Below are 60,948 nucleotides of genomic sequence, written 5' to 3'. Positions count from 1 at the left end.
ACTTTGCTTGCCTTCCTGTGCCTCAGATATCTTTCCAAAGCCTGCAAAATGAAACTTTAAAAATGAACTGTCCTAAATAAAGGTTTCTTCTAGAGCAAGAAAGACCTCTTTAAAAAGTCACATGTACTGTGGTTAAGTTTTTCCATAGTGAATCAAGCACTTGTGAATTTAGGAGTTGATGAGCTACATCAACTACAAAAAGACTAGAGAGACTACAAAAACTTTGTATAATAGCTATGCACTTTACATATCATAAAATACCAGATCTATACACTGAAATGCTGAGTGCTAGCAGTGTTCCAGCATCTGTTTTGCTGATCTGTGAAAGGCTCTAACCAAGACAGAGCTGAGATAGGTAGTACTCCATTCTGGCTTGAATGTTAGATTGCAAAGCAACTCAGCTAGCCAGCGTCACTCTACTCATTCAACGACAGTAAAAATACACAGCTCCACTTTTTGTTAAGGTGCGTACAAGCTCTGTATTTGTTCATAATGCTCAAATTCCCAAACTCCTCGGGAATGTAGAGGAGTGTGCACTTAATGAAGTGCACCAACTTTCTCTTCTCCCTACTTTATAAAATGCCTCCAAATGCAACAGACCTAGCCTGAAAAAGTATCCATAGTGCAAGCATGCTTGCCTTGAATGACTTAAATGAGAAACCGTACCAAGGAAACCATAGCATGGGAAGAAATGCTTGATTTCATAGCACTGAGGGACAGACAACTCTTTGAATTCAAAGATTCTCGGGACTGGACAAGTATATCTCTTCTCTGGTTCTATTGCCCTTGCCATCTGTAGTCAAGGGATGAGGTGTTACTGACCACAGAGAAGATCTTATAATTGTAATGGAGACCTAAATAAAGTAGATTTTCTGAAGCATTGTAAAATGGATTTTTTGGCTGCATTAGCAAGTGAATGGTCTAATAAAAGATGTGGTGTGCTGAAGAAACAGCTGAAATAAAACAGTTTTTATTTTACAACAGTAAGCAAAATATTGAGAATATACATAATGATTACCACATTAGATACCTTAACAGAACATTATTTCTTTCTCTCAAAATAGGGAGAGAATGTATCCATTCTCTGTCTATGTTGACCACAGGAGTCCATTAGCAGAACAAACTTCTTGCCTGTCTCTATCTGCCCTCCAAGCTTTGACCAAGATATGTTTGCTTGACCATGCAACTTACTGTATCAGGTATATGGGAAGAGAAGATTTCCAAAGCATGCTTCACTGACATCCACCAACTATTCCAAGTAAAGCTGACCCACCCTTCTTTTTCTTGCCCAAACATTCATCAAGAAGCCTCTAAGCCAAGGAACCTCTAAACAAACTAGCGTAACCAACCTTGAAGGAGGATTCTGTACTTTGCTCAGGGTTTTTGCACAGGTATCTGACAGTTTGAAATTCCTCACTCTATTTTATTCTGGAGTAATTGTTCACAATGCCCGTATCTTAACTGATTGAGAGTGGATCCTAAACTTTTGGGCTGATCTTTCATACTCTTGCAGAACATAATGTTTTGTTTTATAAGGTTTCTCTTTCTTAAAAGAACCAATCAAAAATTCCTTTTGTTTAGCTGTTTCAACCTTTCACAATTTCTAGCAGAGTTCTGCTAGCTTGCTCAGTTTCCCTTGAACATGTCACTACATGACAAGGCAAGGCAGTAAACAACTGAGCTGCATAACCATCCTACTGCTAGTCTGAGCCATCAAAATGGGAGAGGTTAAGTAATTCTGAATGTCTTGTACACTTCTGCCTAAGATGTTCTCTTCCCAGTCCTACATATTTGTCTGTTTGTGCCCATGATCCAACTCCCAAAACCAGGCTTTGCCCTCCAGGTGCAGGAAACTCTTCAGCTACAAATTTTTTCATGCAAGATGTAAGAGTACCCAGCAAACTTAGTTGTCTACATTTCAAAGAAAAAAGTCACAATTCATATACAAAGGCACTAAGGTCCATGAAGTTCGGCAAGGGATGTCTGCTTATGCTTCTTTTCCGCAGTATACAGAAATGTACTGTCAGAGAAGGCAAGTTAGCCCAAGGGTAGTGAGAAGAAATCATGGTCATGATAGAGAACGCCAGAAAATTACAGCCTATAAATATGAAATAAGCAGAATCATCAGTTCCAAGCATTTCCAAAGCTACTTATATTTTTTTGGTCTTGATCTGTTGTAAACCACAACCAAGTCTCATTCCTCTGCTTCTTTTTTCTCTTGACATCTCCTGAATGCCTTAGTGTGACTGGAGTTTAAACTGCTGTTTGTTAGTTTCTGTTGATAACATCCTTACTAAACAAAACCTTTTCTGCTTTCAGTTCAGAAGCATTACAAATATGTTGTATCACTGGGAACAACATTTTAATTTTACAATTTTGCCTGACTTGTGCTAGAATGAACTTGTGAGCCAGTATGAAGTTATTTAGTTGACATTTTTTCCCCCCCAGGCATTCTGAATTCAGATTGCACCTAGTTAATTCTGTTTAACAGTACAGACTTAAACTAAAATAATTCATAACTGTTTTAATAACAACAACAACAATAATAATAATATAATGCTGAACTAGACTAGAATTCAGTTTGACTGTTCATCCAGTGCTCACAGATGAGACAAATGACAAAGACGTGGACTGAAGAGAAGCTGTATTAGCTGCTTGGCCCACACAGGAACATGTGTCTTCTCACACATTAATAGTCTCTGTAAATCTAGGATATCTTCCATTCAAGTGTCTTAATCGAATGTTGAAATTATTTTGTCTTCTTGGCACATAATTAATTTCTGTTCTTTGGTAAAACATATATTAACAGGAAGTCCTCTCTTGAAAACATAAGCACACCTTTGACTTGACAAACAGGAGCGTGAAGAAAGAGGTAGGGAAAGGGTGTTTAAATCTTGTTAAGTCATGACTGGAGGAAAGCTATAAAACTAACAAGGGATATTATTACAAGGGATAAAGCTGTGGATTGAATGTACCAAACTTTTCTATACATCTAAAGTAATCTGATTTGAAATTAAGTGCATTATAAATACATTGCTTATGACAACAGATGCCTAGGTCTGTCGATCCCCAGATATGCGCCAATCCCCAATGCCCCAGTTTATGGGCAACACTGCTTACATTGCCACTTAATAATCAAGAATTCTGTACACTAAAAGAGGGGTTATCTTAGAACTCAGTTTTATATTAATGTCTTTAGCTTTTTCTTGCTGCTGTTTGGCAATACTCTTGCAAGAACATAAGGTTTTTATAAGGTTACCTTGGATTATGACTTACTATTCATAAATTTTTTTGAAATATATTTCTAGAAGAAATTCCTTGGAACAAGTTTCTTTTGTTTCATAATCTCAATTACTACTTCTGTGTCTGTAGTCTTCCTGTCAGTGTTTAAGAGGCATTTGGACACTGCCCTTAATAACATGCTTTAACATTTGGTCAGCCCTTAAGTGGTCAGACAGTTGGACTAGACGATTGTTGTAGATCCCTTCCAACTCACAGAATCACAGAATCACTAAGGTTGGAAAAGAGCTGTAAGATCATCAAGTCCAACCATCAACCCAACACCACCATGCCCACTAAACCATGTCCCACAATGCCACGTCCCCACGTTCCTTGAACACCTCCAACGATGGTGACTCCACCACTTCCCTGGGCAGCCCCTTCCAATGCTTCGCCACTCTCAGGAAAGACATTCTTCCTAATATCCAGCCTGAACCTCCCCTCGCGCAACTTGAGGCCATTTCCTCTTGTCCTGTCACTTGTCACTTGGGAGAAGAGACCAACACCCACCTCTCTGCAACCTCCTTTCAGGTAATTGTAGAGAGCGATAAGGTATTTAAAGGTATCCTTGTACTTGTGAACATTCAAGGCTTGATCTCAATACTTCTGGTCATTCCTTTGGCTTTCACTTCACTCCATTTTGCTGAATATAACCAGTCTGAGTTCTCCCTTTGTGATAAATCACTTCAAATGGAGAGGGCTTATTTACTCAAGGATAGACTACTCAACTCTCCACACACTTTGACGGTGGAACACAAATCACAAAGAACGCAACTGCAATATTTTATATGAAAGCATCTACATAAGGACTTAAAAGATTAAATGGAACTCAAGTTGTCAACAAGTGCTTTGCTATTTTTGAAAAGTAATGATAACTTGTTATTAGGAACATAATATTGCTCAAATGGTGCTGTATTAGTGGCTGAGAAAACATCTGGCTCCTATTTGCGATAAAGTTTATAACATACCTAAGTTCCTAACATTTGGGCTGAAAATGTCTTATGCAATGTCTTATGCAGTTCAGTAAACTGAGAAAAAGCTTTAAAAAAGGTTTGAAGAAAATATCTTTACTAATTTTTGAAACTTTCTCTATTTCAGAAACTTTTTTTTTGCGCCAAGTATTAAAAACATGTTCAGTATTTAAAACTGATCATTTGCTGTGTTTTTCCCCCTCATCAGCAAAGAATACACAACATACCTTAAAATGTTTTGATATAGGCAGAGGACAGCTTAAATAATAACATAATTTACTGCATTTTCATAATAGGTTTTCCTTATGTGAATGTCCTCAGAACACAATGTACATACAGAACTTCTCTGACGATGGAGAGACTAGCCTAGGAGAGGCTAGGCATGGTGCTTTCCCTTTACTGGCATACTTGAAATATTAGAGTTTGTAATTTCTGTCTTGGATGCACAGTGACAAAGTGTATAAAGATTTCAGAATTATATTTGTCGACAATAGGCTCAACAGGAGTCAGCAGCGTGCTCCGGGAGCCAAGAGAGCAAACCGCATCCTGGGGTGCATCAAACACGGCATGGTCAGCCGGTCAACAGAGGGGATTATCAATTATCCCGCTGTATTTAGCATTGGTGCAGCCTCACCTTGAGTACTGCGTGCAGTTCTGGGCACCACAATTTAAGAAGGATGTGAAGGTCCTTGAATGCGTCCGGGGAGGGCACCAAAGCTGGTGAAGGGGCTGGATGGCATGTCCTGTGAGGAGCGGCTGAGGACTTTGGCCTTGTCTAGTTTGGAGAGAAGGAGGCTGAGGGGCGACCTCATTCCTCTCTGCAGCTTCCTGAGGAGGGGATATGGAGAGGGAAGTTCTGATCTCTTCTCCCTGGGATCCAGTGATAGGACAGTGGGAATGGTTCAAAGCTGCACCAGGGGAGGTTTAGACTTGCAACGCTCCAGGCTTGGGGACGAGTGGCTGGAAAGCTGCCCGGCGGAAAAGGACCTGGGAGTGTTGATCGACAGCCAGGTGAATGTGAGCCAGCAGTGTGCCCAGGTGGCCAAGAAGGCCAACGGCATCCTGGCCTGTATCAGAAATGGTGTGGGCAGCAGGAGCAGGGAGGGGATCGTGCCCCTGTACTCGGCGCTGGTGAGGCCGCACCTCGAATGCTGTGTTCAGTTTTGGGCCCCTCACTACAAGAAGGACATTGAGGTGCTGGAGCGTGTCCAGAGAAGGGCGACGGAGCTGGTGAGGGGTCTGGAGCACAAGTCTTGTGAGGAGCGGCTGAGGGAGCTGGGGTTGTTCAGTCTGGAGAAGAGGAGGCTGAGGGGAGACCTCATCGCTCTCTACAACTACCTGAAAGGGGGTTGTGGTGAGGTGGGTGTTGGTCTCTTCTCCCAAGTGACGAGTGACAGGACTAGAGGAAATGGCCTCAAGGTGCACCAGGGGAGGTTCAGGCTGGATATTAGGAAAAATTTCTTTGCTGAGAGAGCGGCGAAGCATTGATGGTTGAGTCACCATCCCTGGAGGTATTTAAAAGACGTGTGGATGAGGTGCTTAGGGACATGGTTTAGAGGTGGGCTTGGCAGTGTTGGGTTGATGGTTGGACTTGATGATCTTACAGATCTTTTCCAACCTTAGTGACTCCACGATTCTGGAAGGCGGCAATGTGAAGAGGACCCGCTTCCCACGGGGCCTCCCCCCCAATAAAGAAGCTGTGCCGGGCCCGCGCCCCTTACTGACGGGCTGTGTGCCCCGGGGCGGGGACGGAGGCCGATGTGTGGGAAGTGCCCGCGGCCCCTCCTTCGCTCTCGGCGGGGCCTATTCGGGCCGGGGCCGCCGCCCCGCCCGCGCTCGGCAGCCTGGGTCAGAGAGGGGGGGTTTCCTCCCGGCCGGGGGCCTGCGGGCGAGCTTGGCCTTGGCTCCGGAAGCGGGGGCAAGGGCAGGGGCGGAGGAGGGCTGTTCCGGAGCCCGAGCCCGAGCCCGGCCCGGGCGGCCCTGGGCCTCCCCGCGGCGCGCCTCGCTGGCGGGGCGGTTCCGGCCGGTCTCCCCCCTGCCGTGTGGCAGGGCCGCCCTGTCTGTGCCGCGGAGGGGTGCGCGGAGTCATCGGCGTCCAGCGTCTGGGCACCCGGCACAGCCACCTGCGGGGGAACCGCGGGTCTCCGCGCTCGCAGCGCCTGGCCGGCCCGGTAAGTCCCCGCTCGCTGCCGGGGGGTTTCTTACCCAGAGCCCGCTCGGTCTCCCCCGTCCCGCCCGGCTGAGGCTCTCGGCCTGGACAAAGCCTTGCTCCGGCTGGCCGGGTTCCAGGCCTGCAAAGCCCTGTTGCAGAAAGGGATGGCAGGGCGGGGAGGAAACAGCTTCAGCTCTTGCCCCGGGCAGTCAGCTCAGGGGCTTTTCAGAGATCAGCGGCTTGTTTAGGCCGGGCTTCTTGTAGCCGTGCTAGTTAAGAGAGCTGTCTTCACACCGGGCTCCTGGGCCGCCTCCGCTTCTCCTTTTGGTACCGAAGATCGTAACGAAGAAAACTCTCCAAACCAAACGATAGTTTAGAAAGCCGACACTGGTTTATTGCAGCGCCGGGTGCATGGGGGATTTCTCCTCCTAACATGCACACCGGGTTAAAATCATGACAGGTATTTAAACAATTACCAAAGTTAGTTACACCTACTGATCCTATCCCTTAATTAGCTATTGGTTAGTACTTTTCTTATTTCATCTTACAGTTCTCTTTTAATTCACCACACATGCTCAGAGAGTAGGGGGCTTAACTGGGTTGGGGCTTTTCCAGCTAGGAGGTGTGTTCCTTAGCATTAGAATGAGATTATAAGGAGACAGGTTAACTGTAGGGCACTATTTTGGCAGTCCATTCTATTTTTCTACCATTCATCCTTGTGTTAATCGTTATTGCTAGTTAGCAGAGAGTTAGTGAAGACAGTCTTTATCTCTAATATGTCTAAGTGCCAGGTGCAGTTGTTATGAAGTATCTTCTTTACATTCTTCTTACTTGCTTTTAACACTTGTTTTCCAAGATGTCTTGTAACACTTTCGCTGGCATGACCATAGCTACGGTTTCATGCAAGTATTTAGGAAACTGTTAATTGCACTGCGGTACTAAGGCCTTTTGTATGGGAAATACCTTTGAGAAAAGCTCTAATTATTATGATTTTCCTACAAGTATTTTACTAGTGAAGAGGAAAACATGTTGCTGCTGCTTTTTTTTTTTTTGTCAGCACCCCCGTCCCGTAGTTATTTCAGGATATGCCAGCTTTATTGGTCACGGCACTTCATTCTGTATTCTGAAGTGATGCAATCATAAGATAATCCCCTTTTCCCCCCTCTTTTACACCCATTCTCATTCGGATTTTTCAGGTTTTTAAAGCCTTTTTCCAGGTAACAAGTAATAACGGATCCTATATATGCGATTGCCTTCATTCAAATTATCTATGTCGTAAACACTTTTTATTTTCTAATTACTTGGAAGGTGCCTATAGAGTACACTTTTAAAAACAATCTTAAGTTTGAACTGTGAAATTACAGCTGACCTTAAAGATTGAGTATATACAGATTAATTCAAAGGACTAAGCAAAACCTGCCAGAATTTATGGATTTTTGTATTGCAAAACCAGTTTAGCACTACTTTCTGCACAGTTTATCGTACCATTCCATAACAAATCCACTGTTAAAAAGCCAAGAGAATTCTTAGAGAACCTGGAAAACTGATGAATTATGGGCAGGATCTCTCTTAGCTCAGTTTCTAAAACACAGATCTAACCAACCTGAAAGGAAAGAAGGGAGGAGACAAACAGTTATTCTCTCTAGTCTGTAATTTCGTATCACAGACCACACGTCTTGTTCGTGGAGTATCTCTAACAGTTACAACTCGAGGAAAGTAAAAATTAAAGGGAAGTTATTAATGTCACTTTGTGTACAGCCTGCCCATTCCATTTCAAGGAGGTTAATTCTATGAAATTTGGAAGGTTAGAAGATTTTAGATACTAGTCATCACTGAGTGTTCTTTAATGATTTCCTTCTTCCAATTAGCACAGGAAAACTGAATCACGCACAATTATCAGTTTTATTGTTTGCTTTCACAGTAAATCTAGTAGTTTTAGCTTAAACCAATGTTGCCAGCCTGTTATAAAAAACATAAGACAACAACAACAAAACTTTTGTGATGGAGTTATTCCTTGAAGTCTTTAGCCATGTTTCTTTTATTACCAAAGAAATGTTTCGTTTGTAAAATGAAAGGTCCTTCTCCGTGGTCTGAGCGTGCTGCTTTGGTGTGCCCATGATGTTCAGTGACTGCGAGACAAACACGATCTTTCGTACTTTGAAGTAATCACAAGTGGTAAGTGGTGGCAAAAGGGTGAAAGACAGAACAGAGGTATCTGTATTGTGAAAAGTCAGGTTAATGGAAGGAGATACCAGGCTGGGAACTGCAAGAGGTAATTATCTATTATTCATTCTGTTCCTTGGTGTGGAGAGGGAGGATCTTAATTCTAGTGTAAAAGTTACCTTCCATGTGCTGGTTTGCAATCAACCTCTTTAAAACTTACAAAGTAAGTTACTTCTTACATGATAACGTGCCTTTGGTTCCTGAACAGTAACGCTGAATCCTGTTTTTCACAACAGGTTTAACTTTGTTGCTGAATTATTAAAAAAAAATTATAAACAGAATGAATAGTCTAAAAGAACATATTTTATTTTCCTTCTGTAAAAAGTAGAACTTCATAGACTGATGTAATTTTTTTGGAATGAGTCTATATTGTGATGCAAATCTGTTTGTGCTCCATGTAGCTGGCACTTAAAGAGGCTGTTCTGTGTTTGCTACATGTCTTTTATGTCATAAAACAGTAAAAACTTTAATGAAGGGTGAAATTTAACTGCCCCTGACCAGATGGAAATGTGATACCTGTGAACGTAACATGATACATAGTTTATAAACAGTTTGAAAGTGCTGTTACCTTCATCACTTAGGTATGCAAGCAGAGGAAACCAGTCTTATGCGCAAATAGTGTTTGTTGAGACTGCAGAGGAGGACTGGCAGATCAATTTTAGAATAACTATATTTTCAGTGGTGGATTCCAGATGTGATACGGAGTTATTTTCTTCTCGTGTTCTAGCATCAAGCTTGTAGCTGAAAGATGTAAACTAAATCTGATTAGCTTTGTTGCCGTCACATAAAAGAAAGGAAAAAAATTAAGTAATGTATAGCCAAATTGGTCAGATTATAGACTGGATGACTGGATTATAAGGCTGGATGAACTTCTCAGCTGAAAGTTTGTGATGTATTAACCATACAAAGTCCAACTTGCTACCAGTTACTGGTTGGTGTCCCTCAAGGGTTGATACTGGGTCAAGTACTGTTTATCATCTTTATTAACTACCTGGACGCTGAGAGCAAGAGTACCTTCAGTGAGTGCACAGATGATAGCAAATTGGCAAGGTGTGGTTGATACGCAGGAGGGCAGGGCTGCTATTCAGAGGGCCCTGGACAGGCTGGGAAGTGGGCTGGCAGGGAGAGACCTCATGAAATTCTATATAGGCGCATTACAGAGTCCTGCATCTGGAATGGAATAACCCTATGCAACTGTACAGACCGGGCACTGACTGGGTAGAAAGCAGCTTTGAAGAAAGATCTGAGGGATTCTGATGAACCCAGGTTTGACTGTGAGTCAGCAGCGTGCCTATGCAGCAGAGAAGGCCAACACCCGGCAGCTTGGGGGAGGTGGTTCTTCCCTTCTGTTTGGCACTTGCGAGACTTGTGTGATGCTGGAGTACAGCGTCTAGTTCTGTGCTCTTAGTACAAGAAAAACACTGACAAACTGGGGTGAAACCATGGTGGAACACAAAGATTTTAGGGGGCTAGAGCACACAACCCATGAGAGTAAGCTGAGAATTCAGTTTGTTTTGCCATGTGAAAGACTGATCTTATATTTGTCTACAGCTGTCTGACAGGAGAGTGGTGAGAAGATGGAGCCAGACTCTTCTTGGAGCTCCACAGTGACAGGACAAGATGCAATAATAGACACAAGTTTGAACATGGAAAAATCTGATTAGATGTAAGGATTTGTCATGTGTCGTGTCGTGTGTCGTGTGTGTGTCCCGTCCCCCCCGCCAATAATGGAAAGTTTTACTCAGAGATGTTGGGGAACATCCATCCTTGGAGATAATGCAGAACTTGATGAGCCAAGACCCTGAAGAACCTCATCTAATTGGTCTAGTTCTGAGCAGGGGGTTGGAGGTACTTTCCAACCTCAGCTATTCTGTGATTAACTGGAAAACTGGTGTAAATAAGACGTTAAGTAACGTAAGTACCATTTGAATTCGGCATTAAGCAGCTGAAATGCCAGAGAAGGATTCTGGAGTTTATGTGAAGAAGTCCCATCTGCCATGTGTGATCACAAAGAATTTGTGATCCAGTATTGAAGCTATGACTGATCTTTCTTTGAGGCCAAAATGCTAATTCTTGGATGAAAAATACTCTAAACCAGTAGGGAAACAGATGGTATTCCCTCAACTGTGTCCATAATACCTGCTGCAAAGAAATGTTCTTTCTGATTTTCAGAGAAGATGGCATCTGTGATAGTCTCAGCTCTACTGCTGAGGTACCTCTTACATTTTTGTAGTTCACTGCGTTTATCCATATATCAGGAGGGGAAAAAAAACTAAAACAAAACCAAGCAACCCTGAAATCCCAGAAAATCGTAGGCAGATTCCATATCCTACGTGTTATGAGGTGAAGCTGTGTCTGTTCTCATAGATAGGAGAACTTCTTACAACCCACAGCTGGCCGAGAAGCTCAGTATCTCCTTCAGAAAGGTTATTTCAGCAACCCAGAAGAATTGACACAGTCATATGCAATGTCAGAATCATCAATGCAGAATGTTTCTGTTTGATCTCAGAACTCCTGTGGCTCAACTAGACTGTTTGTAAGCTGCATCTTGCTGTACCTGTCCTCATGTTTTTGTCACAGGCCTTCCTCAGTGGGCCCTCATACTAAACCACTGTAAAAAACAGCCTGGATTACACATAGAGAAGCTACTAAGCTATAGAGAAATGAAAACTGATGCTGCTTAAGGTGTTAGCGGCCCCTCAGGCTGCTGATCGCCAGTTAAACATGATCCTGCAGGCATGCATAGCTGTACTGTAAATGAGCAACATTATTTGCTGTATGACACACAGCAAGAATCACACCAGGCAGTTACGCTTCCTAGGGACGGGAGGATGAGGAGGGAAAAAAAGTTTTGGGTTTTTTTTTTTTTTAAACATCTGTTCAGCTTGTATTTTTTAGGAAAAGATCATAATAGAATGGGGAAAACAAAGAATACAGATTAAGTCGTTTTTTCATCAAACAACCAAATGCTCTCTAATGCTTCCCAGTATGGGGACAGCATAGTGGATCTTCTTTTTTTTTTTTACTGTCAGTGAGTTTGTGTGGATTCAGTATAGGGTTTTATTGCTACAGGTACTCCTTAGATATCACAATCTCTTCTAAAGTGCTAATGCTGAAAACATTTTTAAATATGAATGTGTGTTTTGACAGGACAGCATACTGTGAAATGGGTGGAATAATTTGCCTGTAAGAAGTGCTGCATCTTTATTGATGTGGACTCAAGACTGCTCCATCTAAGATGTTAAGTTCCAGCTTCCTAAAATTTTTTGTGTCACCAGTATGGGAAATACCTACAAAGTGAAAGCGTTACTGAGAAAATGTTTAAACTAAACTTAATTTAGTCAGCCTGTTTTGCTAAGTATTTATAAAATGCCTGCTTACCACTACAGATGGAAGTTTACAGAGGTTTATTCAGTGGCTCACACAGAGCTCAGACATTCTGCTTGGGATGGTGTAAAACGGTGAAAGGTCTGCAGTCTGGCAGGGTCACAACCATTGAAACATCAAAGGATTTGGGAAGCGGGTTGACATCTTATGAGTACTGATATATTTCAGTACTGTGCAGGTCCTCCTCTGTTGCTTCCTGCCCTCTTGTTTATTGTTTCTTTGGTGAATTCTCCTGGGATTTCTCACTGAACTATTCTCAAACAATGCAGACAGGTTATTCTTGTGACCAATCCAGTAAGTGGCCTGAAATTGCTCACTATCATCTCAGAGAATGGGGTCACAATTGCTGATGATTGTTGGATATTTTTTCTGAGAACAGAATGACAAATGTTTACCAAGGAAGAAGTCTATTGACTAACTGCCTTCCTTGTTTTCAGGGAGTCTCAGACTTCTTCTTTGAGGTGCTGAGTGTTGAGGAACTGGACCATCTCATTACTAGACCATCCCAGAGTGGGAGTGAAGCTGCATTAGCAGCAGTGGTTTGTGCTCTGCCACGCTTCTGCTGCCGGGCTGTTGACCAAGTGGTGGCATTGTCATGGCTGTCATCCATTTCTGAAGTAAAAGAGGTCATCACTGTTTATTGGTTGACTTTGTTAATTTTAGGGAGAAAATAAATCATGGCTGCAGGAGGCTGTTTGGCTTGGTAAGCCTTCTCCCAGGTGGGAAGTTGGTAAAAGAGCTAAAGGAATGTGTATCGGTTTCATAGACAGGTGAAAAGGAGACAAAGGCAACAGGAGAAAATGCAGAATTATGTTTTTCTGTTTTCTGTAGGATCTGACTTCAGGGAATGACACTGGAGATGTGCCTGCAGCTTTGATGTCATAAAGTCTAGCACGTTGTGCCTACGTCTTCTGCTCAGAAGGAGCATCTTTAAGCCTGAACGGCACCATTGAACTCTGCAGTTACTGATTCTGATTCTACAGCCTTAGCGGGAGTGAGGATTTAGGAACTATGCAGGTCAGGGCTGTTGTCAGATTCTGAAAAGAACTGGATGTTGGAATGGGGGTGTATCTATCCTCTGTCTTCCCTCTACTTACCCCTGCCTGTCTGCGATTAATATATTAGTCTCTTCCAGAAGTGCAGACTTTCAGAAGTGCAGACCTTCATTAATATCACAGGGAAGGCATTGAAGTGACTATTTACATGGCTACTGATGGTGGTGCAGGGTGTGGATTTCTGCTTTATTACCAGGTTTTGACTGAAACAAGCACCTAATGTTGGTGCTCTGTAGTTTGCTGGAGAAACACACTTGGTATCGCTCATAAATGCTTGAAAAGATTTGGATCCTTCTGATTAAGAAGTATAATTTAGCAGGATTGATGGATAGGTCACTAAATGGAAACAACACTTCTTAACAAGAAGCTATTCAAAGTCTGGTGTCTTCCACATTCAATAATCCATTTCTGTTCTTGATAGAGTTTCCAGCGTAGCTATCTGATGCACACTGGTATTACTCAGCATTAATATGTTTGCTGAGTAGCTTTATGGGTTTGTTTTATTGACTGTGTTCTGTCTGAATGCTGTATTTATTGAAAGTGATGCCAAGTCAGTAGAGTATGTTTAGTATTCCTATCATAAATCAGAGTAAATTCGTTCTAATATGGCCCTCAAAACCACACATGTGTTCAAAGTGGTTTTCCTGAGCATGCAATTAGGGCATAATAAGCATGTGGTTTACTGAATAGCTGAATTGCTATGTCTGATAGCGTAAGAACTCTGGTTTGAGTACAGTACAGCCTTCCGGGGGGGGGGAATGCAAAATAGATTAATACTTTTAAAAGTTTCATTGCCAACTTGGTAAGGTTCATGTCAATCTCCCTTTTGCTCTTTGCTGAAATGTAAACTGCCAGAGTATTTTAATACATGATATTGAATCTATAGCGCTGTGTGGCAAATGCTGTTAGGTAGTGTAGGCAGTGGCATTTTTCTTACCTTTCTGTTAATCTTGTATTGAAATTCACACAGTGAATAGTGGAATAGCTATAATGCCAGTTCACAGAATCACTAAGGTTAGAAAAGACCTGTAAGAGCATAAAGTCCAACCATTACAAAAAAACAAAAAAAACCCCCACAAACCACACCACACAACACCACACAAACAAAAAAAACCACACCACACACACAGAGTTCACAGAATCACAGAATCACTAAGGTTGGAAAAGACCTGTAAGATGATCAAGTCCAACCATCAAGTTGTGTTTTCAGGATAATAAATCTTTGGTGCTGGTACATTGTCTTCACACAAACAAAACTTTTGGGTATGTTTTTGCTAATGAAGTACCCTCTGCATCCTTCAAATACCTCTGCAGCAGTTAAAGCCCTGCAGGTTTTCAATATTACATAATTTTAAAAAGAAGGTGTAGAACTAAGCTCTTCCCAAAGTCTGTTATGAATCATTACCATTATTCCATAACCTGGTTTTTAAGTCTCTTTCTACTAGAAGTAGATTTATTTTGTGTTTTTGACAACAGTTTTTGAGTTGTCAGAACAGTTACAAGTACATTTTCAATACTGGAAAATGGAGGGGGGAGAATTTTCCTTTCATTTCTCTCTTTGTGAAAAGAAAAAGCACCTAAACCAGATTCTAAAACTCCACATATCAAGTGACCTGTGAACTGAAGGTTAGTTCTGCTTCAAACCATCAATACCAGAGGAGACGCATTCAGAACGAAAACTTTTAGAGGGATTAATGGGACATTGGGCTTTTGACAGAGTTCTTCAGTAAAGCCGACCATTTAAACTGCTGGTTCTGAAAAACAATTTAGAAAATACTCTATAAATTCAAAAAATCAGTTACTTCAGAGTGAATCTAATGCAACTAACACTGTTGGTTAAGTATCCCTTCAATTCAAAGTGTGTTGTGTTTTAAATAGGCTCGTATTACTCATTAATTCTTTCCGCACACAGCAGTACTCAGTATTCAGTACAGTCAGAAGAGAAATAACTGAAGAAAACAATATATATTGCCCAGCATGGATTAATAAAACCATTGCCAGAAGACCTGCATGGTCTTCTTTCCTGGAAACATTTGTGGAGGCATTTTAAAAAACAAGACTTATATTGGCCTCTAGGTCATGATTTCTCTGGCTATGCTGCATTTCTGCATTGCATGAAGTTCTTTATGAGACGAACTATGGTCTTCATTTTTATATGTTAAAAAGACAGTGATTGCAGCTAACACTTTGTGGGCAGGTGAATTTGCAAACGTTAGGCTGAAGAAGAATTATCACTGGTTGTCAGTGTTTAATCCAAGCCTATTCCTGTAAAATATAGTTCTTTTCCTGAAAACAGTTCCTGCCAGTTTTTTACTACTTATGCTAGAATAACTTGCAGTTGCAGGATTGGATCCTTTAATTTGGTAGGGGCTATGTTAATATGTACATCTTAAACACTTACTATATATAAATCAAGTTGTGGTGTGGGAGTGGAGCAGCAAAGGTGATCCTGAAAGATAACTACATATGCCTTTTCTACTCTGGGATTAAAAAAAGCATGTTGGATTCCACTCAATTCCTTTGAACTACAATTCTTTTTTACAAGCAAAATTACGACGTATCTGCTGAAAAGCGTTGTGGTGTGACCTGTTGGCCACGCTGTAGATTTGTTTTCTATCAGTGTTGGTGAATAATTTTCTAGAAACACGTGTCTATGGTGGGTTCTGAACCCCATGGTGTCTTAAGGTTACTTGGTTTATGGAGAAAAACTTACGTGTGCCAGAAGGAATTAATGTGGCTTTTTTATAGGTAATTAACTGTGGAACTTAGGTAGTAACATTGGGAGAATGCAAATTGTTTAGCCTAAAAAGAGACAATACAGAACAGTTGTCCTCACTGATCTCATTCAGAATTTACCGAAGAATGTAGAAGACTGCCTTGCAATTTTTACTTATTTATATGATAGGATTGTGTAAATGTTCTGAGTTCTTGAACAAGCAAAACAAGAACAAACAAAAAAGGTAACTTTGGACTATTATGCCTGCTCTGTTTCGTTCTTTGACTTCTGTGTAATCCTTTCAAACTTACCATGGTGTCTGCAGGGGTGTGTCTTCTCCTTGTCTTTATTTAGCATTCTTTATCAGCCCTTGAACTGGAACAGTTTTCCTACATCTTTTTTTCTACTCCCTAACTTTTATTGCTGTGAACAGAGTTGCTCTGTGCAATTTTGATTAAAAGAGAGATTTTCTTTTGTGCTCAGATCTTTTCTCTGCCAACAGTTTTCTATGTTAACCAAGATTTCCTCCATTATTTGTCTCTACTGATTGTGGACAGAGTAATTTGGTGTACAATTTAAAAGAACGTTATGTCAAAGCTGAATTGTAAAATTAGCTTTAGAACATAACACAGTAAAGTGTCATAAAGAGCAAAATATGTTCCTCAGTTAAACTATTTTCTCAGGTATTTTCTTAATTATTTTCTCAGTTTAGCTATTTACTTAAGACAATGGGTCTTTCAGATCTCTGAAACACTTCGTGGTTGAGTCTGAAGCCACCTGGTGCCTTATAATAGTCACCATTGTAAAGAGGACAAAATCACAGGTCTAGCAACTGTGAAAACTGTTAGTTTCTCGTTTTCTGATTGGTATATTGCTCTTCGATCATGTAAAGATTTTTGTGTGATTCTCAAGTGCAGGCGTGGTTAATGCAAATGGATGTCAAAGGTCTCAATAGCAAATTCCTATACGTCTGCATATGCTTTGTGCAGATGTGTAACAGCATGTTCAAATAGCGTTTGAAGGCAAAAGATAGAATTTCTTGAAAACAGAAACAAGGAACTTTCCAAACTAAGGAATTTGCTTTAAAGCTTAATTTATAAATCCCTTTGCAAACTAGGTTTCCTTAAAGCAGTTAAAATAAATTTAGATTTTCTTGCTAATGATGGCAAGTTGGGCAGGAGTGTTGATCTGCTGGAGGATAGGATGGCTCTGCAGAGGGATCTGGACAGGCTGGATCGATGGGCCGAGGCCAATTGTATGAGGTTCAACAAGGCCAAGTGCCGGGTCCTGCACGTGGGTCACAACAACCCCATGCAACGCTACAGGCTTGGGGATGAGTGGCTGGAAAGCTGCCCCACAGAAAAGGACCTGGGGGTGTTGATCGACAGCCGACTGAATATGAGCCAGCAGTGTGCCCAGGTGGCCAAGAAGGCCAACGCCATCCTGGCCTGTATCAGAAATGGTGTGGCCAGCAGGAGTAGGGAGGGGATCGTGCCCCTGTACTCGGCGCTGGTGAGGCCACACCTCGAATGCTGTGTTCAGTTTTGGGCCCCTCACTCCAAGAAGGACATCGAGGTGCTGGAGCGTGTCCAGAGAAGGGCGACGGAGCTGGTGAGGGGTCTGGAGCACAAGTCTTGTGAGGAGCGGCTGAGGGAGCTGGGGTTGTTCAGTCTGGAGAAGAGGAGGCTGAGGGGAGACCTCATCGCTCTCTGCAATTACCTGAAAGGGGGTTGTGGTGAGGTGGGTGTTGGTCTCTTCTCCCAAGTGACTAGTGACAGGACTAGAGGAAATGGCCTCAAGTTGTGCCAGGGGAGGTTTGATGGGGTATTAGGAAAAATTTCTGCACTGAAAGGGTTATGAGACACTGGAGTCCCCATCCCTGGAGGTATTTAAAAGACATGTGGATGAGGCGCTTAGGGACATGGTTTAGTGGTGGACTTGGGAGGGTTAGGTTAATGGTTGGACTTGATCTTACAGATCTTTTCCAACCTAAATGATTCTATGATAAGTAGTAATTTTATTTGGAGCTGCTATTATTCCTCCATAATAATAGTTTTCTGGTTATTTTATAGTATGGCAGGAACACCCAATTTTCAAGTATTTCCAACTGATTTCAGTTAAATATCACCCCACAGAAAAAGTCCCTCCAGTGAATATTTTCTTTCTTACAACAGAAGTATAATTTAACTGCCTTTTAAAACAATATTGGGAGGGAGCAGGATGATTTCGGGTTCTCAGTTTTCTGATGGTGTTCTGTCAACTGCATATTGAAAATAAGATTTTCATGAGTATTGAAATGTGAGACCTGAGCTGGGAGTGCTTTTTTTTTCGCTTTGATAAAGCTTGGGAGTATGAGGAAACATTCCATCTTTGTGGAGTGAATGCCTTGCAGTGGTTTTGTGTAATCTCTTAGGTATCTGAGACAAAAAACCAAAAGGGCAGGGTGTTGTGCTATGGACTCCCAGCTGGGGGGGCCTGAAGAAAAAAGATGTGGGCATTCCCAGATGATACCCCACAAAAAATAGTTTTTGGTGCAAATCAGTTTTTGCTCATAGATGCTGCAAAAAATGACTTAAAAGGAACTAGAAATAGAAATGAAAATGGTGAAACAATCACTTTAATAGTGTATGAACATGTCTGAAATGAATCAAGCATGATCCTGATAATGATGAGAAAGTGTGTTATTGAAACTGCAGTTCTGTTGGGATGCATGCTGTGCTGGTGCATAAGCAATAGCCAGGCCTCACCATGGAGAAGTGTATATTCTACGACTTTTACTGAAAGTAAATGCTGCAATGATTTGACTGAAGGAGTAGTTGCTTAGGATTGCTTGATACTGACTTTGAGCACGCTGCCCACAAATTACAGCCCCATGCAGGGCTTTACAGTCCCAGTTGCTTCTAGCGTCATAAGCAAACCTTCAGCTGAGTGGCGGTTGCTTTTAACCTTACGATTTTAAGCCCAAAAGGTAGAAGATGTTTTTAACTAGTTGTAATCTCATCAGGTAAAGGTTTCACAAGTTCAGTCTTTCAATGATCTGATTATTTGAGTACAGTATGATATGTAGGCAGACTTGAAAGGTCTTGCCTTGGGGAAGTGTATTTGAGTTTAAAAGGAAGATGATTTTCCCGGGATGGGACTCATCCCTTGCACCCCAGGTGTGCTGACCGCTTCAGCCAGGTTGATCCAGAAGACTGCATGATTTGTGGTAGGGGAGGGAGTGTGTGTATGCGTGCTCCTCCTGGGATTGAAAAAAACAAAACGAACCCAAGAAAAACAAAGAGTCTGTAGAAGTCTGGGAGTAGGAAGACAGCAACTGTTCATGATCCCAGCCCTCACAGAGCAAAGACTGTCTTCTATGTTGGATTAGGCAGTTGGCTTTTTTCTTTGACGTGCAGTCATTTGCAGTGAGCTCTGTGAATGCTAAATAACTTCAGAGTTCTGTTTTAAATGCAAGCTGATTATTGATGTGGTAGAAATTACTGAGTGGCTTCTTATAATGGCAGTGGAAGATGATTTACATTCTAGTTATCTGTAGAAACAGTTTCTTGTAATTAGAGTAGTTATTCTGGACTGTTCTGTTTATTATATTTGGTCACTATCTTAGCATAGATATTTCCTACAGCATCAGAATAGGATTTTGAAGCGTTGTACTTCACACTTAACAGATATTATATTAACCAGTAAAAACCTTCGGTAATGGAGAAAATTGTTTAAACTAATGACAGCGTGATTTAGCAGACTTACAACAAAAAGTTTCTCAACAGCAGTTAGGAGCTGCCGTGGAGGCCAAATGTCAGTGAGCATATCAGCTCGCAAGCTCTAAAGCTATTTTAGATTTACCGACTCTCTTATTTTTGAGTGTATGAGTACATTATTACTTTATGAATTAGTGGCTGAGTGCTTTTTCCACAAGTTCACTTTTGTTCTGGGGTGAATGTTGAAGCTGTTTCTCCATGTGGGAACACGTTTGTATTTTGCGTCCAAAGTGATTTCTTCACCCTTCCCATCCCCCTTCCCTTTTCCCTGTCCTCTCCCTTTTACCTTCTCCTATCCCTTTGCCTTTAGCCTTCCTCCATGCCTTCCCCTGATGGATGGTGATCTTTTAGCTCCTGGCCAGGCAGTGGAACAGCTATTGTTCTCTCTCTCTCCCTGTGGTTTGGTGGTTTTTTTTTTTTTTTGTTAACCGAGACAGTTAAATCAGCATGCATAATGAAGCAGTAGGAGAGCGGTTTGCAGTATTTGGAAGCAGTTACTCTAATCTTGCGGTCTGACTAGTGAATGATTGGCAGTAAAGAATGTTTCCTGGGAACACCTACTGTTCATAAAATTGCATAAGGAGGGGTGGTGTAAGCTGGCAGAAATGTCAAGTGAAATTATTAGGGTGACACGGATGTCAGTGCTTTGCGTTGTCTTGACAGAGCGCAATTTATGCAATCTTCTTTTTCCATTGAAATCGGAACAGAGGAAGTCTCAGCGTGAATCACCAAGGCCAAGCTCCAAAGACAAGCAATGATAGTTGTCTAAGCATAAAGGTATGTTGAATGCAAATGCAGTCAGAGAAGTGATAGATGTGTGTGGCCATAAAAAAGAACTTCAGAAAACAAGAAGTGTGTTTATGGATGTTGGTGATGATTTTATGGTTATTCAAGGTAATCAAGATGTTAAGGTAGCACTTGGTAAATTCTGGGCTTTACATCTAGTTTTTCTTTCTTCCATGAGAGATAAATACAGGTAAACCTTCACATTTTTCAAGAGTAACTTGGTCCCTGTGTGTAAATTATGAGGGAAAGGGCAACACACCATCCTTCCTTCTGTTCCTCAGCTTTAGAACTGAGTACATTCAACAGGCTGCTTCTCACCGTTGGAAAAAAATAGGGTTTGGCACTCTTCGAGTATAGCTGTTGATTTTTATTATTTAGAGAACTTTCCATTTGGCTTAACAAAGAGGTATGACTTAATGAAGCAGCACAACACGACGGTGTTAGTTGCATGTAAGTTTTCGAGAAGGGCTTGGATTGGGTGACATTTCGGTAGATGAAGATTGCTAATCAGCAATATTTTATATTTATACCAAATTTGGAATAAAAGAACAGATACATTCGCAGTTGCTGGTTGGAGAAAAGCATGTGTTTTTTTCCCTCTAAAGTTTATGCATTAATTGTGCAAGCAAAATAATGCCAGAAAAATACTTGAAAGGAAAAGAAAGTGCTTTTAGTATCCAAAAATATTGCTATTAGAAGGAAATTTTAGAGAATGGACAAATTTGTTGATCTGCCAGGTGGTTTGAGTTGTCTTGTAGTGCCACTCTATTGCTATATCCCCATAATTCACAAAACATTATAATAAGTGTTCAGTGCTTATAACTTGCTGTCAGATAAATGGTGGCTTTAAGTGTATATTTTTGCTCTACAATACTTGCCATGAAAAGAATTCAAGCTCTTTTTTATACATAAGCAAATCTCCATTAATTAAAAATTGAGAGAATATCTGTAGTGTTTTCCCGTGAGGTCACAGGAAAGCTCAGCAGCTTTGAACTTAGTCTGGTACACTATGGGGAAGATAACATTTAGTAAGTTTAACACGTCTGTCTCTCATGCCTGTTGAGAAACATTCTAGGTATAACAACTCACGGTTCGGTGGTTATACGCTGCGAGCTCTGTGTTTAAAATCAGTTCAGCATGGGGGACAAGTTAATCTTCAGTAGATAGTTCAAGAGAGGACTGGAAATTTTGATGGGGTTTTTTTTTTTTTTGAGTTCAATAGTGTCTGGGTATGAAGACTGAAATTACCATCTTATTTGTCTTTGAGCTTTAATCAGCAGGGGAACCAAGCTTGCTTCCTACTACTTTTGTTACCTACAGACTTCCTGGGGCAGTGAGTGAATCTTTAAATTGTGTTGTGTGTTTGATAGAGAGTTTTTTCTGCTTTTGTGCTAGCAGGTAGAAGCAACTAGACATCCTTGAATTAGTGAGACTAGGTGGATCAGAAGAAGTCAGGCAATCAAAATCTAGTTTTCTCTCTCAAATATTATTTCTATACTGTGCATTTTCAGAGTTCAAAGTCTGTGTTGAAATAGCTGTAAAAGAAGAGTTAAGATTTAACTCTAGAAAACAGATAAAACACTTTCTTTTGCCTCAAGGGACCTTTCCTTTGGAAAACATTATCTCAAGATTAAGCCTGGTTTTAAGGTTCTAGAATTACTTTGTTGCTAGCAAATCCATAGCATCACAATTAACTCTGGGATAAATGCAGGCTCTAAGATGCCGCTGATGGAGAAGGAGATGGTTCCAAAGGGTCTGAAGCACCTGAAGCACTGTGCTTTGAGAAAGGCTAAGTCTGTGTAACAGCACTAGCAAGTGTTTGCCTGACTAGCACTTGGTATACTTCTATAAGGTTTTTTACTGCAATATCAGGCTGGCACAATCTTGTATCCGTAGAATTGCGTGTGGAATTCTTTGTCATGTACGCCAGTGAAAATAAGAACAATGTGCCCAAAGAATCAGGAGGCCCACATCTGTCTCACTTTTCCTCCTCCCATGTCCGGATGAATGAGCTGGTGGGGAAAGGGAGCTAAAGCTGTGCTCTACTCCTACCTCTTCCCGTCTGCTCCATGGGAGGTGGGCACTGCTCTCAGGATCATTGCGTACTCCTCTTTTCTTCAGGGAAGAGGGAGCCTGAAGCTTAGCAATTGCTTAGGAGATGATTGCTCCCTGAACAGATGCTCTTCATGCTCTATGCTTCCACATGAGTAACACCGTCTAGCCCGTCATATTTTACACCGGCAATGCTGAATATAGAAACAGATTCTGGTGTACTCTGTCTGCTGTAAAATATATTTAGGTTCCTTGGGACCCAACCCTGGGTCACTCAGCTCCCTGGGGTCCAGTTTCCCGTCTTTAGAACAGGACTTGTAAAACTCACCAGATCATTGCGCTGCCAGACCAAGGTCACTCTTCTGTGAAGTACCTGGAAGTCTGGGCTGGAGAATTTGTCACTTCCAGTCCGAACGGTTTGTCTAAAGTGTCATACAGTTGTAATCTGAAGTGTCCTGCGTTTTCAGAGTCCTTAATGTATATTAGGGAGTGTGATATGTTCTTGATTTGTTTTTAAATACGTGTGTCTGCATGGTTGGCATGTTGTTCATTTCTGAAATCATCCCTTTCTCATGAGGAACGCATTTAGTAGGCTTTCAAAATACATGATTATGCAGAAATTTGTTATGACAACTAATGTAGTTCATAATTGACCTGGGTCAGAGATCTGATGTTTTTAGCCTCTATTTTTTTTTTTTCTCCTGTCAAAATTTTAGTAGGTCTTAAAACCTCAAACCTCTTGTGCTGGATTTGCAATAAACGTGCTTTTGCTGCTTTCTGGCTTATGTAAGATAGTAAAAAGAATAATTGCCTTGAAAGACTTCTAAGCTGTACTGACACTTATTGGTGTTTAGGTGTAAATAAAGCTCCTCCTGTACTTGTACATTGTGGTATTTAAAGCAGAAGAGAACTACAAGTGAAGAAAAGCTCTCATTTTTAGTGTTTGTGCAATTATTTTTGTTCCTCTCATATCCTTGGTCCCCTTATTCTCCCTTTTTCCTGACACAAATCACATCAGGAACCAATACTCAAAGACTTCCCCCCCGCCCCAAGATTTACATTAACTTAAATGTTTTGAAGAAGCCTATGCAAGGCATGGAAGTAGGGTTGTGTGCCACTTCAAAATACCCAAATATAGGAAGTCCACTTTATTTTTTAACCTCCAAAGACAGAAATTGCTCATATGGAGGCTTCTGTTTTATTCTGGAGATCCTTTCTGTGATTCACAGAATCACAGAATCACAGAATCACAGAATCAGTACGGTTGGAAAAGACCTGTAAGATCATCGAGTCCAACCTGGGGAAAAAAAAAAAAAAAAAAAAAAAAAACACACAACATCAAAAAACCCACCAAAAAAAAAAAAAAAAACCAAAAAAAACCCACCAAACCACAAAATCCACGCCACACAACAACAATAACAAGCCACAACCCACCCAACACCACACAGCACCATGTCCATCAAGCTACATCCCACAATGCCACATCCACACGCTCCTTGAATACCTCCAGGGAGGGTGACTCTACCACCTCCCTGGGCAGCCTATTCCAGTGTTTCACCACTCTCTCAGTGAAGAACTTTTTCCTAATGTCTAGCCTGAACCTCCCCTGTCGCAACTTGAGGCCATTTCCTCTTGTCCTGTCACTAGTCACTTGGGAGAAGAGACCAACACCCACCTCTCTGCAACCCCCTTTCAGGTAGATGATTGTACTTTTGTTCCCATCTAGCCCCAAGCCCTGATTTGAATAACCAAACAAGAATGGTTGATGGACTAAGCAAAAGACAATGCTGATTATGTTGGCCCTTTTATATGCCAATCAATTCAAGCAGACTGTAATCAGACCAATGAATATTTTTGCAGAATGTTACTGTTTTACATGTTATTTTTTTAAGACAAAAAGAAAACTTCTTGGGGGGCAGCAGATACATATTGTTTATCTATTTCTGTGTGTGATCTCTGTGATGTTGGAGTATTTTGACAGTGTTTCTTGTTTCCAACCAAATAAGAAATATGCAGACTTTTCAAATATATGTGAATAGCTTTTAAAATTTCCTCTCCATTTGCTTTGCTGTCTTGCTATCAACTTTTCTGCAGTGGTGCTCAGGAACACTCTATGACGCCGTATAGATTACAAGTTGAGGAACACTGGCCTGGACTGAGGTGATGGTACAGAAAAACAGTCTCTCTGAGTATGTCTTTCTCCCACATGGCAGAAAAAAATCTAGTGCTCTTATGGAACTCACATGCAGACCATTTGATCCAAAATTATATGTTTAAAAATGTGAACTCATGTTTCAGGGTCCATCTGTAAGTTTTATCATCTTTTAAGAAACATTTAAGAATCTTAATGTTTTTTCCAGCAAGGTGGAATTAAATGGGTAATTCTTGTAGGGAATGCCGTGCTGCTTTGCATTCCAAAGGGTTGTGGGTTTTTTCTTCCTCTCTTCTTGGTAGGATTTCTGATCGTTAACAAGCCTGAGGTATTGGAAAAGAGATTTGTAGTATGTTTGGCTCCTTTTGGAGCCCACACTGGTCTCAGTGGGACCAAAACTTGCAGCCTATGATCGGTGTGCAGTGATACAGTATGCCATGACAAAGTATGGCACGATGATGTTCTTGGTCTGTGCTGCATTACCTGCTCTGTTTCTTAGCAGTCTCAAACAAGATTTGTGTGTGGACATCCAACACTATGGGCTCAGAATGCTGGATGTGCTTGAAAAACATTTTGTATCACCTACTGTATGTTTCGGAAAACTCCATGTTTTCATTTATGAATACTAATTAAAAAAAAGTTGTCGTCTTCATAAAATACTTATCTGCATGATACATCCTTCAGAATGGGTCCACAGCTTCAGAAACTGGTTTACATTCCACATTCATGATGTATTTCAAAACCCATCTCTCTCACTTCGATGTAAAGAGCAGTAGGAGATAGAAACTTGCAACATTTCAAACAAACTTGTAAACGATCTTCTTCTGTCATTTGGATTTACTTAAGATTAATTTTCCAGTAGGATGAAGCAATGAAGTCATTGTAAATAGTTTTTAAAAATCATGTGTAACTCAAATGAGAGGAAAAATAATGGATATGTTAGTATGTAAATGGTATCAAGAAAGTTGCATGCAACTATTCAAAGTGTGTATTGTTTATCATGCAGAACAAAGCCATATCCAGGTGTTTCCTTTAAAAGCAGAATCTGGTTGAAGTGAACTTTTTTAAGTTGACATCTCGTTGGACCTCTTCTTTCGCTGACAATGTAACGTAACTGCAACCATCTGCTTCATTCCCATTTTAAGTGAGTGGGAGTGCAGCTTTTTTAGTAAGTTGGTGGCAAGAGCTGGTGCCCATAAACATTCACTAACAGCCTGAGTCCAGACTGTGTGCTTTTGGACAAAACCCAAGACATGGATGATAATCTGAAAGTTTTAAAGTTGTCTTTTTCCCTTGCAAATGTTTTTGCATTTGTTTTTGGACTTGCTACCAGCTCTGAACCTGGGAAACTCATGAGTCTGCACAGCCCGTTTGCTGATTCTCTCCTTGATCCTTGGAACGTGAAAGGAACTAAGTTTTTTCTGACCAAAATAGTTCAAGGGAGTCAGCCAATGTATCAGGTTCTTCAACATCTGTCCCACTGCCTAGATCAGAATACACAGCTCATTCTGCAGGTTCCCAAACAAAAAACAGAGGCGGCAAAACTTTGAAATCAGGAAAATGCTGTGATTCCTGTTCTTTGCTTTGCTTTATTCACATTTCCAGGAAAAACACTTTCAGTCCTTCACTTGTCCTCTGTTGCTTGGTGTCCCTGGTTTACTATTCTTTTGCTTCTAATTCACGTGTGATCCAGAAAGAAGTAGGATGTGGAGGTGCACATTCTGCATGTAAGCTCAAAGCAGGAGAGAAGATAGTGGTCAAGGTAATACGTTACTGAGATTCTTGTCCTGAGTTCTTTGAAGAGTTACAGCCTGCTACCCTCAGCTTCCCTTTGTTGCAGAAGATTGAGCTCTGGTAGCCTTGAAATGTGTCATGAAGATGAGGAAAGGATTGTGGAGCACTGGTAACTATAGCTGCCCTGCCCACTGGGACAGAAGCAGCATCCCAGGCCATCTAGTAACTTGGAAATGGAGCACTGTGCACTGCTTGGGGAGGTTACTAGCTATATCCACTGAATATGGAAAAACATTTTTTCCTGGGTTTGGAAGCCACATGCACTTAAATATTCTTCTGCCACCTAAAATACACAGCCGTATATCAGGGAAGATGAGCTTAGTCAGTTCTCTTGCTGTAAGGTAGCCATGTGCTGTTGTGCAGCTAAGCCAGGTCAATCAACATAAATGTTAAATAAAAAGATTAGTTAAGTTAACAAATACAGAAATTATATAACTGAGGGATGAGTGGTTATTGGAAAAAGAGAGACAAAGTGAAATACTGCAAGTCTAGACTTTGGCTTTAGTTAGTGCATAAGAAAGTATTGTTGGAATTAAAACGTTCAGCAATGGGACACCTTTGTGGTGCCTGACTACATATTTTATTTTTGTACAGCATATGACTTTTTCAGAGCTGCTGGCTATGCTTAGCCAGCATAAACAGTGTGAACAAAACTTCACTAGGAGTTTAGGTTCTGTCTAGCTATTGAGTTTTCTTTGTCTCTTTCTGTGCTAGTTGGATGGTGCAGTATGAACTGCCGGTATTTCTTCTTTGGTATTTCAGCATAACGCAAAAGTGTTTTTCTTGTATGCTATTATCTTTGCAAAGATTTCCAAGAAGGATGCAGACATTATCTTTGGCCTGGTTTTCTTCAGGTGCTGTTTTTATCATGTATCTTAGATAATCTGTCTCTTGGTTAATACAGAGGAGCTGCTTCATTGCAGAAACATAGCAGGATTCCTTAGCTCTGCTGGGAATCGTATGCTGTCAGGGCAGCCTGAAGTATTTATTGCCTTACTCTGAGATACTGATTTTAGAACTGCAGGCAGCTTTCAGTTTCTTCCTTCTTTTGTAAAAACTGGGCTAACTTTGTCTCCCTGTGTTCAGAGAGCAAAAAAAGCCTTCTCCTGATGGTGGAATGTAATGGTTTTTACAGAACATTCTTCTCACCCTTATTCAATAACTTATTTTGGTTTACAAACGTCTTTGGTGTCATCAAAGCCTGCTTGGAGTGGCCAGCATTACCTACAATTATGCTACATGTAGCTGTCACCCTCTAGTGTTGGCATGTATTGCAACAGGATCGTTAAGATTGATAGAGGATCTAGAAAATACTGAATTAACTTGGTGTGAAAGAAGGATGCTGGTGCACTTTGAGAAAGATAGGTTTTTGAAGGGCACAAAGACTTCTGCGTGTTTCTTCTGGAAGGCTATTGCACAACTCAGCGATGAGTACCGTTGTAAAAATAATCAGTTAGATGCCCAGTAGATGGTCAAGCCAAAGGAAGGGGCAATACATGGGGAAAAAAAAAAAAAAATCAAAGCCTTCGGTCAGCTGTTTCGGTCTCTTTAACAGTAAAGAGTTACTCACTTGCTACTAGTTAATCTGTGGCTGGATCAACATCAGAGCAACTGACTCTTCCAGAGACTGCTTCTCTTCACTGGTTTATAAAACCAGTATGTGAGGAGATTTATTAAAGCTTAGAATGCTTAAAAAATCAGAAACATGTTTGAACTGGACAAGTAATTGTCAAAATGAATAGCATGAATTAATGGGAGCCCTATTGTTTTATACAGAGTGAAGTTCCTGCTTTTGCTCCTTTTCTATTTTTTTTTTTTTTTTAAGAAGAAAGAGAGTATTCTTTCCTTATCTGAAATAGTATTTGCCTGTTCTTGTCCCGTTTCATAAGCATAGGTTATATTCTAATGCATAAATTAGTTCTAAAACAGCAAGCAAGAATTGCTAAATATGTAACAATATAATAGATAGATGAATAGAGAAATAAGATCTTGGAGGTATCCATCAAATTCTTAGTATAAAAATCTTGATTTTAAATTTAACATTTTAGTAGCATACTTATTTTTGAAACCCAAGACTGAATTTTTAAAGAGGCTTGTGAACACTGGGTATTGCAAATTCGGTGTAGCTTTTCATAACACATTATGGGAGTGTATGACATTGAAAAAACCAGACATGATATACTGTAAGAAGAATTGCTGCATATTTTGTTGATGAATAATTTTTAACATCCCTTGTATTATTAATTGCATCCCTATGTTACTAAATGCATGTAGGACTGAGAGTGAAAGTGTTGGTTATTAATAGCTGTTATTTCAAGAAAGGTAAAGCACTTCCTAAGGTGTCAGTAACACTGGTGTTTACAGAAAAGTAGTAGTATTAAAAGTGGTATGAGTAGCGCTAAATAAGATGCATCTTAAAAGACATCTGCAATTCCTAACATTTTTTTCCTTGACATTAACTGGTATCGAAATTCAGCTAAAGGCTGCATGAAGACAATGTAGTTATTCTTTTGTTCAAGCAATAGCTAGAAGAACTGTATGAATCTGGTGTTAATTATTTGGAGGTGATGTGCTAATGTCTGAGTTCTACGTTTTGTCGATTTTCTGTTTATAATTCATTCAGTTGATTACTTCAGTTTGGTGGGGCAGAAATCCCTGTTAAAAAGAATGGGTATTTATTAGCTTAGTAAAACAATAAATAATCTGAAAAATAACATACACCGAGTTGGTAAACTAGGTGGTTTACTTAGTGACGGGACATAAGGCAGTTGGTGCCCCCTCTCCCTCCAGGGGAGCGAGTGGAAAGCATTCAACAATTCTTCAGTGTTTTCTTTTGTTTTCCTTGAAAGATGGGGAAAAAATAATGAATATTTGCAAATGTGAATGATCTGTAAGGGTAAAGGGAGTTACTGGATGAGTTTGTGGTAGATGATGTAGATTGTTAGATGAGCTAAGCAATTTAAATTAAAGAAGATTGACCATCTTTAATTAAAGTAGCCTCAAGATCTGCAGTTAGCTGTCTAGCTTGTTGGAACATGAACCATCCTGCCGCCTTCTGGCTTCTCCCTGATGTTTTTGGAGGAAATTTTTAAGTAGCAGCAGTTTGTTAAATAAGAAAATAAAATGCCTAATGTGAGCTAAAGCGGCGTCTTTATCGTGGCAGTATTTACCAGCTGTGAGCATTGCATTACCATCTTCCTGATGCTTTAAGCCCTGACAGCAAGTCCTCCTTTACCGAGTGGGAGCTTCAGGACCCTAAAGAACCCAGACCTCATGTCATTAATGCTATCGGTATATCTTTGTTTCCTCAGAACAACTGTGTGAATGAATTTGCTTGTCCAGCATGAGTCATATTAAGAAGTAGGGAATTCAATTCACAGAATCACAGAATCACTAAGGTTGGAAAAGACCTGTAAGATCACCAAGCCCACTAAACCATGTCCTGCAGTGCCACGTCCCCACGTTCCTTGAACACATCCAGGGATGGTGAGTCCACCACCTCCCTGGGCAGCCTGTTCCAGTGCTTTGCCACTCTCTCAGGAAAGACATTTTTCCTCATATCCAGCCTGAACCTCCCCTGGTGCAACTTGAGGCCATTTCCTCTTGTCCTGTTGCTAGTCACTTGGGAGAAGAGACCAACACCCACCTCTCTGCAACCCCCTTTCAGGTAATTGTAGAGAGCGATGAGGTCTCCCCTCAGCCTCCTCTTCTCCAGACTGAACAACCCCAGCTCCCTCAGCTGCTCCTCACAAGACTTGTGCTCCAGACCCCTCACCAGCTTCGTCGCCCTTCTCTGGACACGCTCCAGCACCTCAAGGTCCTTCTTGGAGTGAGGGGCCCAAAACTAAACACAGCATTCGAGGTGCGGCCTCACCAGTGCCGAGTACAGGGGCACGATCCCCTCCCTGCTCCTGCTGGCCACACTGTTTCTGATAGAGCTTTGTACATAATTGTACAATTCTGTACAGTTGTACAATCTCTCTTTTCTTTGTCTCGTAAATTGGAAAATTAAATGATTTGTACAGATTTTTACATAATTGTACAGATTTGTAGGGTAAGACTGTTATGCCCTATCCCACCAAATGTGCAATATGAATAATTATTTCCCTTTCCTCAGACAAGAGGCTGTACTTCGCTATCTTAATACTGCACCCTTGTAAAACTCAAGGGTATGACTTAGTGAGTGGCAATGAGCTGATTTAACAGCTCACTGCTGCTGAAAGGAGGATCCTGCTCCTGTACACTGTTGTCATTTACCATGTCTAGTCTCTAACTCAATTTAATTCTCAACAGCAGTGGAAAAGAACTTGGCAAGAAAACAAACCCTTCTCTTCCCAAACTTTGGAATTTTCCAGTGAGTTGCATCCATTGAGAATTAGATGTGTGGAAGCTGGGATGCTGAGCCTTGTGGCAGGGAAAAGAGGATGCGATGAAGGGACGGGGTACAACCCCTCTCCCTTTGAATGGCAGTGAGCCATTAGAGGTGGCTGTGAAGTCGCAGGCTGGTTCCATTCTATGGACATGGAAACTTAGAGGTAAAGTGGCCTTTCCATCAAGCCAAGTGTGGGATTGGAAACGGCAGCCACCTCTTTGGATTCCCCTCCCAGCTCTGTAAATGTGTTACCATGAATGACACATTCTAAGCAGACATCTATCTAGACAACTAATCTTTTTATCAGTCTTCTTCTAGAATTAAATGCTAATTTTCTTTTCTTTTTAAAAAAAAAACTTTTTTCCCCTCATTTTGTTTAAATCTTCGATTAAAAAAAGATTTTCTGTTACCCTTGAACTAACTTGAATAGGTTAAATTTAATATTTGTATGTGCTACTAAATGAGTCTGTTAAAACCTGTCATACCATCTATCTAATCATAGATTAATGAATGCTATGCCAGCCCATCACAAGCTCTATCTTTTTGGGGGGGAGCCAAGAGGGGGGGAATGAGAGAGGGAGAAAGGAAAAGGCTGCCTGACCTTCATTCTCATTACTTCTCCCTCTCCCTCTCTTTTCTTTGTCTCGTAAATTGGAAAATTAAATGAATTGGAATTATGCCAGAGTAACTTGTCTTCCTTTTATTTCTCAGCAGTGGAAAGATTTAATGTTTATTTCTTTAGCAGTCTGGTCAGTTGAAATGTAGCATTATTTGGGCCTTTATATAAGTAATTATCCTTTTGCTTGTGGATTTTTTAGGGCTTTAATTTGTTGGGTTGCTTTCATGCCAAGAAATTTCCTTTAAGGTTGATGGGTTTCTGTAAGATTGTGCTACAGGGAGATTCTGAAGTTCTGTAAGCCTGTTTTCCTGCAGGGCAGCACAAACTTGTTTTATTGCTTAGAAAGTTTGGGTTTGGGGAAGGTGAAAGGATTAGGGAGGGTGAAAGATGCTTAGGGGACTGGAACATCTGTCTTATGAGGAAAGGCTGAGGGACTTGGGTCTTTGTAGTCTGGAGAAGAGAAGACTGAGGGGGGGATCTTATCAACGCTTATAAATATGAAGGGGTGGGCGCCAGGAGGATGGGGCCAGTCTTTTTTCAGTGGTGCCCAGTGACAGGACGAGAGGTCACGGGCACAAACTTGGTCATAGGAAGCTCCATCTCAACATGAGGAGGAACTTCTTTCCTCTGAGGGTGGCAGAGCCCTGGAACAGGCTGCCCAGAGAGGCTGTGGAGTCTCCTTCTCTGGAGACACTCAGCACTCGCCTGGACGCATTCCTGTGCAACCTGCTCTGGGGGACCCTGCTCTGGCGGGGGTTGGACTAGGTGATCTCCAGAGGTCCCTTCCAACCCCTCTCATTCTGTGATTCATAGTTGAAGACTTCAGATGAACTGAATAAACCTATGGAGGCATTGTAAAACCGCTGGTTGTGGCTGGGTGTAGGAAGGAAAGAGATGCTAACTAATGACGGTTAAAGAGACTTTGCCTCTGGCAGGGAAATGAGGTGTGGGAGTATCACTGACTGTGAGTGGGAGGGAGCAAAGCCAGTTGAGAGGATGCATATTTGCTTTCCCAGCTGTTTCCCCCCTGACTCTTCCTGCTCTTTCTTATTGACTTTGCTGTCTATCATTTTCTCTCAGCAGGAGCATCCTTCTGGTTATGTTTTGCCCGTGTAAAACCTGTCGCTTCTGCTTCTGCTGCCCGTACACCTTCTGGCACGGCAAAATATAGCGTGGGATAGCATTCATGCAGGAGTACCTGGGATGCTGTCAGGGTACAAGTTTAGTGGCATTCATAGAAGGGGAAGAAAGAGTAGCTTCAGGTACTCATTTTGTGAATTAAGAGTGAGGAAATTTAACATTGTGGTAAGGGTGCAGCTTTAAAAGGAAGATGCAGTACAGCCTCTGGCTTCCTTGTGAGTCTGCTTAAGGACTGTTCTAATGATATTGTAGTGGATGCTGAGTTGAATGATTTCATTTTATCATTATCATAATAATCATTATACTATCCTAATGTGTATAATGGCATAATTTGAAAAAGCTAGTGTTCCATGGGCCCCAGCCTACACAGGGAGGATTTCTGAATCTGAGCACTCTGGGTAAAAGTGGAAAAAAAAGGAAAAAAAATATGTTTCAGTTGCAATGGCCAGAGGGGGAAATTCCAAGTGAGAATAGACAGGTGACGCAATAACCTCCAGGATGAGAGGTACTTTGATCTTAAAAATGGACAGATCCCCTTGTTTCCGTGTAGTCAGCCCTGGTAGTGTAACCCCGTTACCAAAGCGTAGCAACCCTTGGCAAGCAGATCTGTGCCTCTTAGTGGCACTGGTGTTTCCATGACCTTTCTTATCTCCTTTTGAGAGCAAAGTTACTGGAGGGAAAAGGATGTAAATGACATGCAAAGCAAAATTCCTTGCAAAGTAACTATTGTCCTGATTATTGCTCTTAAATCACCTACATAAATCTATGCCCCATGTCATGGGTGTGTTTTAATCTGGTACTGAGATAGTGGGTTATGTGTTCAATGTGAGCGTGTGTGTGTAGTTTTTGATACGATTTGTCTAACGGTAGGGTATAATTAGATATACCTATATGTAAGCTAAGTAGATAATTCATATCTGATCATATTTTATGTATACTTCTGAGAAACAGAATCCATGGGGGGTTTTTTTGCCTTCCCTTGTACAGTTAGACAAATAAACTCTAAAAGCCTTTGCTTTAGTGACCACCTTCTGATGTTGGGCTGAAAAACACATCAATATAACATACTGTAACACAGGCAGAAAAAGACATACCTGAGTTGTGCAGAACTGAAAGAAAAGCTTGAGTTTAAAACTCAGACATATTAGGTAGGTCCTTTTTTTCCCTCTCTGCAGCATGTATCACATAGCAAATATTCCACATATGCAATCCATAGCTTTTACTCCTGCCCTGGTGCACTGACTGACAAAATTATTCTTCACCTGCTAAACGTTCAATCGAAATGTTTGTCATGTTCAAGAGCATTCTGCCACGTGACGGCTGTTGTCTTCAACTTTGAGCCATTCTGGGTTTTGTGCTTCAGTAGGACTTAAGATGATTTTTATGCATTGTAACTCACTAATGTGGTCTTGCTTGCTCGGCAAGAAGCCAAACCTACATGACCTGCCCATGCCAAGAGCGGAGTTTTATCTTGCACAGTCCAAAGTATTACTTCTGGTGACAGCCATTGCCTAATTCTTGAGAAGAAAGCAAAGGCTATAACATATATGTCTCAGCTATCCAAGTGTTATATGTGCTTCATGAAGCTGTTTGCTGTCAAACTTGTATTCTGCTTATCCCCAGGAAAAAAAAAGACCTATTGTCTCTAGGGCAAAGATGATGAAGATGTGGGAAAGATTAGCCCCAAAAAGGCCTTTTTTTTTGGTGACAGATTGTGTTAATTCTTGCTAAAGGAATTGTTAGTCTGTTAGGGATTCAGCTTTCAAATAATCTTCTGTCTCCAACATTCTGAAACGTCTCTGGAGATAAGTGCGTATCTTTTCTAAAATGTTTTAAAAAATACTTATATGTGCCTTTTTTTCTGTGGAAAGTCATCACTCTAGCATGGCTATTAGTAATATAAAGTGATACTTTTTACTAAATTAGGTTAAAAACAAACTTTTGAAGAGGCTTTTTGAATGGCTAATTTACATAGCTGTTTCCATGAACAATCCAATAAGAATATAAATGATTTTATGTAAATCAGTATAAAATAGTTTGTCTTTTGCTGCGTTGATTTTTTTTTTTTTTTTTTTCTTCTATACAACAGCATTCTGTTGTTGCTTCAGGCTGACTCAATTTTCACAAAAGACAAACATTTTCTTTTGGAGCCTTTCATCTGGAAAGTTCCTAATTTGTTTTCTAGTAGTCAGTGTTTCTCTTTTTACACGTTCTTTCTGATTCCGAGCTTATCTTTGTACGGCATAATAGACCTCCCTACCAACTGTGTGTTGGTATGTATGCTTTGCTGTGTCGCTTATGAAATACAAATACTTGTTCAGGGTGGTGCGGATGACTTCCCACCTTTGCATTAGAGAAGCTGACAGTACCAGATTCATGAGAGAGGGAAGATTGGAAGCGTACCTTGTATCTGCCCAGGTCCCTGGCTTTTAGTCTGTAGTTGCTCTATAGCTTGTGCGTTGTGCAGGAAGATCCTTGAAATTGGGATCTGATCACCCGCACTTATGTTTGAAACCCTTTCATCCATAAACTTCCTATTATTACTGATCGGATTACAATTTATAAAAGAAAAAGTGTGCTTAGAGCCTTGAGGTGTGAGGTGTCATTGCCAACATTGTCTGTGTTATCAGGCTCTGTTTATGCAATAAAAGGCAGCATATAGCAAGGTATGAGGCTTTGAATACCCTGAATCAACATAGGTAGTATCATACAGGTGTACACTGGGTTAAAATTTTGTCATAGTATTGCATTGCTTTAAGTAGCCACACTGCTGAAACCAAAAAAGAGGCATAGTGTCAGTTCTTTAATCTTGCACTTCTTTCTGCATATGAAGTATTACTATTTTCATTATAATTGCTCACGTAATTCTGACTATCCAATTGTTTGTTGCAAGCTCAAACCTGAGTCTTACTATAGCAGCTTGATATAACCCATTATGAAAATTCCCATCCCTAACTATTATATCAATCAGTCTTTATAGTATGAAAGTGTATTAACTTTGTTAATTTATTAGTCCACATTATATGCTGCAATATAATGAGGCAGTGGAATTTTACTGGAGACTTTGGTATTGTTCATGCTTAAATAAAACAAACTGAAGGACAGCCTGGTGTGGGAAGTAAGAACTTTGCTTCTTGGAAGCTTGGAGCTGTCCGTGAAGGATAAAAGATATACCCCTGGACAACCAAGATAATGCCAGCATCCTCACCCCTCTAACACATCTTTGAAACCCTCCCAGTGTTGTCTGGCATCAATCCTTTCAGTCCTTCTAGGAGCGACTCCACGAGACCCCACAACCAATTTTTTGAAAAACTCACTTCAGGAGTTTACTGATTTAGGTTCAGTGGTGTATTATGTTCGTGTCTGTTTGCGAGCTTCATATTTACATCTGGAGAAAGTAACCACTGTATCCTTTAGGAGTAAGGATGCTAATTTGTAAGCGTCTTTTGGCAGTAAGTGATTCACGGTCAGTTGTAACTAATTCAGGTCTCTCCAAGGTAGATACAGAATCTTAAAGCTGTGGATTAAGACTAAGCAATTTTTTGCTATTGTGGTATGATGATGCTTATTTTTCATGAAAGTCTGTAACACACTTAATAACTATTCTTCTGTTTCTGCCATGCTCTGGTAACAAAGCAATATTGACATCTCATTGGGGCCTCTGTGGTTACCCCACTGTACAAAATTTTATCAAACTACTGCAAAGGGAAGCTGAGGTGTAAATTTACAGCTTTCTCAGTTACTCCAACTCAGCAGCTTGCGTACAGCATCATATTCCACATGAAATGCAAAGTATTCAGTAGTTACCTTACTGTTGCGTGCACAGGTAATTTCTTACTGTTGCGTACATGGGTTGTTAATGTGGAGCAGCTGACATGCCATAAATCCATGTTCCACATTTCTCTAGTTTTAACTCTGGCCTTTTCCAAAACTGTTTATAATCCAAAGCAATCCAAAATTATACCCCAAATACAAGTGATATAAATATAAATCTTTGCCTCTCCATGTTATATTTTCTCATTAAAATGTGGATGATTTTGGACTCAGTCTGAATGGCAGTCTGTGAAAACCATGCCTCCGAAGACGCTGCTGAGCCTGCCACTGGCCTGTGTTTGGGATTTAACAGTGTCTGTTAGAATCCAGATGACATTTAACAAAAATTAATATTTGGATATATAATTGTCATTCAGAATTTCTTGCTTCTTAGGTAATTATAAAGTCTCTTTATTTGTTTCTGTTGGAACTGTATGTAAGCAGTGGTCTCTCTCATTTTTTTGTTCACCAGTCTACTTGATTGGTTCTTTACCTAATTCTGTGGATTCTGAGAGCAGTGTGCCCAACTGGTTCATGTCTTAACGTTTTCTGAGCCTGAGAAGACTTTTAAAGACATGAATCATGAGATAATTCCATAAACTTCTACTGCAGTTTCCCTTTCCTTCTTCTATCTGTTTCCTTATCTTTTTAAGAGTGCTTTATCTGGATGCAGCCAACAGCTTAATATTGCTAGCTTAGAGTGGGTATCTAAAACTGCAATCTTTTTCACTTTCTTTCTGCGCTCCTGTTTAAAAGAAAATCTACTGATTGTCCGTTTTATCCTTCTATAAAGAGCAGCAGTCCTCCAGCTTTTGTAATGAGTCCATCATCATCTTCCTATTCTGTATGAAGGAAAACTATCTTTTACTTGGTTGGCTGATGGTGGACCTAATTGTCAAAGAAGGTTACAATGGAGGGAGTTAGCTTTCCTCCTTAGATCAACCCAAGACCAATTGTGAACACGGTAACAAAAATTACAGATTCCAGATTGAATTTACAGATCAAATTTAAAATGTACTGGGAAATAATAACAGAGCCATTTGTCACAAAAGTTGTAAGACATGAACTGATTAGTTATTGGTCTCAATAGACAATTGGAAACAAGTATCAAGTATCCACTCTAGTTTCCAAAAGGAAACTAAGTAGTCTTGGTGATTATTGCCTTTGTGCTGCTTTTCTAGAGAAGCTGGAAACTAAAGTGCAAATGCAGGTAGTTTTCATTACTATGCAGTTGCTACACAACAGCACTTGAACAGTTATGTGGCTTTTCTTATCTGAGAATAGAGTACCCACGTGTCAAAAATGCTTTACAGACTCATCCCTTAATTGGAGATTTGGCTTCGATGAGCTGCCTATCTTTAGTGTGAGCAGTGACAAAGAGAATCACAGAATCACTAAGGTTGGAAAAGACCTTCAAGATCATCAAGTCCAACCATCAACTAACACCACCATGCCCACTAAACCATCTCCCACAATGCCTCGTCCACACGTTCCTTGAACACATCCAGTGATGGTGACTCTACCACCTCCCTGGGCAGCCTGTTCCAATGCCTCACCACTCTCTCAGTAAATAAATTTTTCCTAATACCCAGCCTGAACCTCCCCTAGCGCAACTTGAGGCCATTTCCTCTTGTCCTGTTGGTAGTCACTTGGGAGAAGAGACCAACACCCACCTCACCACAACCCCCTTTCAGGTAGTTGTAGAGAGCGAGAAGGTCTCCCCTCAGCCTCCTCTTCTCCAGACTGAACAACCCCAGCTCCCTCAGCCGCTCCTCACAAGACTTGTGCTCCAGACCCCTCAACAGCTTTGTCACGCTTCTCTGGACATGCTCCAGCACCTCAAGGTCCTTCTTGTAGTGAGGGGCCCAAAACTGAACACAGCATTCGAGGTGCGGCCTCACCAAATACAGAGGTGTTTGTAAAAGTTTGTAGACCAAGCCTTAATATATTTATGATAATCTTTTTCTTTTTGAAACTGCAGAAGTTTTTATTCTGTGTTTAACTTGAGGCATCCTTGCAGTGAAAGAATTAATTTTTCATAAATCAGTGTTTTTTCCTTACCAGAAACAGCTGAATCTGACTGACATTTCCATGACTCCAGCCTGCTCCACTTAAAGTCTGTAGTGTTTTCTACTTCTTCCAATAAGTGCTATCAAATTTAAAGTCTGATAAAGGGAAGGACAAGGTATGAGAAACTTGCCTTAGTCTCTGTTGTGTGAACTGGAAATTTCTCAGGTACACAACTGTTCAAGAAATGCTTTGAAAATTTACAGTATTCAGGCTGTAGTTACAAGGGGCTAAAGGATTTGTGACCCATTATTTGTCCAAAGTACAGAATCTTATCAGAGTCCAATACTCTCTGACCAGGTTCTTTTAGATATTCCACATGTGGAGGGTATAATGTTTAATATCAAATTTATTTATTTGAAGATATTTGATGTTACATGGGATTTCTGATTTAGCAGTGATACAAAATATACTGAAAACACAAAATATATTTTAGCAAAATATAGCAATTGCAATACACAGTTCAATCTCGATACCAGTGTGATCCCCATTATTGGTCTCTATAATATGCTCACTGTCATGATGCTGGGCGTCCCCAGTCACTGGGAAGGAATACATGGGTTGAAGCCAGCTCAAGTCTGTTGCTCTCTTTGAAATTCTGTTAGTTTAGTTTCTTATACTCTATGTCAGGCTGAGCCACATATTCATTCCCCCGATCTAGTCTAGCTAATGCAGGGAGAAACACTTATACCACCAGTTGATCCACTCAACTGTGATACCCCTTTATCAAAAACAAAGGTCCCCTTTGCGTTGAGGTAAAGCCAGCTTTGCAACAGCCGTGGTCAGTCACAGCTTGCATTGTCCCCTGAGCTTCATGGGCACGTTGCCCTTGCCCATCTTCTCTGAGCCTTCTTCCATTTTTCTTCCATCTCTTCTTCCATCTCTTTGGGATTCAGAATAATGGTGGTGTGACTGCAGAATGGATGGTTGCACTGTAGTGTAATATGTTGCCTTGATGGCAACTTGTGGACAAGGCTTTGTGGGACATGGTTTAGTGGGCATGGTGGGGTTAGTTGATGATTGGACTTGATGATCTTGCAGGTCTTTTCCAACCTTAGTGATTCTGTGATTAATAACAGAAGTTACAGATGCCTACATTCCTCTGTTTTGCGTCAGGTCTACTCCTCCTTCCTCATCCTCCTTATGGTATCTTGTTACTTAACTGGGAAGATCAACTGCACACCCTGCAGTTGCTGGTGTAATAACACCGTAATCTCTTTAACGTTAGCAGCTGGAAAAAGAATCTTCCCCCCCTCCCCAGAATTCAGAAGTAGAATATTGGAGTAATCTAACATTAGACAGGGAAAAGCTCTTGGGGAAGATACTGCAAAGAATAATATTGCATTAGCTCTTGGAAGCTATTTAAGTAATGCAGATGACATTTTTGTGTTTCAGAAAGTAGTAGTTCGGTTACTTTTTGTCTTTGCAGCTGTGAATAGCAGCAGTTCAAATTTTGGGATGGTATCACAGTGCAATGCTCTACACCTGCTGGAGATGGGTGGAAAGATAGAATTTTTAAAGGTACCTCTTCTGCACATACTTCTGATCCCTTACCTGCTTTACCCCTTCTAAGAGCCTCTTACTTGAGTGTCAGTCCAAAACATTTTGCAGAGGAAACTAGCAGTTTTTCACATTCTGCTCAGGGCAGTTAATGGCCATGTTCATAAATGTTTACTATTAAAAGCTTTAGAATTTGTGCCATTCATCGTGTTTCTACGACACACCATTGCGTGTTGATTAGAGAGAAGAAACAGGTAAAGATTTCTGAAAGGTGTTCATAAAAGACACTAATTTCCTTATTTCATAAGCAAAACTTAAATGGTGTAACAAAATCTCTTAGATCACAGAAAGGAGATGGTAAATTATCACTTGATTTCCTGCAATATATTAGGAGACATTTGGGAGATAAGTATTGTATCGGAGACATTTAAGTGTTTTCTGAAGTCCTGTTTTTGTTTAAAATTTTAAAGAAATGCAGCACTACTGTAGTTCAAAACTCTCTGCCATTCAGAATTGATCCTAAACAACTTTACATCTGTCATCTTTTCATATTGAACTTCATTTGCTGTTTATTGGTAGGTAAAAAGTCATATTTGCTTGTATTTCTTACGTGTTTCTGCTCAGAAGGGTTCTGCCGGAATCAAACATAGAAATAGTAGTTTACAAGACTGTAATCAGAAAGTAACAAATGATTATTAGGGTTCCCAGTACCTTTGAAGCCAGCTGTGGAGTTTTTTTGTCGTTTACTTTTTGTTTTGTTTCACTAGGATTGTGAGCTAATGTTTGTCCTGCCTTTGTCGGATGCAGGTTTGTATTCTGCAGTTGTGTGTTAGAACGTATGAGAGTCTTTTCCTGTTTTTCCTAGTTTCCAATTAAGGCAAGAACCACTGAGCTATTTTTTTTCCCTGGGTTTTACATTCTGTGCACATATCAGGCAATAACATATCAGCCTTTAACAAACTTGGACTGAGGGTTATGAGTTTATAATAAAACCTCCTTGAAGAAAAGTTATGTTGTATTTAGTGTTTTATAATTGACGATGCACTGTTTTTAAAGATGTTTCAAATCTGAGTGCATCTGTTGTGTAACAGAAAATCTTTTCCCTGGGGCAAAGGTAAACTTTGTGGTTGTCCATTACCTGTCAAGATGAACGGACTGACTTATCAGTAGATTTGTGTTTACTGTGGCATGCTGCAGGTAGACCCAGGGGATATTTGATGTCTCAGGTCTGGACAGGTATTTTGCCCCTCCAAATAATTTATTACCTTTTTTCCTGGGCTAAACATTTTATTACCGTAGTGAAAAAATGCTAATCATTTGTTTTGTTGAAGACTGGAGTGCTTATGAAGATAACAAATCCTACTATTATTAATAAAAGTGAATTTTTTTTCAAATGATGCACCAGATTTTCTAAATCTTGCCCCTTTTCCATCCCCAAGTAAAATAATTAAAAGCTACTAAAAGTTGCAGTTGTTTCCTGTTTGTTGAAAAAAGAGAGTTCACTTTTTTTTGCTGTCAACCGACTTTTTAAAAATAAAGATCAAAAAATTGATTGGAGGAGAGGATAGAGTGGGACAAAATTGCTGCACAGAGGAGAAAAGAAACAGAACATGAAGGAAAAGAGGGAGGGTAGAAAAACTAAGATACAGGAGCTGTTGTGATGCGCTCTAAGGAAGTGGTAAATGCGACGAACCTCTTCCAAAAAAAACTTCGTAAGCTGCTATTAATCAAAAGAAGCAGCATCGGAGGCTGACTGTTTTTAAATATAGAATATGTTACATCTTCGACTAGATTGAATATCCGCTTACTTTGCTCTCTTTGCGTGTGCAGCATTGACGCCAGGGAAGGTAATGTATGCGTATAGGTACAGAAAATTGCAAAAGGAACCGCCGAGTGCAGTTTAGAGATACCACAACAGTTCCTATGTCTGTTTTCCTGTCCCTTATTCTTCTCTAGCTCCATTTTCTGCTTTCCTAGTCTCTTTGTTGTTAGAAGGCTCCCATTCAGCATCTGGAGTGCCCTGACAGCTCCTCTGCCCTCGCTTGGATGCGGATTAGTGCACAGCTACAAGGCACCAGAGAATCAGACTCTTAGGGTAATGCAACACTGTTAGTAGAAGAACTTCTAACTTCTAGAGAACCACTAACCTGCTGTTACTTCTAGCATATGCCTGCGATTTTCCAGCGTACACGGGCTATAAATCTTTTCATTGTGGTGTTAGTATTTGTGTATCTGTTGAGGTGTTTTAGGGGATGTTTCTAGAGTGAATGAGGGAAGTGTTGGCTGAAGGAGTGGCGGCTTTTCTGAGTCAAGATTTTACTCATCCACTTTCTAGCATTAGTGTTTTACCAGAAATACAATTTTGTGAGTCTTTCTCATGTTTCTGAAGGAAATAACAGCAGTTTTAATGATTATTCTCTTTTTACAGTGACTTCTCTATTCTCTCTGTATAAATTCTTCCTTCAAACTATTATTACTTTCTTTAGTAAGGCAGGAAAATGCTTTAAAATTAATTTAATTATGGAGGATGCCTAGACAAGCGGCCATTAGCTATTTAATAAAAACAATTTATCAAGCATGTTCTTTATATTAGTTTTCCCCCATGAATAGCGAAAAAAGTGAAATCTATTTTTTTAATATTTTATGCCCCCTGCATCCTGTGCACTGGAATGTCAGCGCAGTTTAGAAGAAATACAAAAATAATTTTTATTAAAACCTATTCTGGATATTTGTCTTTCTTCTGAGCATAAGTTTGCTTTAAATTCAGTGATTTATTTAAAATATTTTTAGATGAGAAAATGGAAGAAGAAAGTTCTTCTGGGACCAAGGGTTTGCCGTTTTAAAAGGCCATATATACATTTTAGTAAAAGCAACAGAACTGCTAACAAAATGTACTGCTGTAACATAAACTTCCTATAAATGTAAGCCTTAGATAAATTTTTCTGCTTTGATATACCTGAATCATCTGATATTTGAACAGCTTTCTTTTCAAGTTTTAGTAACACATTTTTACTGTAGCACTTCTAAGATCTTTAATTTGTAAGCATTTACTTCTTTATACTCTGTTCAAGTTCCCAGAAAAGTGAGGCCATTTTAAATGTCTTTTTCTTTCCTGCCTAGTAATATCCAGATTCTTGCAGTGTCCGGTGGGAAAGTCAGGGAACGCTCATTGGTGTGAAACTGTTGAAACCTTGACATTTTTTGTGGGAACGGAGCACAGCCTGGTGAATGGGATACATGCACTCGGAAAGAGCAGGGTATTTGTCTGGAGGCAGAGGAAATAGGTCATCTTTTAACAGTGTAGATTTAACAAATTTTAGTCCTCTTAGTCCTTCCCCCTGCTATTCCCCTCCAATACCAGATTAACTTATTCTCCAGCCTTTCAACAAATTTTTAAGTTGGAATCACAGAATCAGATTATGATTTCTAGTTCATACATACTGTAGGGAAAACCCCCTCATACTACTTATGTTAGTGAACTTCTTAAGCTCTCTTACTGATTTTAAACTATACATTGAGTCCTTCCTGGAGGAAGATACTTTACAATTAAGGTTGGATTTGGTACTGCCTTCCCAGCTGTTTAGAAAATGTAAAGGCTGCTTCTTCTGGTTTTAACAAAGTGAGGTAGCTGGACAGTGATGAACAAAATTGTGTTAATACCTTTCCTCTCTTTGAGACAACTGTGGCACGTGATGCATTGCAAAGTTCCAGTTCTAGAATCATGTGAATAGAGCAGTAAGAAATGCCATTTTTTTAATATCCCTTTTTTTTTTTTCTTTCCTGATTGCAAAGAAATGGTAAGAAAATCAAAGGTCAGAAACTCAGGATTTTAGCTTCACATGCTTTTTCAGTCAGTCTCTTGGATTTGAGACAATGTTGTTTTGTTTGTTTTTAACATGCTTGCTTAAAATACAATACTTGGTAATATGAGATTGTCATAATCTCCTTTCTAGCCTGTGCAGCATCTGGAAAGCTAGAGTAATGGCTGAGTTGAAGAAACAGTTTTCCCTTTAGCAGCCAAGAAAGTAGAAAAAATGTCGTGTAGTAGAGAGGTTGCTCTGACATTTCAGCAGAGCTATGGAGCCATCTTAGGAGAAACCACAATTTCGTTCTGGATTGAGAAAACTTTGTAAAAGAGAGAAGTTCTTCCTTTTGAATTGGAAGCTTCATGGTGCTTTTTACCAATGAATAAAACCACTGATAGGAGTTCCTTGGCTTAGGTCCAAAGGCTTCTTAGGTTGGCTTCTCTTCCCTCTTTTCTCCCTCTCCCCCATTCCTACCTTACCATTTGTAGCTAAGGTGGATCCTGGCTCTCCTGTGAATCCTGGACTCTTCATATTTGAGACAGCCAGAAGCGAGCCTTCCTACCTTGTCCTCTGGAAACAATGAATCCTGTGAAACTTTAAAGGTCTACTGGAAAGTAGGTTTCTTACTGTAGGTAAAAAATGTTCTTGATAGGCACTTTTGCATTATCTTCCATGTTGTGCCCCAGCTGTCTGGTGAGAATACAAGCTGGTGTTGACTGTAATTTTTAAAGGTATCTATTTTTTTAAAGCTGTAATTTGTATCCCTCTTGAGCTTTACACATGCAGGTAATGCTCTTGTTAGGGAATGTTTAGTCTTTTTTGCTCTGTACCATGGTCAGTACTTACAAATGAGGGAACTGAGACATAAGAGAACTGACATATGAGAACAGACACTCTGCAGTTCATTAGTGCAGATGAGAAAGGGAGCTAGCTATTTTGACTGCCTGTCCAGTCCTTTAGCCACTAGGCTGCATGACTTCTCTAATGCTACCCTTTTCCATTTCCAAGCTGTACCAATAAGCTACAGTAGCAGAATATGGATGTTCTTATATTAAAACATGTTATTTTATGGTTCTGTAGACATACCGTTGACTAGACTCTCTACTGACATGTTGTAATGTGCGACACCTTGATAGTGTTGCAAGGGAACGCTAACTGAAACAGAATTTGACCTTGTTTGCATTTTAGAAAGAACAATATGCTCAATGAAAGATCAGATTTTTCTTTCTGATATTTTTGCTTTTTGTCCTGCTTACAGGCTAATTACGGAGGTCTCATTTTCTACCATGAAAGCTGGCCGGTGTGCATCCATGAAAAAGTGGTAGTACAGTTAGCATCTCTCCACAGAGTTCACCTGAAACTGGAAGATTTTTACTTAGAAGTAGTACTTGCAGAGAAGCAGTTGGCAAAACTAGTTTTAAAATGCCTCTACAGATGTGGACAAGGAATGGAAGGAGTTGTTATACCTGAAACGATGTATGGTTGCATTTTTACAGTGGCATTTTTGGAAAATGTGAATTGTGAAAGAGAGAATTTTCCATTGCAGAGCTGCTTACTGACAACTGACCCAGCTGTATAGAACCCCATGGGAGAATATAATTAATCCCATCTTTGTTTCCACAACTGAAGCTATCCTGCATAATTACTCTAGTAGTCTTCCCTTTGATCGGCTGAGTAGTAACAATACTGGTGTCAAAGCAATGACCCAGACCATGGAAGGCAACAGCTCATGTGACAGCTCCATTTCCAATGTTACTGGCTCTACCGTGATAGAAATTACCTTGGTGAGGAATCGCAACAGCCTCAGTAATGGTGCGTCAAGTTCAATTCACGCCTCTGAAAATAGCCTTGAATTAGAATGCAGTAAGACTCCTGACAAGAAAGTCAAGGATGACTACATCAATCTCTGTGTATGCTCAGAGACTTGCCCCAGCATGATGGGCAGTGCTATTGAGACTGAAAAGGAACTTAAGATGTTGAAAGGTGAGGTGTTACTTCCCTTTGTGGAAAAAAAACAAAACAGGGGAGCGTGAAAAACATAACTTTCAACATGGATTTGAGCAGGTCAGGTCCAAAAGAACAACAGCTCAGGGATTCTTGCTTTGAACCAAGACATTTATTTAGAAAATCATACGTGGAAGCACTGCAAAACCCACAGAACATCAGTTCAGTTCAGAGGGGTCATTTGCTGAAGAGGCTTGAGGACACATAACGGACTTGGATGTTGTAAATGAAGGACAAACTTGTGAGAAACAGACTGAAAAGGGAAACTTTATTTCTAGTTGGCTAATACCAAAGGATGAAAATGTAAGCAGGACAAATTCTAATATTCTGTCTTTGTTTATTGTCCTGCAGCCCTTTTTTCAGCTGCAGGTTGGTGGTGGTTTTAATCTCATTTTGAGTTTCATGGGCATAGCTGGGTGTAGAATGCAGTCAATAGTGTTTGTGCACGTGACAAAGATCTGGAATGTGTCTTCCTGGGCTACATGTTAAAAGCAGTGACATCTCACTTCTGCCTGTTTTATGGGTTGGCTTTTATCCTCAGCCACGGTTTTCATTGGCTTTGGACCAATATTACCACATTTGTATGTGTGGGTGAGGCTTTATCTGACTTAGTGGATTCTGCCAGAGTGCATACTTCCTCCAGTCGACAACAAAATTGTCCAGTCCAGATGAAATTGCCTTGGGGCTTGGTTCTTGATCTAGGCTACAAGTTATGTAACCCTGACTTGAAAATAATACAGTATCTCTAGTTAGTTAATGTGTTGTTAAATCAGTAGTCTGAAAGACAGGGAAATCAAAATAATTCCTTTTTTCAATAAAAGCTGGTGACAGAGAGGTGCTAAGGAGCTATGAACTACGGAATTCCTCTCTTCCAATAAAACTGTTTTTATTCCAAAGTAAGCTATGCCCCCAAATTAAGTTGTTTGTCACCCTTTTTTTTTTTTTAAATTAGAGAACAGGCAGTGTTAAAACAAATCAGATATCAGTTTACATAAAAGAAGTACAGTAAGTTTTAATACTTTTTGTCAGACTTATGCAAGATTGTATTTAAATAATGAAGACACTCTTCAAATGATGATGGCATTTCCAAAATATGTTAAATTTTCTATCCTAACACACTGCCTTTCTTTCTCAAAAAAGTTTATATTATTAAGGTTGTTGTACCTTCAAACAATAATAAAGTGAAAGCAGAAACTTAGTATACTATAGTCTTAAAGTAAAATGTCATACTAGCTTTAATTTTAAGGTCTGTTTAGAAATTCACAGTATTTTCTTGGGGCTCAATGGGCTTTAGAAGCAGTGGTGAGACTGTGGATGCAAGACTGATGATCTGGTTTTCTTGTTCCACCATGAAGAGTTCAAAGACCGTATCTTTTGCTAGAATTTATAACCCCCTACAAGATTTTGAAATAAACAAGTACCATAACATCCAATAACAGTGTTTTTCTTCGAAGCAGTGAGTGAAAATTTTGTAGTAGTTTTTGAACAGCATGTCCCTGCTCGCACCTGCCCTTCTCCAGTTCCATTGTGTGTTATAGCAAGCGTAGTCTTGTTTTTCCTCTTTGCCGACATGTTCTCATGCTGCTAGCTTATGTTCACCTTGCTGTCTTCCAAGACCTCCAGATCCTTTTGAGCACAGCTGCTTGCCGGTTAGTCAGTTCCCACCCTGTATCATTGCAAGAGGCTGTTCCTTCCCAGGTATGTGATTTTGCATTTGTTCTTGCTGAATTCTCTAAGCTATCCTGTTGGCCAACAGTACAACCCCTCTATGTTCCATTGTATGGCAGCACTGCCCTAAAGCATATCATCTGTTTCCTCCTGATTTGGTGTGATCTGCAAACTTGATGAGAGCATACTCTGTTGCCTCCTCACGTTATTGATAAAAATGTTAAAGAGAACAGGTTCCAGGATAGACTTGTGTGGTACTCCACCAGTGACCAGCCTCCAGGTAGAATACAACCCACTAAACACTGCCCTCAGGTTTTTTACCCATGTGTTGTCCACCCCCATCCACGCAGCAGTGTCCTAACCTGGAGACAAGACTATTGTGAGCAGCAATGTCGAAAGCCTTGTTGAAGTGGAAGTAAATGACTTCCACTGCTTTCACTTCTGTCAGATACCCAGGCATTCTATCATCAAGGGCAATCATGTTGGTTGAGCATGGTTTATCCATTCTGACTGTTCCCAATCACCTTCTCCTACTTCACGTGCCCAAAAATGTGCTCCAAGAGGACTTGCCTTGTGATTTTCCTAGATACCAAGGTGAGGCTGATTGATCTGTAATTACATGGATTGACCACATTCTGTAGTCATGGGAGGCCTCTGCTGATCTCTGTGACTTTTCAAAGATGATTGAGAATGGCTGCCAGTTCTGTCAGCACTCTTGGATTCAGTTTGTTGGGTCCTGTGGTCTTGCATGGCTTAAGTTCTCTCATGACATGATCCTTGTTCACTTCTGGTAGTTTGAACACCTTTGCTAAGCACAGAAGTCTGAGAAACTTTGTTGGTGAAGAATAGGGCAAAGAAGACATTGAATAGCTCAGCCTTAACTGTGTCTGCTGTCACTAAATCACTGGTCCCATTCAGCAACAGTCCTATTTTTCCTGTGTTCAGCCTTTTACTCTTAATGTAGCCGTACGAGCTCTTACTGCCCTTGACATGCCTTGGAAGTTTCAAAGTTCTATGGGCTTTTGCTTTCCTAACACCATCTCTACTTGCCTTGGCAGTGTTTCTAAACCACCTACCAGTTTCCTGAATACACTGAAACCTGCTCTTCCTGAAGCCCAGAATCTGGATGCAGCTGTTCTTGCTTCACTATCCTCAGGTTCTTGAACTCCACTATTACATGGCCAGTACAGCCATGTAATAGTGGAGTCCAAGATGTGTGATTACCACATCCCCACCCTGTTCTTCCTTGCTGGTGATCAGCAGGTCCAGCTGTGTGTCACCTCTGGCTGGCCCTTCTAGTGCCTGTATCAAGAATTTATCCCCGACATCCTCCAGAGATCTTCTGGACTGCTTAGATCCTGCAATGTTGCCCCTAAACATCAGGGTCTTGAATTCAGAGACTTGATAGAGTTGCTTAAAGAATACTTTATCTACTTTCTCTCCCTGATCATGTAGTTTGTAACATACAGTTGCATCATGATGTCACTCTTAGTGGCCTCACCTTTGATCCTGACCCACATCCCTCTCAGCCAGTCCCACAGAAGCTCTCTATCCATCCCCCCAACCTCCCAGTCCCATCTTTCTCCTCTGTCTTTTCTGAAGAACTTGCATCTGTCCATCACAGCACTCCAGTTGCACAAGCAGTCCCACCACGTCACAGTTATTCTAATGATGTCTAAGTTTTGTGACTGCACACAGAGCTTTAGTTCCTCTTGCTTGTTTTCTGAAACGTGTGCATTTTGCTTTTACTCCTGTATGTCCATTCAACTAATGTGAATGTTATTTTCATACAACATGTGGGCTACAGTGCAGAAGCTAGACTCTTGTCTCCCTGCATTTTCTTTCTTGAATGACCATGATCAGGGTCTGGTCACAGCTTTGCTCTTGTTATTTCCTCTCTTGGCATCCCACCAATAAAAAGCATTGTAGGAGCATTCTGAAAAGAAAGCACAACTATAAAAAGTAGAGTAGGAAAGACAGGAATAAGACCTGTGGGAACTACAAAAAAAAAAAAAAAAAAGACAGTAGAAATAAAAGGGGGACCAGTATGACGTCCAAGGAATGACAAGTAAGTGGGAGGGAGGCAGAAGATTCCATAACTCAAAATTACATTTGTATTCCTTCCGTAATGAAGGACCCAGAGGCCGAGGTGGAGTAGAAGCTTGTATGTGGTCATTATTAGACTATGTAATGTCTAAGAAGGAAATCACAGGAAGATTAAATGCTGCAGAGTTCTCTTAATATTGTAATTCCAAGCTTTCAAGTGCTCAGCTTGAAGCCTGATCATTTTTTTAATGTAGGAATATTATAATCTTTATATGCTTTTGTTTTGTTTACAGCTAGACATGGTCTACATATTTTTCATTACTAAAGAGCAGTCTCCCACTGTTTAGAAAGAGAAAAATGAACCCATTTTTTTATTTGTCTAGGCTTTTCTCAGAAATTGACAGTAACCAATTCAAGAAACAGTTTTCAGGGAAGTGAGGGTAGGACAGCTATATATGCATCTCCTATTCTGTTCCGTTATAAGAATGACCTACTATCTGCAAATGCTGGAAGCCTTTGCGACAGACCAAAACAGTTACTTGAGACCGATCAAGACTTACTGTGATCTGGAGTCATTTCTCTATGTGGTATATATTATGGAAATTACAATATACTGGATAATAAATGAAACCTATTCAAAGCATATATATGTGTTTTTTTCAGCTTCATGATACCTGAGGTAAATTAGGGATAGGTTATCAGTTGACATAATCAGCAGTTGCACTAAATAGGGCCCACCTCATTTATACTGTTTCAACAGAATTAATTGAAGGAGCAGCAGAATTTTGCAGACTTGCTTTTGATGCCATAGGAATGATTGTCTCTGCTTTTGATCACAGATCTCATAAAAATTGCTCCAAGCAGAAACACTTCTTAAAGACTCAGTTTTGCTAATTTTCAGCCATGTGCAAAAAACTTTATTCTAAGTCTCGTGTTCCTAGCGAAACCTTTGTAAGCCTTTTCTTTGCTTTTTTTTTTTGCGTGTCTAGGAAATAGAGACAGAAGTGGCAGAGCAGTGATACAAGTCTGCAGTAGGCATCCCGCGTGGTTAGATGAAGATTCCACAAGTACAGTGATTGCTTGCCTTCTGATGTACTGGTACAGCATCCCCAGGTACAAGGTGAGCCAAGCTGCTGGGGTTTTGGCTTTATCTTTTTGTTACGGTAATACAGGTGTTAGGGGTGCAGGGACTTCTTATTGCAAGAAGATCCTAACTGCTTCATCATCCTAGACAGCACTAAAATTGTTTGTGAGCACCGCACGCTGGTAGTCGCAAGAGGACGAGAAGTCTTAATTTCATAACTTGTGTTTTACCTTTAGCTGAAATGTTGAATACTTGGTTTGTGTGATAAAAGATCAGCTTGTGTTTGGACAGAAGTTTGCTGGTTTTTTAAATACTGTTTTATTACTATTCACTGCTTTTAAACAATGTACCACAACTGAAAGCTTCTTGTGTCTGACATACATTTAGCATATGCCTCTGGTTTAGAAATATGTCAGTTCAATAAGAATAAGAATTATTGAACTGTCAAGTACCTATGCAGATACATTTCCTTTAAGTGCAAGTGGCTGCGTTCAAATACCAACTCATTAATTTTTAAGGTAATCTCACAGTCTCTTACAAATGTTCTTTGATTATGTGGTTGAACATTATGCCTTCTGGTGGCCAGTTACGAGGTGACACACACAAAATAGTTCTCTGCTGCAGTGTGCAGCTCTATCTTTGCTCAAATACTAGATGCCTGTATATTTGAACTTAAAAACTCGGTGATCTAGCTCAAGCTGATGTGGTTAATCTAACAGCATTGGTTTTAGTTTTAGCTTTGCTTTCTGTGTAACAGGAAGCACAAAGAACACAATTTGAGTTTGTGTCTTTCTAGCGTTACCTTCACAGTAGAACCATGAAGTAAGACACCATTAATTAATTCCGTACCTGCAATCAATTTGATTTGTGCACATAAAACTGTGTTTCTGTGTTAGAGACTGCCTTAAGACTGCTCTGCTTAGCACTGATTGTTCTTTTCAAGAAGTAAATATACATGGTAAAGTAGTATCCCAGCTTTTAATGACTTCTGTTTTCTGTATGTAGAAGGTAATGATGGTTTTGCCACATCTTGCTCTTATTTTTTCTGCAATATAATTTCTTTAATAACTTCTCTAGTCTTTCTTTCTACAGGTCTACAGTTCACATGCAAGCCTTTTTATTGGTTTTAATAATTGTGGAATGGTGTTTTATTCCCTTTCTAATCTTTTCCTGTGTAAGGAAAAAAAAATAATCATATGGATAAATTAACAGCTCGTTTTCTTTAGTTTCCCCCACACTCAACACTCATTGGCATTCTCTCACTGAGTTCATATTTCTATTGTGATATATGAATGCTGGCCTAAACATGCAAACCTGGAGGTTGGTACAAATTCTTGTCTGTTTCTCAGCTATAGTAGAAGTTAAGAATTGGGGTAAAGCAAGAATGTCAGTTGTGAGGAAAAGAAGATAGATGCGGCTTTTCCTTGGAAAATTGAGACCGTGAAGACTACAGAAGCACTCTAATAAAAACTGTATAGTACCTCGTCACATATTTCGAAGTGAGACTTTCTGTTACTTGTTTTTGTCCTGCTTATTTTAAGTAAAGAAAGGCATATTATACCTGATAGCACAAGCCAAGTTAATATTCCTCAAGAATTGAATAGAGATTATTCAATAGGAGATTGTAATAGTGCTCTGTAATGGACAGTCATTTCATTTCATGATTTGTCGCCTTCTCCCTCTACGCCACCCCCCTCAACACCTTGAGTAAACATCCTTGCAGATTCTTTGAGTGGGAAACTCACAAGACATTACAAGAATGTTTATTGATTATATACTTCACTTCCCTGTGTAAAGAGTTGCAAACTGCGTGGTTACTACCTGAGAAAGACACTTTCTCTATGTCTTTGAATAATTGAACTTTTGGAAAAATGTTGGCCCACATCCTCTTCTCCAATGAATAAGCATACATGCATCTTCAGTCTTCCTTTTTCTGTCACCAAAATGGATACAATTGAATCAAGTTATTGGAAGAGACTCTGAGCCTATTATAATTGATTAATTTTTTTTAATTAAAAAAAAAAAACAAACTAAGTTTGTTAACATGGCCCAAATGGACTTATTCTTAATTTCGCTTTTAAGTAGTTATTTTCCTTTATGCTGTGATTACAATGTTATGAAAATTTTGTTCGTCAAAACATGAATGTCAGTCAATGGCTGTTTCTCATTTGCTGTTTTAATAAAATTAAAGTTGTGTAAAAATAAGAAATTTGGCATTTCCTTTTCAAAACAAACAACAACAGGTCTGCTGTTCTGCCAGGAAAACATTTTTAAAACTTTTAATGAAAACGTCCATCTTCAAAGACTTCTTTTTCTCCACACCACACTTCATAAAGCAATTTGCAACACATATTTAATGAGTATAGGGACAACATTACTGTTAAGATTGTTTTTAATACACCATATTTAATTTGTTTCTGTGGAGTTAAATATAAACCTACTCCGGTAGCTCATGTAGATTCATTTGCACTTTTGTTTTGGAATTTCATTTGCATATCAAAAAAACCCCCACCCAAGTGGGATTAGGACAGAAATTAGCTGGATGCAAAAAATAGAAAGAAGTGGCAACTCTGTGTTAATCTGTGGGTTTTAGTGAAATTAAAAATGTTTTTAAGTTATTATCCTTTATCCTAATCTTGGCTATCCATTATCCTTATCTTGGACATTTGAGCAAACTAACATTTAATCAGTAGTACACTGAGCAAGTATGGCTTGATGTCTATGTGGATTTTAAAAAACATTATGGTACGGGCTTCCAAGAGCACAATGAAAATATGAACTTTGTTCATGTAAGTTGCCTTCTACAGAACAAGGGAGGCTGTTTCTAATTGTAGTTTACTTTTGTCCCTTGATGGTACCAGGCCATGGTATAAGAGATTTAAGTAATCCTGAATGCCAATAGGCTTTGAAGAGACTTGTTCTCTTGTTCGCATCTTTTTTCCCCCAGTCATTGCAGTTTTATCTTCAAAATAACTTTTTTTTTCGGAAGAGTCCTTAGCCACCCCTAAAATCTGCCCTCTTTCCAGGTCGATAAATGCTTTTTCTAAGAAAAGACACCTAAGTGTGGTTGGGGGATCACAGTAAAGATAAATTAGCAGTAGGACACCGTCCTAGAAAGAGCGGATGCATACACATGTCCACAGCAACTGTCTTATGCAACTTTGGGACAAATCATTTAAAGCAGGATTCATCTTCTCTAATTCCAAATTCTTTAACTAGTCTAGCCATCTAGGCTCCTTCTACAGTCAGTGGAAGGAGAAAAGTACATCTAAAGAGTGATGTGTTCAAGGAACGTGTGGATGAGGCATTGTGGGACATGGTTTAATGGGCATGGTGGTGTTAGTTGATGGTTGGACTTGATCTTACAGGTCTTTTCCAACCTTAGTGATTCTATGATTATACAGTTGCCTTTTAACATACAAAATATTAGTCTTATACTGTAAGCGTCTTACAGTGTCTGCCTGATTTTCTCTCTCACTCTTTTCTCCTCTCCCAGTTATATAGAGAATCTAAATGACTGGTTTGGACTAGGCATCTAATCTTTAAATACCTGCAGCTAGGTGGTGGAAGTCCTGCCCTCCATCTATTCAGTCAGTTCCTCATTTATAAAATGTCTGTAAAAAGCACTTACCTTTCCGGAAACTTTCTAACAATGATATTAGTGGAAAAAATTGTAGAAGAGTTGTAAAGGGTAAAGCTCCAGGGGCTGTGTGGAGCTGGGTCAGAGAATGAGGAAGCAGTATTTTAGTAACTCCTCACAAGTACTTTTTTTCCTGGCTGTACGGGGAGAATCAGCATTCCTTCTCCCAAACTTTTTCAAAGTTTGCTGTAAAAGGAGAGGACTGTCATGCCAATAACAGCTTTCCAGGACGGTGTAGTTTCCACTACTCTGACCCAAAGTTAAAACCTATCTCAAGATTAACCTTTAACCCACCGTCAGTACCTTTGTTCTGTTAGCATAGAGCTTCCTCAGTAAAAGAAGATGGCTTAAAAACACACCTGTATTTCTGCCGCTGGGAAGGAGATCCGTGATTTGGGAGTTGTGATTCTAGTGGATTCACGGAAATGCCAGCCTGTTTCTTCTCTTTTCAAAGCATTAACAGCAATGCAGGTGAATACTAGTTGGGAGATGCATTGTGTCCAAGTGCAGAACGAAATGCCGGTATTTTTAGAACACGTTGTAACACATACTGCAGTTGTTTTGGGAATGGGAGTTATCTTACAGTGGTCGCTGTTCTAGAAAGTAAGGACTCACTCACAAGGATGAGGTGAAAAAGTGGAAGCAGAAATAGTTTAAAAAATAAGATCAAAGAGGAAGTTACTTGAGAAAGGTTTAATTTTCTCTGGACAGAAATTAAGTGAAAGTGGAACCAATCTATTATACTAAAGTCCAGTTTTCTCAAGCATTACACAAAAATGGATCAGCTTCCTGGGAAAATAGTTCTGGAGGTTGACTTACAGTTGGTTTCATCTCACACTTTTTAGTGTCAGTTTGGATTGAAACACGTACCGCAATAATGTATACATAGAATGTGCTGAGAACTGCAGCAACTATTTCCTCTGCCGTTAATGGAGTGGCTTTCTTTACGCCAAACGGCTGTAGATCTTCTAGCACAGGGTCCACAAGCAGTGCAGACCAAAAAAAAAGACGCTATCATAAAGCTCTTACTTCAGCATTTAAATTTCTCTTACAAAGCGTAACGGAGCAAATGGCAAATATATTTTAGCATGCTTGGCTTCCATCCAAACACCTTTAAGAAAGGCAGTGTGTTTTGTTTAAGTAAGACTTAACTGTGTTCAAAATGCAGACGCTCTGTTCAAAATGCTGTATTTATTCTGTTTCTAACTTTTAAGAGAAAAATACTGGAAGTTTAGCAACACAGAAAGGAAACTTCTCCTGCTGAACACAGCACGTACTGCATTTTTGATATCTGAGCATGGAAGGAGCCAGATGCAGATCCGGCAATCCTAACATTCAGTAAGAGTGATAACAGAACACAAATACCCTGTTGTAGCCAATTATGGTGTTTATTGATTTATTCTTTTTAAAATCTCCCAGCATCATTTGCCATCTAACCACCAACCCCAAAAGACTTTCTGTTGTAATTGATTCAAAGTCTCAGGTTCACCATTCTCTCCATCTTAAATCTAACTGATGTTGAAAATACTTTGATATGTTAATATTTAAAATATTTTAGAAATGTTTAATATTTTAAAATATTTTTGCATAAAGGATAAATAAATTCACTGTATTCAAAGTGCTGTCAGGTGACCAAAATAATGGCAGGGGTGGGGGGGGAAACCAGGTTCTGCTCTCCCTGTTCCTAACTCTTATGCTAGCAGGTAGGAAAGCATCTTCAGGTGGAAGTGTAACTTCCTGCAGTTGTGTATTCTTAAGAGCAGAACTGTTAAGAGTTCAGTTGTTGTTTTAAAAGGAATGCAGTTTCGAAATTCGTCTGTCAGAGTCCCGGGACTTTCACTGATTCGTTTATCAGAGCCCCAGTGACAGGACTTGCACTGAGCAGATGCACAAAAATCGACATGAGTTATTTTATTGAGAGCGACAGAAACAGCTTCGAGATTGCCGTTGATAAATGCACTAACTACAATAGTGCTCCTAATTAAGGTTAATATTGCTAGCAAACTCGATACTGATACAACAACCCGGGGATAACTTTCACCCAGAGGGTGAGAGGCGCAGCGCATACCTAGAGAGGTGTCCCTGCCTGGGGTGGAGGAAGAGAACGCAGCCCGTCCACTGCTCCATCAGGTGTCGATGTTCTTCTCTCCCACTTTAACAACCATTTTCTCCGTCTTTCATCCCCAAAACCTACGAGGCTCCCCCCCATATGTGATGTGTAGCATGATTTGGGTGGAGAGATGGGTGCTATAGTCATATATGTTTAGCATGATCTCTGTAATCTTCATGAGCATATGCAGGGGGGTCAGCTGGAGTATGCATTTCACCGGTAATGAGGCAAAGGTCAGTGATGGGACATGAAGCCTTTGGAAGAAACAAAGACCCATTCAGGTTTCTATTATCTTGCTGTCTTTGCTGACCTCAAGCAGGGCTGTCCTGCCTCCTCGGGGCGCCCTCCTTATCTGCACCCCGTGTAAGCAGGCGGGTCTCCATTCCTCCGGGTCGCACAAGAGATGGCAAGGTCGGTCTTAGTGGTTCTTGCTTCCACCTCGTTATCCAAATTCCACAGCAGTTCACACCAGAATGGCAATGTGAGCTCCAAAACTCTAGGGAACAAGGAGTCTGGGTTCCCTCTAGCTCTAGTACAACCCTAACGTTTTGGAGATCAGGGCTTTCAGCTTGCTGAGAATAGGGAGAGGTTAAGGGACCCTTCAGTAGATCCATAGGAGACAAGCGGAAATGGCCTCAAGTTGCACCAGGGGAGGTTCAGGCTGGATATTAGGAAAAATGTCTTTCCTGAGAGTGGTGAGACGCTGGAACAGGCTGCCCAGGGAGGTGGTGGAGTCACCATCACTGGAGGTGTTCAAGGAACATGTGGACGAGGCGTTGTGGGACATGGTTTAATGGGCATGGTGGTGTTAGTTGATGGACTTGATGAGCTTGCAGGTCTTTTCCAACCGTAGTGGTTCTGTGATTCTATGAAAACTCCCTAGCAGAGAAATATGCTTACGATCCTATCATTTTGAAGACTTCCCTGTTGCCCAAAGCTTCCCCAGGCAGAAGTTTTCCTTGAACAAATGCCGCAGGATGATCACGGCTTATCAAGTATTATCACAGCTTATTTCTCAACAAAATGACCTTGGAACCATCTGTAATATTGTTACTATATGTTTTAGTTTAAACAGTGTTTTGTCTTAATTCCTCCTGCATGTAAACACTTTAAATTTCTGCCAGTAGGCAGTAGCATTCTGGAATTAACCCGGGCGTTTTCCCTGCTAGTAGCAGATGCTAAGTGAGGTGCTACTTCAGTCTAATTAGTTGCCTATGCAATGCAAAACTGGAACCCTTAAGCAGAGGATTAAGAATAGCCCTGTAAATATTTCTGCTGCCTGCTTGAATAAAACAACATTTTATGCTCTTTGCAAGGGTTTGAGTAAAAACGAATTAATTACCACTCATGTTATAGTAATTATTTTATTCAGATAATTTTAGTGTTTTATACGATACTTTATATACCTTGGAGATATGGCAGATAGGCCTTGAGGAAAGGCATTGAATTAAGAAAGACTGTTTTGGCTTGTTTCTAAACATAGTTGTTTGTATTAGTTATAGATGCAGAATTTAGTAGAAATAATACATTTAGATGTATTATGAAAAATATGAAACTAATTAGTTTTTCACAGTCAACTCTGGGTTTAGAGTTCAGGATTTTTTTAAAACCTTACATTAGTCACTTTAATGCTGAAACTGAGCAGGATAAGCAGGTTGTCTCATCTTTAACAAAACCACCTATTAATCTCAATTTCAAAATGAAAGAAGTCCAGATGCAGAAACTCTGACTGATGTTTAGATTTGTTCTTTCCCTATGTCAGGGCAACAAAAGAGGTAAACTCTTAGTTTCATTTTTGAAGGGAGAATAACAATACAGCCTTGCAGGGGATGGATAATGAAGAATGGAGAGACCTGTTGTATTTCAAGTCTGAAACCTGCAATGCAACTGAAAGCCATATCCACTCCCTCACGTTGTATTGTGGTGTGCCCTAGAGCCACTGTGCCTATAAACTTGGCACAGCCTTTGTAGAAAAGGGATGTAGAGAATTTTTCTTCCTTGTAATTATAATGCCAGTGGTCTTGTCTTAAATGTACAAGGCAAGGGCTAAATCTGCATGCTCTGATAGGACCAAACCTGGCCAAATCCTGCCTGCCACTGTTTCCTGGAAAAGAAAGCAGCTGTTCTGGCTGCGAACAGTAGTGCAACAACCAAACATTTCCTTTGGAAAAATCACTATTCTTCAGAGCTGGACTGTGTGTTTTCCAGATGTGACTAGGGATATATGCATTGCAGTCCCTTCAGGCAGCAACTACCATTTCCTCCCCTTCTCTGCAGTAGGATTCAGCCACACTATATCCTTTGAAGTCGCAGTCTCCTAGAGTGTTGTCCGTAAGATCTCCTCACCCTGTCCTCATCATTCCTGGAGCAGGCGTCACTTCTGCTTGAGGCTGGTGGTAGGCATTCCTTGGGGGAGAATTTGGAAAGGCAGATGCAAGGCAATGTTCGGAGCAAGGTGCCTGGCTGCTACTGCTACTCCTGTGGGGTTGCTGCCCGTGCACGGGGAGAGGGACGCGGGTGCTTCCTGTTGTCAGACCTGTTGCGCTGCAGCACCTCCTGTGTGCAGATTATACAGAGTGTAAATGGCAAGGTGTTGGTGGCAGGGGGGCTGCAGGGGTGGCCTTTGTGAGACGAGACCAGGAGCTGCCCCCATGTCAGACAGAGCCGGTTCCAGTCAGCTCCAAGACGGACCCGCCGCTGGCCAAAGCCGAGCCCATCAGCAGCACCGGTGGCACCTCAGTGATAATTTAAGAAAGGGTAAAAAATGCTCCACAGCAGTGTGAGATAGAGAGGAGGGAGGGAAAAACAATGTTGAGGAAACAGTCCTGCAGACACCAAGGTCAGTAAAGAAGGAGGGGCGGGTGCTCCAGGTGCCCCGGCAGAGATTCCCTGCGGCCCGTGGAGGACCATAGTGAAGAAGGTATTTCTCTGCAGCCAGTGCAGGACCCCATGGTGGAGCAGGGGGACATGCCCTAAAGAAAGCTGCAGCCCGTGGAGAGCCCACGCTCCTGGAGCAGGCTCCTGGCAGGAGCCGTGGCCTGTGGAGAGGAGGCCGAGCAGGCGCGGGTTTTCTGGCAGGAGCTGAGGCCCACGTGGGTCCCACGCTGGAGCAGTCTGTTGCTGAAGGGCTGTACCCTATGGAGGGGACACATGCTGGAGCAGTTCTTGAGGAATTGCAGCCCGTGGAACTGTGGAAAGGCCCCGCACTGGAGCAGGAGAAAAGTGTGAAGAGGAAGGAGCGGCAGAAACAGACTGTTACGGACTGACCGCGAACCCCCATTCACCATCCCCCTGCGCCACTGCTGGGGGGAAAATAGAAGACTTGTGATCGGAGGAGTGAAGTTGAGCCTAAGATGCGGGGTGGGAGGAGGTGTTTTTAGTTTTGTCTTTGTTTCTCACCATCCTACTCTATTTTTCATTGGCAATAAATTAAATACATTTTCCCCAAGACAAGTCAGTTTTGCCTGTGACGGTGCTTGGTAAGCCATCTCCCTGTCTTTATGTCAACCCACAAGCTTTTCCATCTTATTTTCTCCCCTTTGTCCTGTTGAGGAGGGGGAGTGAGAGAGCAGCTGGGTGGGGATCTGGCAGCCAGCCAAGGTCAACTAACCACACGGATTGAAATGGTTTTTTAGTGGTCAGATATGAAAATGGGAGTAATACGGAGTATTAGATGAAGGTGACAGATTATTAGAGCAGATCAAACTGATGTTAAGAATGTCCTGTAATGCAGGAAGGATCAGAAGAGGAGAAAACTTCATTCATAAGGCTCTGAAATTACAGCAGGTGTGATGAACTGGCCGTAAACTTGTTCTGTTTTGAGGATATGAGTGGGGCAATGTAATTTTACCATTGAGTAAAAGACATTGAGTTGTTTTCAGTTCACTGGTGAAAGCGTATCCTTGAAAGATCTTTTGAGAGTACAAAATAGGCAACATATGGAACCAGTCTGAAGCAAATTCACAAAACTGATCTTCAATATAGCTGAGCCTACGCTGGCCTTGTCGTGTCCTATTGAAGTTAACTACTCAGTCACAGGTGGCCTTATGCCATGTCCTCACCCAGGGCACAAATCAGGCTCACATACACCTAGGAAGCACTCCATTGTATCCCACGGAGTAGGTGTATCCATTTGCTACGGCAGGAGCTGTTTCAATCCTTAAACATCAAACTGATAGATTTTTAAAAGTGCTCAAAATATCTTCTCTCTACTACGACAGGAGACACTGCTCAAGAAAAACTTACACAAATTAATGTATAGGTTCAACTTCACAAAAACATCATTTCACCTATAAAACAGTCCAAGATTTTAGTATCTTTTAAAATTTTTTTTTGTTTCAAAAAAAAAAGGGATCTCACAGAAATAACGACACAATTTGGTGCTGTAGCAAGTCTTTTGGAATAAAATTCCATTCTAAAAACACTTAGCAGCAATATAGCTCATAGGTTGGAATCTAATACAAATAAGCTTAGAAAAGATTTTAAAAACTCAGCATTAGCTTAGAAGAGAAGACATTCTAAGGTGCTTTGAACTAATAAATATAAATTTTGTTTTAGAACAAGCAGATTTATTGAAAACTTAATTTAACTTTTATAAGCTAGCAATAATGTTAGTAGGAATTATTTTAGCATCATGGAATTTACCTGGCCCTTTGGTATGGGCTGAGGTGGTGTGCTGGAGAGACCAAGATGCTTCAGGTGAACCAAGCTGCCTTCTTGGTTGTATTCTGAGTAACAATTAGATGGAAACTTCT

The 60,948-nt window shown here is 40.5% G+C and overlaps 1 long non-coding RNA gene across 1 annotated transcript; it reads left to right on the top strand.

The window, feature by feature from the left end:
* Positions 1-6,387: 6,387 nt before the first annotated feature.
* LOC132316730 (uncharacterized) lies at positions 6,388-51,984 on the top strand. Its single transcript, XR_009483935.1, has 4 exons — positions 6,388-6,421; positions 8,478-8,577; positions 10,177-10,291; positions 50,350-51,984. It is a non-coding gene; the product is annotated as an uncharacterized LOC132316730 (long non-coding RNA).
* The last annotated feature ends 8,964 nt before the right edge of the window (positions 51,985-60,948 follow it).

This window comes from Gavia stellata, chromosome 3 (assembly GCF_030936135.1).
Source record: "Gavia stellata isolate bGavSte3 chromosome 3, bGavSte3.hap2, whole genome shotgun sequence".
NCBI classification, from domain to species: domain Eukaryota; kingdom Metazoa; phylum Chordata; class Aves; order Gaviiformes; family Gaviidae; genus Gavia; species Gavia stellata.
Note: the sequence above shows the minus strand (reverse complement) of the source record. Positions and strands in the feature narration are given on the sequence as shown.